Below are 60,948 nucleotides of genomic sequence, written 5' to 3' on the forward strand. Positions count from 1 at the left end.
AGCGTAGGTTTGTTCTTTTTTTATCTTTTTTCGGCGAATCTCTAGATAGAAAGTCTAAATGCGAGCCATATATAAGTGGCCTTTTTTGTTATCAAAATGAAATGACTTCTTTAATAAGAAGCGTGCTGTTAACTTTTTCCGCAGGGAAACGAAAGTGAAGTGAGAGTTCGCAACGGACGTGCTGAGAGGCGCTGTTTTTCGGTGTTCACGGATTTTTTCGCATGCTGCACACAATGAATCATTAATTGTGGGGTGATAGAATTCAGTGTGGCTTCAATTATTTTACTCCGCCAGAAAGACCTTCTTTCTTAAACCTCACAACTGTCCGAGGGCTCACTCCGGTCATCTCGCCCACAATTGCGAGAACGTCACGCACAGTCTTCTCGGGGTGGAGCTTCCTTATGCTTGCGTAGACATTAACTATCACCGCCTTGCAGTCTTTAGAAAACTTTGGAGACTTCACCTTGGAAAAGAGGCGAACAGGAGATGTTTTTGAAGTCGAAGCGGGGGAAGAAAACAAGCGAGCAGGTGACAGCGACGCCATTTTCACAAACAGACCTGCCGGCTCAGCTGCGAAAACCTGATACAGCCGGCGCCTGAGAAAACGAAAAATCTGCGTCACTCGGTTCTGGAAAACATAAAAGAAAAATCAATCTATTTGCAAAATAAAACACTTCCATCGGTCTACTATAATATCAACTACTGTTCACTTTGCTTGTCAATTCATTTCTATTTTTATTTTTGACGCACTATATTATGATGCGGACAAGGATCGCAAACAGGCACCGTAGCCTTGGCTGCGTAGACAGCTAAGTATGAAACGGAGTATAGTAATAGAATGTAACCTGGACAGCTTTGTAGCACGAGAACACGTGCATTTTACATCCGTTTCGGTATTTTCATACATCAGTGACGGCCACGTCTGACAGACCTAAATGAAGTAAGGGTACATGTGTAAGAATATGCGCAATCAAATTACACTTCTCAGTAGCTGTTAACTCTCTACATAACAAGTGCAATACGCAGCGCGTGTTGTAACTTTGTTTTATTTATTCCTTCGCTTTCGAAACCTCGTTCCGCACCTTCTTTATAGTGTCTGACGTATCCTGTTCGTATCTAAGTCGCGCAGAAGCCGTATTATTCCTGCAGCTCGGCGCAACAAATATAGCAGCATCGAGCTTTCGTTACAGTTCGGAAGCTGCCCAGCGCAGCAGCTGTAGCAGTGCGCGATTTCTGGATTGGTTGTTTTCCAACGCAAGTCGGCGGAATCCGGAAACGCCTCAGCACCTATGCACAGACACGCGCTCAAGTCAGGCAAGGTTTATTTAGCAGCTCCCGTGGCGTCATGTCCACGTTCGGACAGCGCGGAAAAACAAGGCGGTATGCGCAGCTAAAGCAATGAGGGGGGCAGCTGGGTGACGGAAGCAAAGCACGCACCGCGCGTGATCTTTAAGCATTCCTCGCGTTCTATAAACGGCTTCGAAGACAAACAAGCGGAGCCCATGCATTTCGAGAGCCGAGCGGTGTAGGCCGTATACGGGGGTGACCAGCAGTCTTGAAGCCAGCGGAGCGCGCACGTACTTGCATGCGCTGGGCGGATGTGCCCGCAGTTTCGCGTGGTGCGAGATCACGTACGAAAGAAGCCGTGCACACGCCTGTGCGCGCGTCGGCTTAACGTGCGCGCGAACAGGAAATCGAGACGGCCCTGGTGGTATCAAATTGCCGTTTTTTGTCTGGGGAATTGCGCGTTGGGTCCGCAGTGGGCGTTCCGCGTGTCGTGGCAGCCGCATTGGAGGGATGTCTCTTGAAGGGCTTTGTTCTGACGCATGCCTGTTCCTTCAGCTGACCAGGAATAGCCTCCTCCCATGCACATAGGAAGACGGAAAAGCGGAAATTTTCCGCACTGGGGCAAAATTAGACGAAAAATTAGGAAAGCACGGCTTCGTCAAAATGCCGTCGTTCTTGCTAACGTCGTGTAATAAGTTAGGGTACTATATTTGGGGCATCTAGCAGCAGCAGCCAATATAGTGCACCATATCGCAGCGGTTCTTGAGGCACTCGGCCCAAATGTGCGCTGTACGCATGCGCTGGCTTCCCTTGATTTCTTCACACTGCAGAAAGTTTTTTAAACATTTCACATACTTGTTAGCCACAAGCAGCCTAATCTAGATCATAAATACCCACCCTTGCCGGCTCATCAAGCGATGGCTCAATGTACAGTTTCTCTCGTTGATATTGAAAAGGCAGAAAAACTCAATTTCTGAAGCTTCTGCGTGTTTTTGTGCTGTCAAATGGCAGGGCCTTTCATAGTTATACCTTCCTCCTTTTCGGCAACAAAAGTTGTGTCCTTTACAAAATTTTTTGTTATGAATATAACGAATTTGTTTTTCACGCCCCAAAATTTTCCGAGACTCAGCCAAACAACTTGCTAGTTGCAACACTGTCATCTTTCTCTTTTGGCCAAAGTATGTGGCCAGTCGGTGCAGGCACCCCTAATATGCTTGTGTGTCAGAAAAAAAAGTTTGGCTGTTGATCGTGCCCATTTGATATGTTGATCTGCGCCGACTTGTTGATACTGAGGCTTGCAGTGTGTTTATACGCCCCAATGGGAAATCATGGCTGTGTGAACTGGGATTTCCAAGGTTGATTTTACTTTGAGAAATATCCTTAACCGTGTTAGGAAATGCGCACCTGGCCTGCTGAAAGCGAGTTTTCTACTAATATGACAACGTCCAATCGCCGTCGTTATTACTCGGTGTGGTATCTTTGCGTGTGTGTGTGAGAGAGAGGGGGGGGGGGGAGGGAGATGATATGACGATTATGGCGACGATATCGCCATCATTTTGTCGATCAAACACGCGTATGTTTTTGCGTTGAAATCATTTCTAGGGACGCAGTTTCGAATCCGGCCTGTATTTGGTGCGTTAATTGCTAGGAAATCAACAAACACGTGAGCGAAAACTGGCACAGTCCAACCTGAATACATCGAGGCAGAAAAAAGCATGCAGTTCCTGTCAAGTGGAATGAGCTAGGAATTTATTATTTTGCTCGATAAATATTAAATTGAGGAAACAGAGACCCTTGCGTCAAACTCCAGAAAAAAAAATGCGCTACCATTTTGATCTAATTCCATCTTTCGATATCGAATAACCCATATGTATTAACAGAAGTACTTGTATTTGGGCGTGTTGGTTCATATCTTTTCAGGAGGACACAGGGGCGCAACAAAACACACGGACATGGAAGTAGACAGGGACGAGCGCTCGTCCCTGTCTACTTCCATGTCCGTGTGTTTTGTTGCGCCCCTGTGTCCTCCTGTATTAACAGAATTACGCAATGAAGTCAAATTGCAGGTCGAGTTAGCAATTTCACAAAAAAAATCTGCCATGGGGTGTTCGAGGAGTTTGAAATCTGTTAGCGCTCGATCCGGGTTTCCACCTTCCCAAGGCTCACACAACTTGGAATCTGCGGCGATTTATTTCGCTTCTAGTGAAATTGCTAACGCCCGGCTGCTTTCTTTATGCCTGTTTTAATTCTCATATAGTGTTCAACGTCAGTTTAACGAAACTGTATACAGCTTAATCAGAAAGCGAAGGTGTTTACAAAAGGGCAGTCATGTGTTGGTGGCATTTCCCGTGCCCTATGACTAGCAGGATAAGCCTGTTTATCTCAATAAGCGGATTAGGCTAGGCGGTCCACTGTTATTAAGCCGCCGGTCTCCAGCTTACTGAGCTTACTGCTGCTTAGGCCTATAGCGTACATGCTCTTTCCTGGTGAACAAGAGCCGATTCTGAGCTTCGACTGCGTGTATCCTTGTTAGGAATCAAAGGTGATACTCCGAAATTTGAGGGAAGGCTTGACATTCCACGCGCATGTTATTGTTTCGTGACCTTCATACATAAAGTAATCCGTCTAGTTACACTGTGAGAGGTTGCTTACGGGTAGTTCAATGGAGCTGGACTCAGTGTTTGTATTGATAAATCAAAGTTTCTTCCTAATCTGCCCAGCTTTGTTTTTGTAACGGAGATCACACGATATATCAAACGCTTCACAGAATGATCTTACTTCACAGAATAAGCCTGGAGTTGTCATAGCCCGAATTCTAAGAAAAAGGCTGTGAAAGAAGTATAGCGCACAGCTTAATGTTCGAGTGTCCAAGAACGCTCTTATGTGAGCGGTTATAAGAAAAGCTGTCAACGCTCATGAACACGACACCTTTTACATGCTTTGCATTCAAGCGTTAATGCGGTAAGCGCTCTGTGATGATCACGTCCTCGCGTCAATAGTCCGATAACTGTGCCAAGGACGCACCGTCCGATGAACAAAATGCGCTAATATTCGTAGTATATGCGCTGTACACTGCGCGACTCAATACAGGCGAAAAAATTCTCGCAATGACCGCGCGAGGATTTTCATGGAGACAGAATGAAAAACTCCCGAGATTTGCACTTCCTCCTCAGACTAGGAGACCATGACAGCTTTAGCTGTACACCCTCCCTCTTTTCGATATCCCCTCCCTTAACAAAAAAAAAGAGAAGCGACCTCTTTCAACCCGCCTGGGTCCCAAGCCCACCTTAATCCCATGACCATGGAAATGGCGTATTGTCAAGAACGCTCGCTCTTTTGACCACCCGCCTGGATAGCATTACAGAGATTCAGCGTGGCGTTATTCACGATCCGCTGTCGCGGGGACCTAGCTGCGCCTGCACAGTGGTATAGAGTGGACTCCTCCAGGAACCGGCTCACGGTAGCGGATCGCGCTATGCTAAATCTTTCAATTCTCTTAGGTCGTAAAGAACGCGAGAGTTTTTGGTTACGACAGACTACGTCGATTAACACGGAGAACGCCCCCCGTAGAGCTGCCACTTTAAATGTCAGGAATTCAGTGATTCTCGCAATCCACGGTGCACTACTAAGGTGCGAAGAATAATATACACTGAATACGCAGAGGTCTCGCTTGTCCAGCCTCAAATTACGCGTTCCTCTCACGTGCTCACTGACTCCCTCACCACAAAGCCAAGCACAGGTGCGAGGCTTTAGTGTGAGAAAGAACATGATTCTACAGAAAGAAGTCCATTTAGAAATTGAATAACTGCGCAGCTTTCTGCGCTTGCGCATTGTCGCAGGGGAATGCTGGCGTGAGTGCCACGTGGTCACCAAAAATAAAAGGGCATCCAACAAAGAGGTACCCCTGCAATTAGTCAGCAGAGGGCTTCATGTGAATGACACGCCCGCCAAGATTCTGTATGGAAGCCCGGTGATACCGATGCAGGCTTCACGAGAAACGAACTAATCCTTTTGAGACACTTATATGCAACACAACAGTACGTCGTTCTGATTAAAAGAACGTGTTCTGTATCGCCATTGTTCAGAGTTTCCAGCCTTGTTGAGCAATGGAAAGCAAAGGCTGGACGATGGTGGATTCAACGACCGCGATTTGTAGGCTTTGAATTGCGACAGGTGTTCACAGGAAGGGCTCTTTTCAATCGCTTCTTGAAGACTGTGCGGACATGTACAAGCGTTCGAATGTGAGAGCTGCAGCCTGCTTTACTATGGAGGCGTTTGCCCCCGTGAAACTATTGCGTTGCGACTGTAAAAGGAGACGTAACACGCCCCAGTTCCAGCTAAAAGAAAAGAATGTTTTATGGAGGAAGGGGTGCCTGAAAAGAGTTTTTGCATTGTTACAGCACCACGTCGCTTATGCTAAGTACTTTTTGTAGTGCATACTTATGCGCCGTGACTTAAACGTCTTCCACAGTTGCGCTGTATTATTACATGCGCAACTGGTCTGTCAAAAGTGAGGGATTATTTCTATAGGTTCGCAGAGACGATTTAAAGCCTGTGTTAAGCAACTTCTCCATGAATTCGTCCTTTCAAAAGAGAGCGCTGGCGTCGCTCTTTCTCTGGACTTCTAAAGCGAGTGTTGTTCAGTTCATTTTGTCATCTATGCGAGAGCGCTCAGACAGGATGTAATATGCCTGCACATTGTAGTACTGAATGGAATCCCTGGAATCGCACATATGCTTCAGAACACTGTTTCTTCGATTTGTACCTGACGTGGCTCAGTTGCGTCACATCGCATATCCTATTATATCTAATAAAATGCGGGAGTTTACGAAAGAATAGCACACCTATACGCAAACCTGGAAAGCGGAGCAAAGGAAGCTGCTGTGCATGTTCAGTGCTGCATGTGTCACCTTTTGAAGCAAGGTGCTAGACGGAACTTCGAAATTAGACTGAAGTTAGGTGGGCGGATGAGGTTAAGAAGTTTCCAGGCATAGGGTGGGCGCAGCTGGCAAAGGACAGGGTTGATTGGAGAGACATGGGAGAGGCCTTTTCCCTGCAGTGGGCGTAGTCAGGCTGATGACGATGTCGAAGATGAACTTCTATGAGAAATTTTAGACTGCTCTGAACCTAGCATATCTCCTGTGATCTGTGGCGCATCCATAAATTTCTTTCCTTGTATTATACTCTGCTCATGTGGTTGGAAAAGAATAAGTAGAGTGTGCTGTCTGTGGACATACGTTCTTGCAAATACACCTTCTTCTTACTACGATCCCTGTACATTTAAAAAAAAATGTGCCCGGAAATATGCACGACTAAAGAAACTGATTTCCCAAGAACATCATATCCGAACATGATTAGAGTAGGAGTTCTGGGAACGGACTGTACAGAGAAGGACAAGAAGTGGACGCAACTGCGTTGCCTTTCTTGCCCTTGTCCGACGTCTGCCAGCGCTGCCTTTCTCAGCGCTTCCTTTCTCACCCAGCAACAAACCTTGCTATAGTCGGAGAGCACGCCCATAAGTTATAATATACAGTTCAGAACTTAGCGTAAGGAAATGAACATAGTTGTTACTTATAAAGCGAACGAAAACATGCGAAGGGCATGTTTCGTTTACCATCCCACTGCGACTGCTTTGCCGAGGAGAAGCCGCCGTCGATTCGTTAAAGGAGCTGACGCGAACAGGGTTCCCAATTATTCATGTTTATTTGCAGAAGACACTCCAAGCGAGCTGCCCTGTATTAAGAGATAGCAGGAAAAGGCAATCACGATTCTGCATGAATGGAATTAGAATAAAGAGGCGCTTCAGACTTCGGCAGTGTAGTCGCAGTTAACCTAAAGACCCTCTACGAGAAAGCACAGAAGGCTCTTTTGTGAGACGATGAGGTGCAGTAGAAGTAAAGAACACCCGGAGGAAAGAGGACGAGTACTCAAATAAAGAGCAAATGGGGGGGGGGGGGGGGCACCCTAGACTCAGCCTTCCGCCTTCAGGCCTAGGTGTCGGCACTAATTTGGAATCATGACACGCTAGGATTTCTGGTTTATCTATGGAGATGGCGCTGCTTCATTGACATTGCTCGCGTCGCCACTTCGAAGCGCTGGGGTACCAGTTTCCAAGGTCGACTTGACGCAGTTCTCTGGCCCGTAATAAGCCTTCCACGGAAATTTCCATTTGACTGTTGGACATATTTTATGGCTAATCGGTCGACCGCGCTATATAGTACGATGGGAACGGCGTGTGCCTTGTGTGTACCTTTCAACGGGGTGTACCTTGCGACGGCAGTGCCCCCTTGTCGGTCTGTAGATGCATTGCAAACTTGCATTTCAGAATCTGTTCAAATGGAATATTACGGGCTATTCCGGGCGTTTAACACATTGAACAACGTAAAAACGTTCATTGCACGTGTTACGTAGCACTGTGGCCAAAATGAAATTCACTGTTGCTTTTCAACCTAGCGTTCAAAACTCGGTGCAGTGAACATTTCGTAAGTCATTCGCTCTTCAACCCTTTTTTCTACCGTAACGTGCGTCTTCAAAGCCGCATATCACCCTCACCTCATGTATTATGTGCTCCTTGAGAAACAGACAGTGCTCTATTTGATGAATGCCAATACATTTATAAGGAGTCTGAAGACGCTCATGCTGTCCGTGTCCGATTCACACAAAAAATCTTGCCAGAAGTCCCGTCCAAGAAGGCAGAACTGCTTTAAGAGAAACTTTCAAGGAAAGAAGCATTTTCGTGCAATTTTGACACGATTTGCTTTCGAGTATGCCGTCTATCGGTAAATCCCTGCAACTGAGTTGCTTCCTGTTGAGCTAAATCATAGCTAATGCTCGGGTTCGTGCAGTCTTCTGGTGTTGCTCCTCTTTTTGTTCATGACGCAGTACAGCTTCAAAGATGAACATGCAATTATATGAAGGACAACCTTCAAACCTTCGTTCAAGTCAGATCACAGCCAGGCCCTCATCTATGGGGTACGTAGCTGAAAATTCTGCTTCTTTGAAGGAAAAACAGCCCTCCAATGATACCATGTGCGTGAAAGTATTTTAAGAAGCTTCAAGGCCAGGTCGCCTTCGAGCTAAACGTCCACAAAACACGGGGCGTTCCTCTAATTTGTGATTCTCGGAAGTTCTCATAGAATTTTTTTCCTCCTCACTGTTTAGAAGCTGTAGACGTCTAAAACTTCTGAACTTTGAAGAGGACGTACAGTCCAGAGCGCACCGAAGCATCACTCAGCGCGGGCAGCGCTGACAGTTGCATTCACATGCAAAGTTGCCGGCAAGCCTCTAGTCCAAAAGTTGAGAGATTTCTAATTGAATACAATAAGAATCCTACTGAAAACTCATTCAAAACTGGAAGAAGATTTCATTGGTGTTAAAACGATCTGTGTATGCGTGCCCGTTCCTCGAGTGTTATTGAAAATCTATTGAAAGCTTATTCCTGCTCATGTAAACTTTAAACAAGCGCACTACAGGTGCCCGGTGGTTCCTTGGCACGGAGCAGACCTGGCCCACTGTGACAGGCGAGGTGGCACTGGACTTTCTCAGCCAATGTGTCTGCGGGGTCAAATATCTCTGAATGGCTGAAATTTCAAGGCAGGGAAGAATGGAGAGAAGCCCTGAAGACAAGCACTCGTCCTATCAGTTCCCGTTTCTCACTCTGACGTCATCTTGCTCTTCACCCTGTCTCAACGTGTACTAAGCTAGCCAACTCTATGTCTTCAGGTAATTCAGGTTTGGCCTGTACTCCACCAGCTACAACCTGTGATATACACCTAACCAGATTCCAAGAACAAACGCATCGTCGGCGAAAGGGTGACGCCTGCGCGCTTCCTGAACCAACTGCAGATTCCACGGTGCTCGCGGGTCGCGTTAGTTGGAGGCCACGGGTCGTGGTATACAGCGTCGCCTGGCAGTAACGTCCGTTCCGCTTTGGCCTGGTCATAAGGACGTCGCGGCGGCGGCGGGTCTTCCGCATTCACTGCTGTCTGCATTCCCAGACGCCCAGGAAGTGGGTCGCGCCTCCAGTGCGGCCACCTCGCGCCATGAGGGGGAGAGGGGGTGCGGCCGCGCGCAGTACGGGGTCTGTTTCCGAAAAGCGTCCAGACTCTCTTCCCTGTCCGGCGATGGCCGCGCATACGCCTTGCGAGACAAGCTGCAGGACGTGGCGGTTTACTGATGCCTTTCTTTGCAAAATGTGTTAAAACGACTCCCATGTGGAGCAGATTTCAATTAAGGGAGTAATTACTCCTTTAATTACAGTTGGTAGCGAGGTGCTTGGAGTGGTAAGGGAATACGTCTACTTAGGTAGTGACCGCAGATCCGGATCATGAGTGGGAAATAACGAGAAGAATAAGAATGGGGTGGAGCACACATGGCAGGTTCTCTCAGATCATGAATGGCAGTTCACCAATATTCCTCAAGAGAAAAGTATACAACAGCTGTATCTTACGGGTAGTCACCTACGGGGCAGGAAGGTGGAGGCTAACGAAAAGGGTTCAGTTTAAGTTAAGTAAAACGCAGCGAGCCATGGAAAGAAAAATGATGGGTGTAACGTCAAGAGACCGGAAGCGGGTAGAGTGGGCGAGGGAACAAACGCGGGTGATTGACATCCTAGTCGAAATCAAGAGGAAGAAATGTGCTTGGGCAGGGCCTACAATGCGAAGGCAAGATAACCGCTGGTCCTTAAGGGTAACGGAGTGGATTCCAAGAGAAAGTAAGCGTAGCAGGGGGCGGCAGAAAGTTAGGTTGGCGGATGAGATTAAGAAGTTTGCAGGCAAAGGGTGGATGCAGCTGGCAAAGGACAGGGTTAATTGGAGAGACCTGGGAGAGGCCTTTACCCTGCAGTGGGCGTAGTCAGGCTGATGATGATGATGATGATGCCTCATCAGCACCCAACTATAGCAGTAGTGCCGGTAGATCACTGGTTATAGAGCCCTGGACCAGGATGAGCTCTTCAATATATAGCAGTATGGCTAACCGTAAGTGAATACTAATTAATAATTGCCCCCTGAATTACAGTCTAGTCCACTTTGGCGGATACGCTTTAGTACAAGGGACTTAGTGAGAAAGATGTATAGCTTTTTTTAGCCGTATCACTGTGATTAGGTGAATGCTAATTAGTTATTACTCCACTGTTTGATGCCTTCGTTAGGACGATGTTAAAGGGCTAAACCGTGAGCACGAAGGCGGAGGACGGCGGACGTGTGAACATGGTGTGATATTCCTGCTTGTGGCGCCGCGTAAGTTCTTTTGTTGAAAGATCGAACAGGCGTGGGATGAGTGCAAACAAAAATTAAGCAATGAGGCAAAGCGCTTCTCCTTTTCCGGCACGCAAATTTCTTGAATTTCCTTGCATGGCAGGAGTGAAACGGAAACGCCTTTCGGACTGTAAAGGAAGGCATTGCGTTTTGATGGCGATAAACGCGAATACCCAATTATGAATGGTTATGATCATCATGAATAAGGCCCCTCCCATTGATCTCCACTTGGCCCTCTCCTAAGCCAGCAGCAATGAATACGACGAATGAAAAAGGTTGAAGTGTTTCGATTCTGTGTGGTGAACTTGCCTACTTCGAACGTTGGTTTAACAGGCAAGGACCGAACGCCGGTCACGCCTGGTGTGTTGATTTGCTGGGGTAGAAGTCTTGTTGAGATACTGGATGCTGCACTTTATGTGCTGAAAACACCAGTCCCTACTTTGCGACTTATACGAAAGAAGGAACTCTGTTGCACACTGCGCCCTTACCTACTCGCTGCGACAAGTGTGCAACCGGAAACTCTCCGGGACTCGTAAAGGCTTTCCTGCTTCGTGTTCGCCCGAACTTCCTCTTTTCTGTTGTTTGTAAGCACCGCACCCCCCGGCGAGGAGGATGTAATCGCCGTCGGCGCACACATCTCACTGGGTCGGCAAGGCCGTTGGCGCAAGGAGGCGGCGTGTTTACATCGGTCGCATGCACTGCCACGCTGGCGGGCCGGTTACGCCGCGCTGGGAGAGGAGGAGACGGCAAGAGAGAAAGGTCGTCTGTATTTTCGAGAGCGCTGCCGCCGCAGCTGCCGCCACGCAGGTAGCCACCAGGCGATCGAGCAAGAACCGTCTCCATGGCGACGGCTGCTGATGACGTCATTCAGTTCATTGATCGTGATGACGATGCGGCGCCGGCGCTGTTGCAACGCCGTCGCCGCCGCCCTCGTTTTCGCTCCCTCGTTGACAGGCTTTTGCGTTCTCTCGCCCCCCGCTCTTCTTGCAAGCCTTTTCGCTTTCTAATCGAGCCCACGTTTTTTTCGGGACGTTGGAGGGAGGAAGATGCGGCATCTGCCAGCATCTGCCGTTTCTCTTGCCCGTTTCTATCGTGCCTGCGCGGGAACGAATTCTCTCCGTTTGAGCTAGCCTGCCTCTCTCGGGCCAAGCCCAGTATTTTTAGACTCGGCCGCCACCACCTCTCCCGTGCGGGCTTGGATGACGAGGGAGAATTTGGAGCAACCTTTCGCAAACGCAGGAATGAGGTCGACCGTGGCCGCCCGGAACGCTTTGGCGCAACTTTATTACTATTGTTTTCTTTTCAGCGCCTCGACGGAGCGGGTAGGTCGCACGCCGTCCTCACTTGCGTAACGGAAACGAGCCTGTTCGTCTCGCAGCGACAGGTGGTCGCCGGTAGTGTGGAATGCGTCACTGACGCGTTGCCCTGCTCACCAAGCAGGCGCCTAACGGCTGCCTCGGCGTGTCAGACGTTCAGCTCTGACAGCTGATGGGATGCATAGTCAGCTCCTTCTCGGGCGCACCTCGGTTAAGCGGAGCTGTCTGTTCCCTGTCGTCGACACCTTTAGCCAAGTTACGCCCAATGAGGCAGAGGGCTGCCTCATTGGTATTCAATTAGATGTTCCCTACACCACTGGCCGGCCGTCATATTACAGCGTATCTCCTTATCTCGCTAAACTGACACTGCCACCCCTGGCGGCGTCGGTCTTCCCTTTGGAAGCACACGAGGTCATAAATCATTTGTTCCCCCTAGTATGTGTCCCGGTCAAGTCCACCTTTAGTCACGCTAGGATATCACATTACCCCTCCTTTTTTTGTCCGTGGGTTGGTTGGTTGGTTGGTTGGTTGGTTGGTTGGTTGGTTGGTTGGTTGGTTGGTTTTTTGGGGAAAGGAAATGACGCAGTATCTATCTCATATATCGTTAGACACCTGAACCGCGCCGTAAGGGAAGGGATGAAGGAGGGAGTGAAAGAAGAAAGGAAGAAAGAAGTGCCGTAGTGGAGGGCTCCGGTATAATTTCAACCACCTCTTTGTCCGTGGGCGCCATGTGCGCATCCTGTGCTGTAGTACACACGAAAGGGCTACGCTCTCTACTAAGAAATGAACTGACCTTCATTCTCTTCTCTTTCGCTCCCTCTGTTCCCGGGATACCCTGCTCAAGTGTAGGGTAGCCAGTTCGCGTTGCCCGGTTAACCTCCCAACCTTTCCTTTTTTCTGCCTCGCTCTTATTTTCCAATCACTCTGCTGTCTGTTTCTTATAGGTTGTACCGACCACCTTCCTTTCCATAATTTTCTCCTCGGCCAAACTTGTTTCAAGCTTTTCGTTAGCCTTCAAGTTTGTGGCCGGTTGCAACTGCTATACACTTTTCCTCCGTGGGATGTCGTTATAAGCGGCTATTAGAAGTTTTGTCGTGCTAATTAATAAAACGGTGGTACTTCCTTTCATCGGCCATATTTAGGGTGTTAGGTGATGATTTCGCCCCTTTACACGTCTAATTTGGTCCCCTTTGTAGGATTCTCCTTTTTTAATGGCAGGATTGAACAGTGCACACAGGACGAGGACACACGGAAAGAAACGACCTCGTCCTGTGTCCGCTGTTCAATCTTGCCAAGCAATACCAACATGCCCAAACTGCCACGTTAGTGTCCTTATTTGAACGGCTGAAATTCTGTATATCACGATGAATAAATGTCAAATGTGCGCTATGTGTTAAAGGTTTACATCTATAAGTAGTGTCTTTACCAAGTATTTATGCAGGAAGGGCTAAGAAGACGATGTGAGCCAGAAATGTCGGTTCCATGGTCCAGACTTGTTTTTTTCCCCCTAAATCAACGGAAACGTTTCATTCGCTAGCCTATGTGTCGACAAAAAAAAGACAAGAAAATAGAGGTGCCGTTGTGTGTGCACAAATTTCGCTGTCTAAAACTGTTACCTACTCGCGCGCGTCTACCACGCTAAAACTGCCCCTCGCTCCAAAGCATATAACGAGCTGACCTTGAAGATGCCTGCAAAGAAGGGAAGGACAGATTCCTTTCGAGGCGGTACTCGCCTAACACGTGCTCAGAATATGCATGTGCCGACTGCTGCGAAGAGCTTTTCGCCGCATTCCGATTCCTGGCCACTGCCTGGCTCTCGCAACTGCAAATTTGCTCGAAGCTAGCACCGGTGTCCCGATAAACAGCTCGACACGCTCAGACTTAAAACGTAAAAAAAAAAAGCGAACTCTTCATCGAGTTCTTATCTTTACATGTCGTGACCTGTCATGGGAACAGTTGTTCGCCGTAGTGTTATTGGAAGCATTTTTGCAATGCATTTACTGCACATGGCTTCGAAAAACAGCTAAAAAAGACATTGTTGTTGATCTGTTGGTCGTCGAAGCGGGATATAACACGCTTTGTTATGAACTTTTTATTTCTCTTTAATCCTAGCTTTGCACTTGTTATATACATAAGTGCTTATTCACAACGCTAACATGATAACCTCCAAAATCGATACTGATACAAGGGACCGAATTCAGCCACTTGCTTTCCAAGTGGTGTTTGTTTCTTCAAACATAGAAAATATGCTAGATGTCTAACGGTGCCAGACATAGTGTTGAATAAAAGAGCTTACCGTGGTCTTTCTCTCTACATTCTAGGTGTAGGTTCATCTGCCCAGGCCCTGGAGCTTACCCTATAGGGGATCTCTAAACACCAGACACACCTACTTTCCTGTATTTCTTAAAATCTAAATAGCTCAGACAAACAAGATCTCTAGTAGCTGTGGTCCTTTTGCATCGTGCATTCTGCACTCTGAATGTAGTCGCTTGTGGCGAAAACTTTGTTTCGTGTACTATGGAACTGAAATTGTACGCGTGCTCAACTAGGTTCCACTTTCTAAAGTGAGCACTGCAAATACATCTGAAACACAATCTAAAATGCATCTTGCGACGCTGGCGACCCAAGCCAAGTGCTAGTAATATCCTAGTAATACATTCAAGTAATAGCACTAAATCCTAGTAATGTCTCAAATGCCACTGCTTTCAACCCTATGAATCTTTTCAGTCATTGCGCGTGTCCTCAGTATGGCCGTATTTAACCTTTTTCCCATAAAATGTTTATTTTTTTTACGTTTACTCAGTATCTCACTCCGAATATCTTTTCTTCAATTAGCGTATAATTACTCATCAGGCTTCAATAATTATTAATCATTAGGCAAACATCGGACTATTGTTTTCACCACAAAAACTAGTAGTGTCACTTTTCTCGAGTAGTTTGTTTCATTTCTGGGTCACGATTGACGCCACCCCCTCTTACGGGAACGCGGAAAAATTCAGATGAATTACTTGAAAACGCTTGTATAGAGGGAAAAAATAATCGCCATAACATGCGCGAAACTAATTAAAAGCGGCCACTGACTTTCAAGTGCACGGAACGAGGGAACGATGTGAAAAATCGTCTTTAGCATCCTATATATACGTCTCGAGCACCTCTCCTGTGTCTTTGAAGAATATGAGTGCAAACAGTAAGAGCAACCTATAAACGCCCACCCGCTTACATAAAATCCTTAGACAGGCTTGAATCGGGTTGCTCTTTATAGTCATTATGTGTGGGCTCACTTGCGCAACGCGGCTCGTATAAGGCCTATATTTAAATTAAAAGGGTGGCCGCCTGTTTTAGTGTCTGTGAGCAGCGCTCGCTTGGAGCAAGAAACCGCCTCAACGTCGTCCTATATAGCTTCTATATGCGGCGAGTCCCATCACGTCTGTTCTATCAAGAAGGTCGACAGCATAATTCTCAAAATTCTTCTGAATCGTGAAAATTTAAGATATTCCTGAGAATCCCGCGAGCTTTCCGCGGCGTGCTCTATCTGAGAGGCTTTTTAAAGGAAACGCGTGAAAGACACGGTATATACATTGAGCAAGACCAATTTTCGAGCTCGGATAAAGATTAACCAGGCGCATTCTCAACCAGGGCGTCAAGGGGCTTCAGGGGACGTTGTGTAAGGGGACCTGTGAGAACGCGTTTTTCTCAGCCTCTATAAACGCAGTGCCGACGATTCTGTAATACCTTACAGAGAGAATCGGGGTGACTTGTGAATGCACACTGCGTCGCGGTCAATAGGACGTGTGGGTTCCAGGCATATACGTCGACCTACTATTAACCATAAGGCAGCACTCCTTCCATCGGGTACAGCGGCCTTTCTTCTCTCGACAAAAAACTGTTTCTGGCAGCTGCACGGAATGGGTAGCGCACTGCGTGACGTTCTATAGACATGTCTCACAGAGCAGAGCGTAAACGCGGCCTTGCGCAAAGCCGGGGAAATAATGCCGGCTTTTGAAAAGTGTTCGCGCGAAATTCTCGATACGCAGGTTTTGTGAGTTTCGTAGAGTTGTATAGGACGTTTTGCAACAGCAGGGGCATTGGTGTACATTGTACCTGATTGAATCATCCGGTCACTGGCCTTCGCTGTACTCTGTTCAGTATTCGAGAGAGAAAAATGCGGTCTGCGTAATGCCTCAGAGGGACAAGTACTTACAAAGAAGGTCGTGCCCACAATAGCGCCCTAGTTTCTGGAAAGCACAACAGACCTTTTTCTCTGTTAAAGAAGCCTACTCAGGGGTGGTCAGGCTGGGTTCACCGACTTCCTTTGTGCCTTATTTTCACTTTCCTTGGTGGTGCTTTTTTGCCTGTTCTCACTGCTACTTTGCATTTGCACGTCCTTTCTTCAATTACGTCTCGACCTCCCACGCTTGCGCATGTGAAAGAGCGCTGAAATTCGATGCATTTCGTATATTAGATTTAACGTCCACAAAGCGACACATATGCTATGAGGGACGCCGTAGTAGAGGGCTCCGGATTAATTTCGACTACCTTGGCTTCTTTAGCGCGCACTGGCCATGGTAGTCATGGTCATGGTAAGCGGCACGAGTTACGCTAGTGAACATGAAAAGCAGTAAGCGGCTTGTAGTATAATATTGCATCTAGATTACAATCTAGTATATAGTATTGTTCTGCCCAGCGACACGTTTATTCTGCTGCCAGATTCATTTGGTGTTTTTTCTTTCCTTGATATTTGAGAGCGCCAAGGACGGAGTGGAGTGTGCACGGAGCGACATTTTCCTTGCCTTCGTTTCGCAATTGAACGCAAAGAGGAGACCGAGGAAGAAGGCCAGAAAACTCTGCAACAAACAAATGTTTCCGTTACACAGCAAGGAGCATTGTTTTGACGGAGGTCGTGTCGGCAGTCTTGTATTTGCGCTAGGCTTAATTTGCCGGCAGCTTTGCATTTCGTTCGTTGGTTTTCGCTTCAACTTAGCCAGCTCACATTTACCCCCTTCGTTTCGCGAAGGTGTTTGATTGGATCGTGAGCGCCCCTTGGAGAGATTTACATGCCTGTGTGTGTTACTGCCAATAAATAAAAAAAAAACAGAGTTTACTCTTTATATTTGAGTGCATGTGCATGCATGTGTATATGAGAGGGGTAGGGCACACATGCTTATAGAACCATTATATAACCTTTGACAAAAGCTTGCCACTCTTCAACAAGATAACTATTCCTTTGGCAGGGATATATGGTCTTGAGAACTTGCTGTATAGTTATCAACATTTTAACCTTTACAGATGGGTTTGTTTCACGAAAATTGCTAGGCGCTGCAAGGACTCCTCCACCCACGGTGGAATATCTAGTGGCCGCACAGCACAGGGGATAAAGCCGGGTGGTAAGGGTAAAAAACAGCGCTCACGGCAAGCCGAACCGTGACACACATGCCAAAAGTTGAAAGCCTTTGAAGCCGAGACTCCCCGGGCTATTCTGCTAAGGCAGAAAGGGCGCCAGCAAATGGACTAGAATAGTGACCTCTCAGGCTTTTCACGTTTGCATGCTTTCAGGCGTGAGCAACGCGCCCAAAGGAGAGTTAGCTCACTCGTATGCGGCCGATAGCTCCTGCAACTTGCTAATAGGAGCACCCATTGTTTCGTCCAGGATGGCCTATATGCCCCTCCCGTTGTCATGGTTATTCTCGTTCTAGTGCGTCATCTCTATGTCAAATTTCATATTTCTCTGCTAAATATAATAAACAACGATGCAAAACTGTGATAAGGTCGCGACGTTTAAAATGTGCAATCCTGCTCTAAAATTCTTTTTTTTTTTTTTTACCTGAAGCGAAACGATTGAACCATTAATCACGACTCATGGCTAGTATAGTCTTTACGCGACTGAACCAATACATGCTCCGCACCTCTTGAGAAATTTTTGAAGAATCTCTCCTCGATTTTGTTTATTTCTTTATCGACCTAATTCTGCATACAAGTCAGAAGCGCGTTTTGCTCTCGTAATAAGTGGTTCAGAATATTCCTGAAAATTACAGCAGTGTCCTCCACGCAAGCCGGGCGACCTCTCCTCGCTGAACAGACCTTTCAACATTCCCGCAACGGGGCGAGCGGCAAAGAAGGAACAAATAATGATCGACATACATGCCGCACGTTTGTCGCACCTAAAGGTCAGCACCGCGAGCTCTCGCAAGCCTCCGTAATACGAAACACAGGCGCTGCGCAGCAGCTGCTGCATTGTTGTATAAAGCGAAACTTACATCGCACCGCAGGTCGCACTACAGCCGCAGCCATGGACCCTCAAGGCCAGAAAATCTGGACAAGCGTTTCTAGTCCGCACGACTCCCACCGTGTGCCGCTGAACACCCAAACTCAGCGCGGGAGTTTCGAATGTTCGATACATCTCTGTTTTTGTCAGGATTTGCCTGGGGCTAAATCCCAAAGCATCCCAGACATTGCCGCTTGGGAAGAGCTGATCCGGAGCCACGACCCGGATCGGCAAAGACTCATCATCCGTCAGGCGGAGACAGCTTACTACAAGGCTCTCTCCGCGGTCTTAAGTGCTGACAGCCGGCTGGGAGGCACCCTGTCCTAAGGCCCCGTGATGACGGGAATAAAGTTAATTCATTCATTCATTGTATGACCGCCGGAAAAAGTTGATGCGGGCGCAGGAACTAATCTATAACTAAGATTTTGCAGCGATGAGAAAGAGTCGGTCATGATAATCGCCACGTTCACGCAGAATCTTTTAGAACAGCCTAATTTTCTTGAAATTGCGAGCTTAACGAGTTTAAGTTTAAAGTGCGAGTTCACGAATGACTCTGAGCGGCGCCGTACTCTATCCATCCGTAGTCTCGACCTCGAGGCGAACGTAATCTTCCCGCAAAATTTATTCGTTTCACGCCGAAGCACGTGGCGTATATACGTTGGCATTTATAGCAGATGCTCCGTTAAAAGAATATGTTGACCACATTTCAGTTGAGGAAAGCTATGTCTTTGAGTTAAGCGTGCCATTCGAGGCTGCCTCGATCTTTGCAATTTACACTGTTGAGAAATATAAGAGCGAACAAACTGTGAGCATTCATTTATTTTCCTATGCAGTGATGTGTGATAAGCACGGCTTTTCGTTATTCAAACTCGTTTTCCTCTTGGCGTACAACATCCAAAAGTCGTTTTCAAATTTAGCGAATAAATAACCAGGAAGTTTGCAGTTCTTGTGCAAAGAGGTTTGCTCTCTCTCATATTGCTCTCGATTATACTTGTTTGGGTCCGGGCGCTACTGGTGCAGTGGTTATATAGAATCACTTCACAAAATTTTGTTGTCGGCAAAAGAGTGCTTTCCAGAAAAAGGTGAAACAAGCGCTTAAATACTTGCTTGTCCGTGAAAGGAAATTATTTTGCAGCCCCTTGGTTACTAAAACTTTGTCTGCGTTTACTTTGCGTTAATAGACGAACTTTCCTCCAGGCGTAAAAACGCGGCGCCATAAACACCGTTACGGGGCAACGTCCCGGCCGTTAACGGAAAAAAACCGGCGCTGTAAGAACTCGACTTTTTCGCGCAGACGCCGTTCTCCAAGGGCGAATTCCGGCAGCATTTTATAATAACAGGGAAGGCCCCATCGCCACGCCCTTGAGTAAATGCCATGGAAATGTTCTGCAAGTGCTCACATGTGGAGCTCAGCGCATCGCTCCGTTAGGCTCGGCAGCGGATGCAAAGGCGACGCGGCTGCACAAGGATGGATGTACACGCGTGATTTTCGTAATATTTTGTCTGGGAAGGCATAGCACAAAACAAACGAAGCTTCCCAATGTCTATTGCTCCACTCATGAAACGCGTCCGTTGTGTATCTAGACCGACGACTCTGCCAAAGGCCCGTTTGTTTCAAACTGAAGGAGTTTGAGTTCGTTTCGAAACGCCAATTCTATGTAAATTTGTTTTTAACTTCCTCGACGAAAGCATTTATTGGCTTTCACTATATGAAGCAGAATAACAAAGTGAAAGATTGTGCGCCTCAGAGCGCAAATGTTTTGCGATGGACTCGGTTATAGAGCTTGGAGGTATAACTTTGCAGTCCTGATTACGGTAAATGTTTTCGTTATGAATAATGCTTCATTTTTACTTCAAAATATGCGCTATTAATAACGGTACTAACCTAAACATTATTAGCTCTAAAGGCGGCGCATATCTTCGTGCTCAAGAATAGCAAGGAACTAGTTTTCGAGACGTATTTCAGAGCCGAGGTCATTGAGGCAGAAAAGTTTAGTTTACAAAGCGAATATGTACTACATTGTGCTTAACTCCAAGTATTGCTAAACCAACCGTTTTCGACCTGTGCTAAAATTAGCACTTGCGTTGTTCCCTCAGAGAGAAAAAACAAAAACAACTGTACGTGTACCACTCCCAGAGTTAAACAACAACGTACGACATTTACCTCTCCAAAACACAAGAAGTTTTCAAACCAGTTTTCAAGCGTTGGTTTGTAAGCAATTCCGTAAATAAGAATCGATCAGTGTTCCTAGAAGTCGTGGACAGGAGGATATCCAAGCGTTAGCTAGTTAGCTAAGGATCCTGAATGTGGCCTGCCCTCGGATAAAAGCGTATATTCCTCCTCACCCACTTTTTCCTTCCGAAACACATCTTGCAGCCGTCCTAGAAAAAATTGCTGGCTGTAATGTCGCTGGTACATAGGTGCAAATTTCGAAGCGAGATTGTATCGCACATCTCGTAACCCTGGCAACAAATTCCACGCTGGTAGAAAAACGCAGGAATACAGCTGTCAAATAAGTGGCTAACTTGAGCTATGTGTGTCGCTGTCAGGTAACGACAAGCGTCCCAGACAGCCAGTTATGTTTAGGACGTCGAATCGCTGTCTAGATGTTTGCCAATAAATACTAGCTGTGCGCATTTACCACTGCATAGTGGGCAAGAACGCGACGCTTCTGGTTTTGTTGATGTAAATTATCCATTGTGTTTATCAACACATGAACCTCCCTAGAATTTGGCTCCCGGGCAAGAAAGCTGCATGTGCTACGGTGCCTGTGTCGCTAACAATGTATTCCCCTGTCGAAAAGGACATTCATCCTAGTCAGGAAACTGCACATCATACACACACGATGAAGGTATGTCTTTCAACGTGCTCCCTTTTCGCATGCTGCTCGTCATACCGAATTTCAGCCATGCAAAGTGTTTCTACTTACCACCCAAGCGTGGATGGTAAGCTGAGGATTTAGCGTAGGAGAAGCAACGGGTCGAGCTACTTCAGCGCTCCCATCGCACATGAATGAACACTGTGAAAGTTTTAATAGCGGCGTTCAGCGTGGCGGCTGCATCTCTGGCGTGGTGCTGCAGCACAGACAAGCCCGGCGAGAGATGGGTGGAGGGAAAAAAAATATTGACCCCTTTACGGAGCAGCCACGCATTCCAAATCGCGCGGCAAGAACGGATCGAAGAGCGGCGTGGCAGAGGAGAGGAGAAACGGGTCGGAAGAAGAGAGCAGAGCTTTCTTCTAACCGCAGTTTGACGCGGAGGAAAGACGCTGCACTCTTGCCTTTCTTTTTTCCGCCACGCCGTCCCAATCCAGCGGGCCGCGGCGGGGGTGCGGCGGCCGTCGACCAATGGGACGCGAGGCGCCAAGCGCCGGGAATTTTCCACTCCGCGCAACGCTGCGAACGGAGCGGCGGTACGCCGCTTCCTGCGGTCGACGCCACCGCGTCATTCATTCGTCCCTGGCCGCACCCACGGCCTCCTCATCCGCTGGAGATAAGATTAAACGGGTGCGGTACATCCTGGCCGTTGGTTATGTTATCTGAAAGAGAAACATTGCGCACGCCGCATGCAACATCGCATCCCACAGCGCGGAACACGATTTGAAAGAGAGACTGCGTCGGGTGCTCGGTTAAGGCCGGCAGACCCGCCCAGTCAAGGGCCGCAGATCTACCGCGCCGTTTATTGAAACTTTTGCCTCTTGTGCAGTTGGTGGGCAGCACATGAGCAGATCTTCGCGACATACAATACATACAGAATATATATATATATATACAAATGCATTCGGCGTTCGTTACATAAGGCCCGCGGGGGTGAGCAGTAGCACAACTGGTGCGGCGGTGTCGGGCCGCGCTGGACCGATTGAACGTGGCGCAGACAGAAATGCTGGGCAGGCAAGCACCGCTAGGTTACAGTCACGGGCGAGCATAAACGACAGGGGCGTTCGCATGCTCCCTTACCTGCGCCGTAGGGCACGATAAATCCGAAGCGCTACGTATGTACACGGCGGCTATGTATGTACCAAAGGAACGCGGTGCCGCGCGAGCACCAGGCGATGGTCCCACAAAAGAGAATGTTCGCGCGTAACGAAAGGTGCTAACGGACGCCGCGAGACAGTCACAAGTCTATGGTGCAGTGGAACGACTAAGAGGGGAAAGCCAACATCACGACGATGCCAGGCCGCTCTTCTGCACGACCGACGTGTCCTCGGTGCTCACGACGGAGTCGTCTTTGGAGCGCAGCGTCTTCCGCAGTTTGTCGACGACCCTGCTGTGGAACTTCTTGTAGAGGGACGACTGCGAGGCCGATCTCGGGGCCACCGGTGCCTCCGAGCAGCGGGAGACTCTCCGGGTACCGCGCTCGGACTCCACGGCGCGTAACCGCTCCTCGACGTCGCTGCCGGGCGAGCAGGACAGGCTGGTTTGGCCGGAAGCCGGGCCGCGGGACGCACGGCTGCTCATGCTGCAGGACGAGCTGCGTCGGGACTTGGAGCTGCCGCCGTTCTGCTGGTAGATCATGTAGTCGTTCTTCACAACGGGCATCATAAAGGCCATGGCTGCTGAGAGCAAGACACGAGTTGCCAGTAGCGAACTGAGCGACGGTCCGAGAATGAATGAGGGGTGTGTGGAGGCGCGCTCTGATGACTTCCCCTAGGAACGTCGGGTCACGTGCTCGGACGCAAACTGCGCCGCGTCCGGTCTCGCTCAGCAGATGGCCAAGGCGCCATTCTGACGCCCGCTAGCCATTGGCTGCGGAGCTCGGCACGTCATAGAAAGATGGAGAGGAGGCTATGATTGCCGCGCTCCTTGCGGCGAGACAGCGAAACGTGGCACGCGCCCTTCGGCGCGACAACCTGGCGCCGGCGAAATATGCCCTCCTCGCGTCTCCTTTTATGATGGCGTTTCGCTTTCGGTCTTGTGATCGCATCGCGTACGCTGCGAGCGGCGCCGCCGAGGGTCCGTACGGGTTTTGTTGACATTGCAAGACGAGGGCAAGTTCTGCGATTACGGTCACGCGCCTCGAGGCGATGCCGCGCGCAGCGATACCGGCTAGCCGACCTCTAAAGGTGCGCACGCGGTCCGCGTGCAAGTGTTGCCAAACAAGCGGTCAAAAAGCGATTAGGTCGCCGGTATGTGGGCGTGCGCGTTTCCGTTGGGAAAACTGCTCGCTGCGAGGTTTTCCCTCTAACGTAAGCTGCTTGGTTCGCCTCAGAGTGGCGGCCTGTTGCCTCATGCCGCACACATCGGCATGTTATGTTTATTGCGCGCCGGAGACGCCCGTTACACGGCAGTGCGGCCGGTACGGCGCAATAAATTCCACGAGTGCCGCAACTCCCTGCGGAGAAGCGTCGAGAAGGGAAAAGAATGCGCCGGCGAGTCGAATTCCGGCCTTGGCGTAATCCCTATCAATACTGCAGTATGTATAGGACGCTCGTTAGCAGTCCTTGCACAAAGATCACGGAACAATTGCCTCTTGCTTCGTTTGTTGTAAAGCTGCAGCGACAATCGTGAGAGTTATGTGAGAATAACAAACGTTACAATGAGTTACGATTGTGTTAGTTACTATTCATCCATCCTAACAAAGCGGTATTCAGAAAAATATTATTGCGGCAAATTATGACACAACATTGGTTAATTAGCACAGGACGTTCATAAGTATTATATTGGAAAGCATGGAATAAGGCAGTCCAGTTTCTGGGGCCACTAATCTTCATTGGCCCTGGCGCACAGTGCTCCGGACTTGTGCCTCGGGCTACAAAATAAACAGATATAAGGGGTGGCCAAAATATGTTTTTCTCTTGGTCAGCTGAAGAAGGGTATAACCACTGTAAGCGGTGAATCGCGTGTGAATATGTAAGCGACACACTCATTTGGATTCGCGGCCCCGGTAACCTGTCGACGAGCTAGCCGAAGCCTGGACACGCGAATTTTTCAACAAGGCAGTTAATAAGTTATAGTATTCACATTTTTCAAGAACTGAGAAAGGGATCCAATTTTAAAAGTTAATATCCATTGTGATCGCACTTGCGATCACTTCATAGCGCAGCCCATGGGTAACCACAAATGCAATCACCGGCATTGGGCCTCAGCGCTTCCTTCCTTGGACTTGCCGTGAATGAGCATGCTTTAAAAAAAAATATATGCATAGAACGGGTGCAAAGCGGATAAAGGCCACATGTCTAATGCTTTACCCCCCAACAGGCAGTATTATTTTTCCTTGCCAATCTCCTTTCAGTCTCGCCAGTACGTGGGAGGTAGATATACCGGAAGAAAAAAAAAAAAAAGAGGAAGCGGGAACAGCCCGTCGAAAATTCTAGAATGCGGCGGCAGGTCTCCATTCTTACGAACCCGCGCAAGTAACCAGTCGTCAGATTTTTCCATCGCCTTCAGCGCCGTAGGAGAGGGGGAAAACCGCGCTCATTAGCGGCGACCGCGGCATCGGCTTTGGAGGCCGCTTCTTTCGAGCGATAATTAGGTGGCCGAGAAGGTACGGAGACGATGGAGGATAAAAAAGAAATGAGGTAAGAAAAGCTTACCGTTGCCGTTGAGCGACGGAGTAATGCCCTGATGACAAACCACCAACGTATTAATAGCAAATTAGTTGTTGTGGTGTGGCGCGGGATAACAAGAGCACAGGTCCACCGCAGTGCTTCGATTCCCGGCCGCCCAGCGTCCCCCTTTTGCTCGGTCGTATAGATGGCGGCGAGTCCTCATACCATATTGCTCTTCCCGAGCATCCTCTCGCGCGACTCTCCTCTGAACTTAGCCGAGTTACTGCCCGATCTTACCCGAGTAGCTCGTACGATCTTGTGCCATTGACTAGCTAACCAAGTAACCACCCGAGTTCGGGTAAGCGCGGGTATAGTAACTCGGCTTGCTAGGCAACGGCGCAAGATCGGCGCTTCTCCGAACTTACCCGAGTAACTCGGCTTGCTAGGCAACGGCACAAGATCGTACGCACGTATAGCGACAAGATTCATGGTCGGTGTTGGTGAGCGTATGAGGCCTTCGCGCTAATAAAGCTCACTTGTAGACTGAGTGTAATCAGCATCAACCCCGGACGCGCTCGCCAGGCCGCGTTGAACTATAGAAGATAACTTAAAAGGAGCGGGTCAGTAAAGGTATGTTTATTTAGAGGGGGTGGTTCTTGGGCCTAAAGTATAGTGAACTATAGCCTAAAGGAAGGTTGACAATGGGGAGAGGTGGGTTACAGAGACAGCGCAAATTCCAGCTGCGAGCTGCACTTAGTGGAGCGTTGCAACGCCTCCTCAGAAACGGCGCGTTTGCAAGAGTGCGTTTGCCTACTAAAGTAGACAGCAACATTGGCTTGGGCTATTCCAGCTATCATGTGACCGCAGGCACGCTGTCGGCTTTACTGCAGATGTGCGCCGCATCAGCTCGGTTTTGCGTTACCGCTCACGACTGGACACTTGAAGTCTCGTAAGAACCGCTCAAGAAGGGCCTCCATTCGATTGCTCGTCGGGCAGTAGTCTGTTCCAAGATATGTTTGAATGCCTGCCTGCGCCTCCTAAAAGCATATTTTTACGCTTTGCGAGAAACGCCATCCTCCGCCGCGGTGGCTCAGTGGTTAGGGCGCTCGACTACTGATCCGGAGTTCCCGGGTTCGAACCTGACTGCGGCGGCTGCGTTTTTATGGAGGAAAAACGCTAAAGCGCCCGTGTGCTGTGCGATGTCAGTGCACGTTAAAGACCCCCAGGTGGTCGAAATTATTCCGGAGCCCTCCACTACGGCACCTCTTCCTTTCTTCTTTCACTCCCTCCTTTATCCCTTCCCTTACGGCGCGGTTCAGGTGTCCAACGATACATGAGACAGATACTGCGCCATTTCCTTTCCCCAAAAAACCAATCATTACTATTATTAAACGCCATCGGGGAAGAGCGTATTGTTTTAGGACACTTGTCTTTAAACACATACTCAACAACAACAAAAAAAAATCTTTGCACTTCGTTTCCATAGAAACGCGGCCATGAGTTCGAACCGCGAAATTGTGCTCATTAAGAATAAAGGTTACTTGTCAGGCTTCGAGGACGTTTTAATATTTAGATATATCGTGTCGTAGAAACTTATTATATACCTAGAGGTAACGCAAAGTTTATTGCGCGTGTATGCAAGCCTTTTCATTTGGCTGTCAATGTTCAATCTACAAAAAGAGGATCGTGTGTACCTACCTGGCCATCCTCCGCCGCGGTGGCTCAGTGGTTAGGGCGCTCGACTACTGATCCGGAGTTCCCGGGTTCGAACCTGACTGCGGCGGCTGCGTTTTTATGGAGGAAAAACGCTAAAGCGCCCGTGTGCTGTGCGATGTCAGTGCACGTTAAAGACCCCCAGGTGGTCGAAATTATTCCGGAGCCCTCCACTACGGCACCTCTTCCTTTCTTCTTTCACTCCCTCCTTTATCCCTTCCCTTACGGCGCGGTTCAGGTGTCCAACGATACATGAGACAGATACTGCGCCATTTCCTTTCCCCAAAAAACCAATCATTATTATTATTATTAAACGCCATCGGGGAAGAGCGTATTGTTTTAGGACACTTGTCTTTAAACACATACTCAACAACAACAAAAAAAAATCTTTGCACTTCGTTTCCATAGAAACGCGGCCATGAGTTCGAACCGCGAAATTGTGCTCATTAAGAATAAAGGTTACTTGTCAGGCTTCGAGGACGTTTTAATATTTAGATATATCGTGTCGTAGAAACTTATTATATACCTAGAGGTAACGCAAAGTTTATTGCGCGTGTATGCAAGCCTTTTCATTTGGCTGTCAATGTTCAATCTACAAAAAGAGGATCGTGTGTACCTACCTGCCTTATCTGGTCTTTTTGTGTTTAGCGAACAAATTTTGCCGGCCACTTCTTTACTTGTGTAGCTGGAGGGTGCTTGTACTCAGTGAGCAGTTCACCTCTTGAGATAGTGCGGAAATGGGTCCAAGAAGGGGTCCGGGCCGGGCTCCACGTATAGTTTGGCGGTCCGGGCCCGGGCTCTACTGTCTGGAGTGATAATGTAACGGGTCCAGATCGGGTCCGGGCTTGAAGCCGCGGGCAAGCGCTGGGCTCAGGTTTGGAGTCTCTCACTTTAGCCGGCCTGGGGCCTCAGAATGCGGCCCGTGCAGTTCTCTAAGTATTATGTCGCAACGGTCGCAGTTTGCACCTTCAGGGACTTGAGAGGGTGTTCGAGCCAACAGAAGCTCGCAAATAAGGCTTCACTGCGACAGTTCCTGTCTGCTGTACCAGTCGTCCCAATTCAGCGTTACGCATTTACGGCCTGCAGGTGTTACAAGCTAGCTTTCGCATGCTGGAATAATGATGCATGGAGAAAAGAACCTGCTGTGACAAGGGTTGCCGAAAGCCAATTTCTTAGCATGACGAATGCGTTGTAATTGCTGCGTTCGGGACTGAAAATTTTGGTGTTCACAACCGTGGCTGTCACAGAAACCAACCCGGAGCTCTACCATATGCGGCGCACCTCATAGACCATAGTGCATGAAAGTCAACGAGTCAGCCATGGACATAACTGCGTTACTCGAATTTCCGACTGCATGCTGATCCACTGTACAAGCGCTATGTAAATAGGCGTCCGGGAATTCCCGGACACCCACTTCCTGCGAGATGAGCGTTCTGCTGCATTTCGACACAACCGAACCCGGAACATATATATCAGCGAGAAGTCTGCTGTGTTTGCCAAGAGGGCGTGCTGTTTCTGTCGCGCATCGGGCAGATAAGAAATGCGTACGCAGCGCTGAGAGCGCCCTTTCGCATCCGCGCGGGGAAAACATGGCTGGTGCCGATGCGCCCGTTTCCTAATAAACACGCAGCTGCAGCCAATCCGAGTGGTTGCACGAAAGTGAAACAGAACAATGCAATAACGTGTTGTGGCAGGCGTCGCCGCTTGTTTTCCCAGTCTTCACTGAGCCCTCGCCGTGTACACATACCCGCCAGAGTCGCAAAGGAAACAATACGAGCTGAATTTCTTGTTTCCTTTTCGCCATGTTTAGGACGGGATTGTGAGCTGTGTGTGTAGTTGCACGCCCCCCTTCCTGTCAGGGTCGCGATCTCGAGAGGTTGCAGCCGGCGATAACCTTTCATTGCGGGCAACGCGCGCGCCGTATACGAGGTCCGTTATCCGGCGGAGAGATAATCCATTGTATGTTTTCACTCACACCTCGAACACTGGGAGGCTCTTCAGAGTGAACGCTTCCGCCGTGCTTCGCCACCTGCACGTGTGTCTACGCTCGATACACGCTGTGTCTCGTCTACACACGAACGTGTTCGATTGTGGGTGGCTGCCAGGAAAATGAAGACAGAGCCACCGCGAATGCAGTTCGCCGGGAACATTGCAGACGCAAGCGCTGAAATGAAAAACAACGTTTCCTTCATTTCTTCAATTCGATATGACAGGAACGAAGGACAAACGTACCTCATTTAGTTTTCAATCATTTAGTAAGTCTCCCTACATTCTTGTGCTGTTGTTTTCAACGCGACAAGTTTTCCAAGTTTTGCAAGCTAGTGCAAGGCAGCAAGCAACGTACAAACTCCTTAGAACAGAGGCTTGGGTAAGCTAGTAAGCGAATTAGCACACATCCGTGTGCTCCTTCATAATCTGCGTGTAGTTTGCGCTGGTCTTGACACAAAATCCGGATGTGCCTAGAAAGAAGAGGGACACTGAGGTGTCTTGGATTCAGTTACAGCTATTGCAAGGCCACAGAGCGTATTGTTTACACTGTATAAAGAGCTTTAGTCACATCGTACCTCGCATGCATTTAGAGGGCATACGAAATGAATGTTCATAAGGCGCGTACTGATAAATTGCGTATGAAGCAGTTTTCTTTGGTTGCTTTCACCACGATATTTTTTGGAATCTGCGCGCATGTTTCTGTCCAATTTTATAGGCACGAAGAGGGCCGGGAGCGACCGTCGGCCAGGTCAGGCGGTGTAGGCGGCGGGGGTGGTGACGATGTCCCTCCCGCTCAGCTCGACGAGGTCGGTGATGTTGGGGTCGCGCTTAGCGACGCGCATCTTCTGCGCCCGAAGGCACACCTTGAGGTGGTTCATGAAGAGCAGGAAGTCGCCCAGCTCCATGCCACCGCTGGTGGCGCCCTCCATCTCGTCCAGGATCTCGGACAGTGAGTCCGTGCTCAGCTGCAGCGCCTTGGAGAGAGCCTCCACCTACGTTATTGGGGAAATCGCTTATTCTTTCAACAGCTTTGTAGCAGTTTCTGGTATTGTACGTACTATGGTAGGGTACAACTAAAGAACGAAGCGGCAAATGTCCCACAAAGGAGAGCCTAGCTCCAGGCAGTGGCGTCGACGAATTGTCATGACGTCGTGCTGACCGGCCACCTTGGCGGTGTAAGGTATGAAACCACGAAAAAATAGGCTATCACTCAGGCGTTCGCGCTTTATCACTGCCGCCAGCTGTTGTCCTGCACACAGAAGTTGGGGGGGATACTTAAGCTCCGCCTTTAAAGGTATGACGCGACAGTGGTCCCTCTTTCCCACGCGGACACGGACGCTGTTTCCTCTTTTGACAATCACAATCATTACGTGAAAGACCACACGACGTACATATGAAGCCCCGCTTTAAGAAGCCGTGCGAGCGTGCCTGCGTAGGGTAGCAATAGCGTGTCTGGCTCGTAATCCGAGGGTCAAGGGTTCGATTCCGTTGTAGGCTGCGCAGGTGCGGTTACTCGGCGGGTATGCTGCGTAGCAGTCTGAGGGGCGACGCTTGCAACGTGAGTCGTCGTCTATCCTGCGTTTATATGAGGGTGAGGAGGTTGACGGCGGCCGATGGCACGTGCGCATGACGCATTGCTCGCGGTTGCTCTGATTGGTGAAGATCCGATGCGCCGCTGTAGTGTTCATGAGAGCTTCTAGTGACATCAATCTTTTCTACCAATTCGGATTTTCCCGTCATGCCGACGGCAACGCCGGCTTTTCTGCGACACGGGTCCCTTGCGCTGCCGCGTATTATAGAGGAAAAGAAGCATCTGGTTGGGGCAGTCGGTGTTTGCTCTCATTACTGTTATATTAGCGCGACAAAAATACATGTATACAAATGAAGTTTGTGCATTTTCGCTCTCTGCGTTGTTCGTAGCGCGAGTTTCCATATTGGCGGGGCGTAAATACATTGGAAACGTTCGGTGCCCTGAAAAAAATATTCATTATTCCAGTAGACCATATTAACGGGGGTCATATTACACATGGGCCCGACTGTAATCCAACGACACACCTGGACCGAGGCCAGAGGAATAGCGCGGCTAACATTGCCAACAATTCTGGAAAAAAAAGTCATTTTTGAACGAGGAGTTTATGAGTTGAATTTTTTTTATTATATTACAAGATTTCACTACAATCAGTCAATACATCCGCAGAACTCCCGTCGGCAGGCTTGCATGATTTTTGCTATGAACGCTTCTGCTGTCGTCAAAACACTTCCCTTTGATTTTATGTGGTTGTCTTAACTGCTGGATGGAAACACTATAAAGGAAAGATTATGCTCCACATCGGAAGAATGGACCATTACCTCCAATATTTCCATAGCAGTGCCTTGCAGTTTTCCAATTCCCAAAATTTTTGTCCAAGAATGTTGCCGGAAATTTATGCTCTGAACAGTGAAGCTGAGCATTTCCTGTATCATTTAATTAATTAGTTAATCAATCAATTAATTAGTTCTACAATTTTCTCATTCGTGAAGAGGCGTTCAGGACTTCCTCCCTCCCGTCACTTCACTAAGCACGGCGTATGAGAACCAAAATACCAGTGAATCCACTGCCGTTATAATATGCGAACAGGTTTCGGAATTCTGTTCCCGATATCCTGGGTCAGCCGTAATTTCCACTTCAGTGCCAGCGAACTGCGAGACTTCATATGGACATTACGAAGGACAAACTGGATATAAGGGGAATAGAGCTGGGGTTCGACCAGACTCCAAAGAAGAATGCTGGAGAAAGAAAGAAGAGCGATTTAGGTCCAGTTTACCTTCTCGCACTTATGGGGTCGAACGAAAAAGGGGCTTGTGCTGAAACTAGTGCAGAAAAAAGGTGCCCTTAGTTCATTGCTAACAATAGCGTTAAAAGGGCACTGCGATATGTCGGATTTATATGTGGCACGATGACCGACGCAACGCGCCGTTGTCCTCCAATCAACGCTCGCCTCGTCTCCTTTCTTGTTTTTGTCACCAGTCGCGCTGTCGTCGTATGTGATGTATATGCCTGAAAGCACTTAGTCGGACCGCATATGCTCTCGACTCTCCCTGAAGTGTGAGCTCCTGAAAGTTTGTCCGTCTGTGCAGCGAGCGTTGCACGTAGGACATTCACCTGGACCCACCGTGGTCGCTCAGTGACTTCGGCTGCTCATTCCAAGGTCGCAGGTTCGTATCCAGGCTGCGACGGCCACTTTTCGATGGAGGTGAAATACAAAAGCACCCGCGTGCTGTGCAATGTCAGCACACGTTACACAATTCAAGGTATACTCCAAATTAACCCGGAGGCCTCCGCTACAGCATCCCTTACAGCCCACATGTCGGTTCAGGACGTTAGGACCCGCAATTTAAAGTTTACATTCCCTTGGGTGGACGGCGTCTGCGCACTTCTATGTTGTGGCCTAAACCTCCTGTGCTCATAAGCTGAGTCCTGACCATTGAGAATACAGGTGGGCGTTGGAAAGTGCGCTATCGATAATTCACCCTGTATGGCCACATAGCTCGTTGTGCCAACTGGAGGTGCGGGCAGAGCCCTTCTATTTTTCTTTCTTTTTACCAGCCCACTTTGAAGTAATTATGGCCACATGACCAAAGTAGGCGTCACCCATGCCGGCATTAGACTGATCCCTTTCGTCGGCCATGAAAGAAGGGGGGGGGGGGGGGGGGGGAGACTTGGCAAGCACACCTATCGCCAAAACTGAGTCTTCGTCCCGGTGGGGGCCGACAAGTGTGGCATTTTTATTTACTAAAACTTCGGCCCGCATTTGTTCTCGTATACCTTGTAAGTTCGACAACTGGACTGAAACATCTAACAAAATCACAGGCGGGCTAGAAATCCGCCGTGAAGTTCGCAGTTCGAATTAACCAGCCGCGTCCAGCATGGTGAGACCCCTACCCGCGGCCGATCCATGCAGACGCAGTTACACAGAACCACTATTGCACGGATTTACTGCCGTCCATTTCACGTCTCCATGGTTACTGACATCCCGAGCGACGCAGTTCGCGCCAGCTTCGAAAATGCGTCCCGGGAATACGGAAGCGCTTCATGCGCTGCTCAGGATATTTCATTAACAAAATAATAAATAAACAAAACGGCATTGGGAACACGTCGAGGGAGTACACAATCTCGCGAAATGCGGATTTGTCGGCCGTGTTGCGATGAAGTTCTGCCCGGTCGAGCCGTCTCGGCGGCGCCGATTTCGTGTTAGCACAGCTACTTCCCTTTGATCGAAGAGAGAGCGAGAGCGAGAGCGGGAGAGAGAGAGAGAGAGAGAGGGGGGGGGGGGGGGGAGTTGCTCCGGATCGAACAGCCAGACAAGCGGTTCTTCGTAATAGACACCGAAAACAAATTTGCTCTATATCGACCAGTGGAACTCGGTGCTAGCTTTTTTTGTGTGATCCCATTTGCGCTGTGACGCGATAAGGTGCTGAAAGAAGCATTTTACAGATCACGCAAAACCAGTGCGTCGTCTTGGAACAGCCAGCGTCTACATGCTTACAGTATTAGCTCGGTACCAAGTGGACCGCGATTCTAACCGCCTCCCACTCTCATCCACCTCCTTTTTCCCATGCAAACAATTTCCTTCGAAAAAAAAAATGCTGTTGAACGCGAACGATCTTTAGTTCTTAATATTATCCCTTCTTTCGAGGTTGAAACGTTTGAATGTGATCATTATAATAAAAAAACTAGCTGTCTTTTTGTAATGCATTATAAATGTTCAGCATTTATAGGGCCTGCGACAGCCGTACTTATAGAGGAAACGATACTGTGGTCATTAACGAGGAAAAGAAATATTTCGAGCCCACACAACGATGCATATCAGAACGGTAACTCCCATAGAAGATGCCGTGTTCTATCGTGACAATTATCTTCTTCTCCATCTCACTTTTTTCTTCCAGGCCCAGTTTAATTATAACAAGGCTATGCCGGATATGATAAAATTGATGAGGGTTGGTCCTAGAGATGCTTCGCATTTAATGTAAAAGAAAAAAAATTAAGCTTAAATGTGCCATGTGTAGTGGGAATTGTGCAAACAGTCATTCGTGTCTTTTTGAGAGATAAAATAAAGAGAAATGCCATACATTTGCTTACCCGTCGCGGTTTCTTATTAGCAGAGAGCTATTCCGTAAAAGTAGCACTTGAATGCAAGATCGAAACTCTGCGTTCAATGATGAATATAGTGCTGAGCTTGATTAGGCGGGTAAGGCGACAGGCAACTTGCCGGCTAGTCGCCACAGGTCATCGTTTCAGTGGAAAATGCTGAGCACTCGCTGAGCTTTAGTTTCTACAACGAATTCATAGTACTGGTTTATAATAACACGTACAATCAGGGTACTAAGCCGTCTAGCAAGAAGTCCATAAGCCATGCAGACGGTGCTGTCCGTCCGCAATGGGACCTCATCACCTCGTTGTGACAGGGATTGATAGATTTAAATAGCTCTTCTAAGGGATGAAAAATGTGCTCACAGATGGAATACTGATGACAACACCGTCCAATTTTTGTTCTCAGTAAAAATCAATTTTATGCCTCTCCATGGGTATATCGATGTCTGTCCAACAGCAAAATACGTATTTATTGCTGCGAAAATTCCTTTAAAAAAATTTCCTGTTACTCGACTCAAGCCCGGGAGTTTTTCACAGCAGAACTCCATGATCACCGTTTTGAACTGAATGGTGGCACAGTCTAGCCTCTAGGATCTGCACCCAAAATCCTGTACGCAGTTGATTTATAACAAAAAACTCCGTTTTCAGTGAAAGTGGCATTTTCGTCATTAGAATGCGGCAATCTGTCGGCAAAGAGGCCAGATTCATTTTTAACTCTGAGTCTCTACACGAAGTGTGGGGAAAAAGCACCAAAGATAACACCTTAAACCTTAAGAATTACAGTGAATAAAAAGAAGAACAATAATAAGGTTAGCTTTAAGAAAGCTAATTGGTAAATAGCGAAACAAATTCAAATAATTTCATTCTTGTTTATCCCTTTCATTCCGGGACGGCCGCTTTGGTGCCAAATCTTTGTGATCATCAGTCCTACCTAATTAACATGCTCGAAGCCGCCCAGAACCGTGCAGCACGCTTCATATCGTCAACATACGACTTTCATTCCAGCGTAAGTTCCATTAAATCATCACTTGACCTCACTTCCTTAGCTCTCAGACGAAAAGTTGCGCGCCTTTGCTTGTTCCATAAGTTATACTTCAATTTCCCCTATCTCCGTGGTTCCCTCATATCTCCTCTCTTTCGTACATCGCGCCGCCTTTTTAATTCAAATAGCGTCCAACGACTTCATGGCTCCACCAATGCTTTCAACAAGTCCTTCTTTCCGACCGCAATTGAAGAATGGAACCTTCTGCCCGACTCACTAACAAATGTGCACGATGCGACAAGGTTTAAGGCGATGTTGTTAGATCACCTGGGTTGACATTTTTTTTTTTTGCCCTAACCTCTCGCCGACGTGTGTGGTGCTTGTGGCCTAAATGCATTTTTTACATGCACCGTTCTAACTATTCGCGTTCCTTGCTTCTCTTTATGTTCCTATATTGCATTGTTATATTTTTGTGACCTTTGTTTTTCCACATCAACCTTGTATACGCTCCCCCCTTATGTAATACCCCGACAGGGGCCTTTAAGGGACAATAAATGATGATGATGATGATGATTGCTCTCACTCAGTTGCTTTCGTTCCGGCAGTAGAGAATTGCATTGGCTTCCACATGCTCGTGTGGCAAGAGACGAGCAGTTCTGTGTTTACCTGACTACGGCTTGCAATTCGGCAGCTGTGCGCTGCAGGGTATGGGCCATGTGCATGCGAGAGACCGATAGAGTAAACACCTGTATGAAGTCTCCTGGTCCGGGGCTATTGTTCCAGTATTGCTCTGACGTGTTCCACCAGGCTCTTCTGGTAGAGGAGTCGGAATAAGGGGAGCTAGCCCTCGGCATGCGTAACTTGGTTGGGAGCTTGGTTTGCGTACGACGGGATTTCTTCAGTGCGTGGCTTTGAGAGATGCTTGAGAGTTTGGGCAGTTCACACCTTAATGTAATATAAGTGTTTCTCGCCCACTTCAAAGACCATCGGTGTTAAGCGCGCACCTTCTCGGTGAACACCTCGGTCCCCTTGGTGGAGCCGCTGTCGACGGAGGCCTTGTACAGGGGCGGCACGTAGTGCTCGTTGTGCAGGTACGCCTCGGAGTCGTCGGCGATGGCGATGTCCACCAGGCGGCGCATCATCACGCGCAGCCACGACTCGGGCCGGAATTTCTCGGACAGGATGTAAGGCCGCAACCGTCGCAGGGACACCCAGCCCGTCTGTTGTGCGGCGCATGCGCGGAGAGAGACATTCTCAGAGTAAAGAAAGGAAGACGGCTTATGGTTTATGCGGGCTTAACGTCCCAAAGCGACTCAGGCTATGAGGGACGCCGTAGTGAAGGGCTCCGGAAATTTAAACCACCTGGGGTTCTTTAACGTGCACTGACATCGCGCAGTACACGGGCCTCTAGAATTTCGCCTCCATCGAAATTCGACCGCCGCAGCCGGGATCGAACACGCCTCTTTCAGGTCAGCAGCCGAGTTTCGGGTCATTATCATAGTTTTGTCATACGAATGTCATGCAATATCACGCAAGTTGCCTGAAATTTGTATAACAAAGCCTGTGTGAAATTCTTGAATCGTACCAGTAGGGCAGCCACACACAGAGCGGCAAAGAAGGTGGGGGGTTCTACAGTGGTGTGACAAAGGAAAGGGAACGAACAGAAGGAAGTGAAGAAAAAAAGGATTTAAGATTTTAGGATTTTAAGGGGGTTTAACGTCCCAAAGCAACTCATGCTATGAGGGACGCCGTGGTGGAGGGTTCCCAGAATTTCGACCATGGACTTGGGGTAGGTCACCCACCGCGGTGGCTCAGTGGTTAGGGCGCTCGACTACTGATCCGGAGTTCCCGGGTTCGAACCCGACCGCGGCGGCTGCGTTTTTATGGAGGAAAAACGCTAAGGCGCCCGTGTGCTGTGCGATGTCTGTGCACGTTAAAGATCCCCAGGTGGTCGAAATTATTCCGGAGCCCTCCACTACGGCACCTCCTCCTTCTTTCACTCCCTCCCTTGTCCCTTCCCTTACGGCGCGGTTCAGGTGTCCAACGATATATGAGACAGATACTGCGCCATTTCCTTTCCCCAAAAACCAATTATTATTATTATTACTTGGGGTAGGGGAGATGTAGAAATAAAGAAGACATGCAGAAGCAGCTGAAGCAGCGGATGCACAATGGGCCCGGTGAGCTGGGGCAGACGACGCACGTTACCTACCTGCCCGTGGTCGAGGTACTGGAAGAGGCGGACCAGGCGGCCAAACTCGCTCGAGCTGAGCCTGAGCACGGGCGCGTGCCGGTGCGGTCGGCACACGGACAGGCCCATGTTCTCCTCGAGGAAGCGCGTCGCCCGCGCAATCTGGCGCTCGCGCTGCGCCGCCGTCCATCCCAATTCGGCCGCCATGATGTCCACGACGCGAGGCACCATGAACTCGGCCGCGTTGGCGTCCGCGTACGCCACGCCCAGCCGCCGCGCGAGCACGTCCACGGCCGTGCAAGCGTACTCGTGGCGCACCGCGTGGCGCACCTGGGAAGTTCAGAGGGCGCCCCGTGATATGCTTCCCCTCTTCTCTCACTTACTTTCATCGCGATTGCTCTTACGAAGGTTCCGCGGGCTCTGTGGCATCGTCATAGTAACCGTTGAGGAAGCAATGATGACAGCGACGCTATAGTAGCAGTATACAATAACGATAAGAGCATGTATACGTAGTACGCCAATAGTCGCAGAAACCAAGGAAATAATTGGAGAATGTTAGCATTTTATGTGGTTTTAGCGATTAGAGGAGAAAATTAATTGCGTAGTCATTTTAGACAGGAGATAATGTTACAGAAACTATCAGAAAAGACAACCACATGGTTGCAGCGACAACGGTACAGACAGAATAGTAGATACATTTAGCATAGCGCGTACCGAGAGCTGCCACTGCGAATGCCACGAGGGTGCGAGATGTCACGTTCCCGTCACCAGCGCGCGAGCCTGCAGCGTCGGGATCAATCAGCGCGTGCGCAGTGGCGGAGCGTGGTACGCACTATGCTAAAAGTAGAGATTTTAGACTAGGGTGACCGTATTGTTCAAGGGCATAGGACAATAATGCCCCTGGATTTACTAATGCGGAAGCTTTATATGACTCATGAGGCGGAAAATCCACCGTCGTCGTAGTTGTCCATGTTATACGATCCGAAAGCCCACGTGACCTCTAACGTCATCATCAGTGCCAACATCATCAAGAAAGAAAGAAAAAAAAATTAAATTAAAATTTCTCCTGAAGTGGGTTTCCAACTCAAGCCGGCTCGAACAAATCAGCTTCGCTGGCCACTGCATTTGTGTAGTACGCCATTACCGCAGCGCAACACCCCACGCGCTTAACAGCCACTCCCTCGCGCTGGGTTTTGGTAACGTCGTATTCCCCAACTTCCTCTCGGGCGGCGCGAACAGATCAGCTCCGCTGGCCGCTGCGTTATAGTAATACTCCAGCGCCGCAGCCGGACACTCCGCGAGCATGCTTTCGCATTCACAGCACGTAAGTAGCCTTCCATACTTTTGTCCTGCGCATGCGCTCTGGCGCCTCGCTATTCCCCTATCCCTCTATCCGACATCCTCACCGTATTCTAGAAGTCCCTAGTATCCGGTATCGTTACGTATCATTCCCCGGTTCGGGCTCGGATGTAATTCAGATGCTGGGATTCACCTCGGCCTCTATGTAGGACATCCGCGGCAGCAGCCTGCATCCTGGGAGCGAGCGCGATCCCTTGCGTGAGTTGGCTGCCATGCGTGCCAGCAGCGTCGCCTGGTCACCATAGCAGTCGACCAGGTGCTTGGCGATGTCGGCTTCGAGGCGGTACCTTTGCATCAGCTGCATGAACAGCGTGGGCGACCAGTTCTCGGCGCCCTCCAGCTTGAGGCCGCGGGTGCAGCACGGCCGGGCAGGCTGCAGCTCCTCGCAGCTGGCCACCGCGGCGTCCACCACTCGCTCGGCCAGCAGCCGGTACCAGGTCCAGGTGCCGCCCGCGCAGGTCACCAGGCCACTCTGGCTCACCTCGATCACCGGCTTCTCACGGCCCGTGGCGCTCTCCTGCACCGACGCCACCGACGTCCACGCCGACAGCACCTGCGCCGCCCAAGCCTAAGGTTCAACTCGACGGCCACGAGCAGGTGCATCACGCGCCTTCCGGTTTGCCACGCAGACGACGATCGGCAGGTGACACGCACGAGGCGCCTAATCTGGCACGGTCACATCATGCGCTCATTGGTGCGCAGTGCTATCCGCTCCTGGAGTTGTAGCAGTGTCCCTCTGAACAACATTCTGCAGAACGAGTTGACTTGAAATGGTTTAGATTACCAAGTCCGACACACGCCAAGGATATACACAGCCACGTCTAAGTTAGCTGAACATGTTTCCGTGCTCAACGTACGCGCTGGCGTCAGCAGTGCTGAAAATTAACCAGAGCGCTATGCTCACCCTCGAATCTAAACACTCGAATATTAGCGTAGTATACAGATGCCTAATTCTACAGATTCACGCTAAACTGCACGTTGATTTCGTAAACGTATTCCGTTTGCGCGTCTGACGCCCTCCACAGGCGCGAGGGTATACGTCGACTCCAATGAGTGTGCGCGCGCGTTTTCGAAAAGTTCTTTGAGCGCAGGCGTTTTGTGCCTGTTCACACAAAACAGCTAAGTGGCGCGGCGTCACTTCTTTATCGTCGAGCCGTGCATACTCTTTTGCCCAGTCGCCCAAATCTCTGACGTGAAAGCGCAGTCTCTTTCACACCGGAAGGGGTCCTGCAACTGCAAACACCGACGATCTTCGCAAGTGCGGCAGAAAGAAGGCAAGAAGATGGGTATCTTGAGAACTTGAAACAAAATGTACTAAGTAAGATCTGAAGTGGAGCGTCAGTACACTACGGAAGGGGGGGGGGGGGGGGGGCATCGGTGGTTACAGTAGGTAACATGCGCTTAGGATTTTATGGAGGAAGCTCAGTAGCGGCGTCCCTCCGCCCGTGTCACGAAAAAACAGGTGGAACCTGCCCGCCGGGTTGTGGGCAACCTGGCCTCAATGGCAGGTGGCAATGCAATTAATTCATTCAAATCAATGTAATGTACTTGCCACTTGCTTAGCATGGCACTGCGAATCAGCTCAATGGTCGGGAGATAGACAGCCTCCCGAATACTATCTGTGTAAAAGTGAGCCTTACAAAAGTGAGCCTTACGGGAGCTCGGTTAAGAGCAACCTTTGTATCACAAACCTTGCCCAAGGCTTTGTTTGAAACAGCCACCTGCCAAGGAATTTGCTCATCGCTTGACAACTGCATCACTGCGCCAGTAGGGTTACGAAGACTAACCACGATACATAATTCTACGAAATAGAAGGAATACTTGCGTGGGAGGGATATCTGATGCTATCGTGTTATACTCCTAAGGGTAGGTTATAAGCGTCGTCCAAGTAAAATTCCATTGGTAACACAGCCTGTTGTTGGTAATGAGCCATAAATATCTGCACTGCATGCTGTTGGCTTCGATGTCACAGGCAATTGTGCTTGGGCAGGCTGACCACTGGCAAGGTTATAGAAGGAACCGGGTAAATTTTCTTGCCAAATATTAACGAGTGGGATTATGTAGGCAGGAAGGATGCTCCAGTTTCTCTACCAGAGTCGGCGATGAACTTGCAATTTGCGGTCGCCAGCTCGCTTCGCGCCTTCAAGCATTTGAACAATGCAGCTCCGGAAGAGAAGAATTCAACGCCCGTACTATAGTATATCAGTAGCATGCTTCAAAAGGTCACCTTAAGGGATCCAGTGACAGAAACGAAAGGCTGTCCGAGTTGCACCGCCCTTGAACAGAGCTCCCGCCTCGGCGGCTGACTCTTCTTCTTCTTCTCCTTAGTAAGCATGGCACATACCCACGCAGGGGGATTGGCCAAGGTTCAGTAGATAATCCTAAAGGCGGCTGACTCGGTTCGAACGCTTTTTCTTCGTCTTCCATAAGCGCGTGCCACACCATCCTTGCGGATTTATTATGGCACCGTTCTCAATCAAGGCCCTCAACCATGCTTCGCACATGCAGTGTGTTACCTTCTTGTTTCAGCGGAAGTGAACCGGAATTTTATAATAATAATAATAATTGGTTTTGGGGGAAATGAAATGGCGCAGTATCTGTCTCATTATCGTTGGACACCTGAACCGCGCCGTAAGGGAAGGGATAAAGGAGGTAGTGAAAGAAGAGAGGAAGAAGGAGGTGCTGTAGTGGAGGGCTCCGGAATAATTTCGACCACCTGGTGATCTTTGACGTCCACTGACATCGCACAGCACACGGGCGCCTTAGCGTTTTGCCTCCATAAAAACGCAGCCGCCACGGTCGGGTTCAAACCCGGGAACTCTGGGTCAGTAGCCGAGCGCTCTAACCACTGAACCACTGCGGCGGGTCTTTTCAAAAATAAGCTTTGAGGTATGAAGACGGCTTGTGTGGAACAATAATACCTGCGTTGGTGGACATCAGAAAACAGATGAACAAAGTTGACTAGTTAGTTCGTTAACTAATTTCTGATAACTACCTTTTTAACTTTTAACTTTTTATCCAGTAAGACACTTAGTTGCAATTAGAGATTTGAAGCCGGTCGTTAGTAATAACCGTATCAGTTTTTAGAATTTTGAGAACGTGATTACCCTCTGCGCGGCGGTACAACAAATTTTGCCGGTATCACGTCAAAATACACGCGATTTCGAGAAGCGTGCAGGCAAAGCAAACCCCTCCAGTGCTTTTACTAACGACCGGCTACAAATCCCCAATTGCAACCAGGTGTCTAGTTAAAAAGGTAATTATCAGAAATTAGTTAAGTGGCTAACTATATAACATTGTTAACCTGTTTTCTGATGCCCTACAATTCAGGTATTATTGTGGCGCAGAAGACGCCTTCATGCCTCAAAAAGCCTATATTTAAAAAATTTTCGCTCACCTTCGCTAAAACACCTGATATAATGATGACTACGTGTAGAGCATTTGCGGAGCTGGCACAGCGACTTTCTACGTACCTGATTTGAAAGCTGTCTAGTCTATACGCCTAACGCCAACCTATACGAAAGCGAAAGTGTTGTCATCGAAGCGGCCTTATGGAGACTTAAGTCTTGCTTGGTTCAGCCTGTGGCTTCATTGACGGACTCGAAATCTGCACTTCCCACCGCAGAGGTTTTACCACGGTTCTTTGCACTTGATAGAGCAACTGCACAACAGGAAATTTTATTAACGTTCTCAGTGGGCACCTTCGCACGTACGTCCCCAGGAAAACGAGGTAGTTGGCTGACCCGCCGCGGTGGCTCAGTGTTTAGGGTGCTTGGCTACTGATCCGGAGTTCCCGGGTTCGAACCCGACCCCGGCGACTGCGTTTTTATGGAGTAAAAACGCTAAAGGCGCCCGTGTGCTGTGCGATGTCAGTGCACGTTAAGGATCCCCAGGTGGTGGAAATTATTCCGGAGACCTCCACTGCGGCACCTCTTTCTTCCTTTATTCTTTCACTCCCTCCTTTATCCCTTCCCTTTCCGCGTGGTTCAGGTGTCCGTCGATATGCGAGGCAGATACTGCGCCATTTCCTTTCCCCCCAAATCAATTATTATTATTATTATGGCTGACAGCCTTGCCCGCAAAGCGCTATGCGCAGAGACAACAGGAAGGGTTTCTAATGTTGCAAAGCATTGCTTCAGAGATAGGTGACAAGCCACTTTACATCACTGTAGTGTCCGTACAAGAAACCGTGTGTGTCCAAGGGGCTAAGTTAAAGAGGCCAGAAGCAATGAAACCAGCAATAACGTTTTAATAAGGTGACCTCGGAAGGATGGGTCGCATTTTTAGGCTTGTATTTGTCGGTTTCCTTGCCGCGTATGCTAATGCGCGTCACTGGAACCGCAGAAATACAAGTTCACGGGGCATCTGCTGCTGGCACTATGGCGTGGTACGATTCTGTGTCGACTGGCCATAATTCTCTAGCATTTACTTAAAGGGAAAAAATTCGTCCTGAGAAGCCAACTAGCCGCGCTTGTAGTGTTCATGTCAACATTGTTCTAAGCACCTGCCTGGAGTGAGTCAGGTTGGTACTGATTTTCTTCGTTTCATACAGCTCGCAAGACGCCGCGGTGGATCAGCGGTTATGGTGCTCGGCAGCTACCCCGAAAGACGCGTGCTCAAACCCGGCCGTGGTGGCAGCATATCGATGGCGGCGAAATGTTGGAGACCCGTGTACTGCGCATTTTCAGTGCATAGTAAAGTACCCCAGGTGGTCGAAATTATCCGCAGACCTTGGCTACGGCGTCTCTCATAGCCTCAGTCAGTTCGTAAAGTGAACAAATCAAGACAATCATACAGCTATCTACAGCATGGTTCCCCACTTCGAGAACGATCGTGGCTCTATGGGCGCAACATGTCTCGTTCACCTGGTCGCCTACCTCGTTGAGCCTCGGGGTGACGGTGTTCATGTCCAGATGCTCGTTCCACTCTTTGAGCAGCCTGCTGACGGCTTCGTGCGTCGGCTTACTGGCTTGCGTGAAGTCGAGCTTCTTGGTCGAGCCGGAGATGAGGCTCTGCTCCTGGAAGGGCGTAGCGATAAAGGTTCCCTTGTCGCTGGTCGTCAGGATGGCGTACGTCTTGTGGCCGAAGTGCCAGGGCAGGACCATGTACGTGCTCAGCACAGGGTTGCTGATCGCTTTGACCGAACGCGTGTCCATCTGCGGGCACCGATGGCGCAGGAGAAGGGTGGATAATTCCAGAGCAGCTTTCTGAGCGTTTTCCACTAATTTACGCTAGCCAGTCGCGCAAGTTGTGCGACGGTCGCAAAGAGTCGCTAAGCCTATTAGACAACCAGCGGCGCCTCGGTATATAGTGACGCAGCGGTAGCGACACCCGACGTCTCTTTGCTGGCAAAGTCAAGATCGACGATTCTCGTTACGAATGATACCATTTAAGAAAATTACCAGCAAGCTGCGTAGCTAAACCTAGAGACTCTTAAGCCTCTCCTTGGTACAAATCCCAGTCGGCCGCACGCCCTTCGCGACTGACAGGCGTAACCGCCCAGTCTGTGATTGATTGGCTGGCTCCAGCACTACCCTCCACGGCGTGACAGACGGAATACACTTTTTCGTGGATGGCGCCCACACCTGTCGGAGCAAGTCGGCGCCGGACCCAGTGGCGTTGACGACGCACTTTGCGCGCACGGGCCAGACGTCGCCGGTGAGCGTGTCTCGTAGCACGGCTCCGCGGAGGCGGCCCGACTTGTCCTTGAGGAAGCGCTTGGCGCCCACGTGGTTGGCCACCACGGCGCCGTGGCGCGCGGCCGTCAACGCCAGCGCCACGTTCATGCGGATGTCGTTGATGGTGGCCTCGCGGAACACCATGGCACCCACCAGCCCCTCCTTGCGCAGCAGCGGAAACAGCTCCTGCATCTGCACGCCGAGCACACATCTGTAGCAGCGTTGCCGACGAGCCAATGACAAGGCAACCTTGTACGAATTGTGAGGCACGCCGTAGTGTAGAGTAAGTAGTAAATGGTTCTATTAAAATAATAATAATAATAAGGAAGGAAAAGATTTTTGCTAGCCCCATCATCTGCCATTGATACTGAAGCACCTGAGCATGAAAGTGGAGAGCTCCAGATCAATTTTGGCCACCCATGGTTCACTCTAAGGCTGAAATGACTGAAAGCGTTATCGGGTTAGACCTTTGGTGGGCAGACCCTGTTCCTCAGCATTGAGTCCCTGGAAGAATTGTTACTTTGAAAGACTACCTGCAACGGGACATTAAGCACGGTTAGATTTCTTATGACCTAACTGTTCATTGAGAAGACGAAGCGGTGCACTTCGTTCCATTTTACCTTGTTTTCGTATAAGTTATTGCTTGACGTGCACTGCAGTCTCGGTGGACAGACGCTTTTACTCCATTCACATGCCATCGCCGTGGCCGGGGCAAACGCGCGAACTGTATACAACATGACAGATACTTCCCGTACTTTGATTGCACGCAACAGGCAATGAACTTGCAATCGCGAATGAGCGCTGAAATGACTGCTATGTTTACCCTTATAAGCGGGCTAAGCCCTAGGAGAACTGCCTGAGGACTAGTACGTTCTGGCGCATTGATAAGGGCGTTCTCACAGGTTGAGATCTCTACAAAAGCTATATATACCCCGTTTTGCGTATGCGCAGCAAACTATGGCTGCCTGAGCAAGACTTCTCAGACATCTATAGTTTCGCTGAATACTTCACCAATTTCAAACTTCTCAATTACGACACAGGTACGAGACGAACGAGCTTAGAGTGAGACAGGCAGGTCTCATCGAGGCTGAGACGGGCATATGTTACACCTGCATTTGGCCTTGCTTGGCCAGACAATGTTTCTTTCACGTGGGTCTTTCTTCGTGAACATTCTTGTTACCGCAATTTGATCTCAATGCACTACGACTGCCCTGCATAACGGACATATAGCATACTGCTGAACACGGCAGTTGTTTAGTCTAACACCCGTATTTGTAACATGCTCAGCCTGCGTCAAACATCTCAGTTCTTAATGAGGGAACCGATAATACCCGAAAACGGAAAAACGCCCACCCACCTCCCCCACTACACTCTGAAAGCGATTTCCCCCTCTCCAGTCTCCCTCTCCTCTTTTCTCTGATTAACCACCGCGCCTCCCCTTCTCCACTCTCCTCCACCCTCCTCTCCGCATCGCCAGCACCACACGGACAAATTTTGCGAAAATGGCAGTAATAATACCAAAACATTAGAAATGGGCGCAAAAGCTCTGGATGATCTACCAACCTTAGTGCTGCTGAGCCAGTAGTTCTCGCTGAGGTTGGGCTTGCTGAAAATGTACCAGTGGGTCTTGAAGTAAAACCAGACGGAGAGCGCCTTTCGCCAGTCGTAGAGAGGCATCACCACGAACACCGAGTGGCATAGATGCGGCGCCGCGCCAAAGATGGCCTGTCGTTCCTCGATCGCCTGGAATGCAACGTTGTCGGACACCGTTCTCGAATATTTTTTTTTCACTCAGCCTCAGAGATAAGATAAACATGAACCAAGCTAGAATAGGCATGAAGCCAGGCTTCGTTAAAGCTCTCGCCTCATTGCCGCTGTTATCGCCTCAGTCGAGACGACTCCTTCGTGAATTTCATTTCCCTTTTGTTAGTGACGAACTCGCTTGTCCAATACCAAGCAATCATTTTGCATCTCTCTTCCTTTTGCTGTGCTACGCATTCCTCCCCTCTCATCATGGCCTTCTTACACGGTAGCCACCCTTACTTCCTTTTGGTTTCCATGGCAACCAACAAAGTTCACCGGTTGCGCCGATTATGATATTGCTACTACATCGACACGAAACCCAAGGACGGGCGATTAACAGCTGTAGCCGTAAATCATCTTTGAGGCGAGCGGCCATGGCAGAAAATGTGCGCGTCTTTACCTGCTGATTGCCCCTGAACAGCTTCAGGTGGAATGGTACCATAGGTTCGTTGTATCCGCGTGCGGTAGCAGGCAGAAGTTTGCTGCCGCGAGTGCTGGCCCCGGCACCGAAGTCCTGCGGTATACGTGCTCGTCAGGCGCTCTGCTCTACGGGCTATCTATCTAGTGGCGCTGAATCTACCTTCAGGCGCTATAGCTGCATGCGCACGCGCGCACGGCGTTCACTGCCAGCCGCACTGCATACGTCGTATTTTTGGCCACCTGCGCTGCACTTGTAAAGGCACCACCCTCCTGGCGGCCCACGAAGAGTTTACGATTGTTTTACTTATGTTGTCTTATAGGTATAGTATTATTAGATTTTTATTTATGTTATTTTAGAGTTGTGTTATTAATTGTTCTGTTTCCGCAGTGCTGGAGTCCTACAGAAGCAGCGAATGTTTTACAGCAGTGGTTTTTGGATGATGTCCCGAGATGCTGGCGTCATACACGTGACACGAAATGGTAAGCACCCCACATCCTTTCTCTTTGAAGCTCCTTTAATTAATGTGCGCCGGCTTACCCGACGACGTCATCAATATTAGAGTGCGAAAACTTTCACCCCCATGAAAGAGAAGCGAATGATAACGAGAAATAGCTCAGTTTGAGTACATCGCTTAGAACTAACGAGCGTCACCGTCTTTTGGCACCATAAGTACTCTGCTAACGCGTGCACACACACGAACGCATTAAAGCTGGTAGAGATATGCAGCTACTTCGACGAACAACGCTTATGCAAAATATGGCATTTGGTTGAGTACGCTTGGAAAAGCCGACAGAAGGGATTGACTTTGCACCTTTTTAATGGGCCGTCTAGCAAGCCGCGCCGACAGAAAAGCCTCGTCCAGTGGCAAATGATCAGCTTATCTTGGTTACCGTCATCTCCTGCTCTATGCACACAGCTTTTTTTTCTCAGAAACTCTTGTTTAAAATGATATACGCCGACAACTGACGTGCGTACGCCGTCATAGGGCCGAATGTCAACGCGCTATAACAGACCTTCTCTGCATGATCAACACGAGCAATAAATCGAATTGAACCGACACGCACATACATTGAAGTGCGCCCAGTGGCCGGGAAAGCCAATTGGATAATTTCTTTTCCCCTTATTCCGAGAGTGTTCCAATTACGCGTGACGAGGGGGACGAACAAATGGCTCGTGTGTCAGCAGTTACGGTAAGAGGCTTTTCCTCATTACAGTCCTGCGCAAATGGAAGCGCGCTTGCCGGAGACAATACCATCGTTCTTTGCCAAAGGAAGAGCGACGAGAGATGAGAGGAACCAAAGGTGAAAGGGCACAGCTGGACTGTCTGCGATCGCTTTCACTCCTTTGTTTTTGTGCCAGGTTGATGCGGCCTTTAGATAAGTTCGAAGCTGACCTTTAAAAAAGAAAAAAAAAGCAAACTCAGCTGCACTGCCGCCTAAAAGGATTACGTTGAGCTGCGCGCATGCGCAAGAGTCGTTTGGCAGAAACTCGTTGCCAGCTTTATGGGCTGTTGCGTAATGCAAACCCTGAATGCAGTCATGCGTGAATAGATCTCACAGAACTGGTCAGAAAGAAAAAAAACAAGAAAACGTTACTTCTCCGCTGCCGTTCCATCGATATTGCGTACTAATCAAGGCAGACCCGAGATTCTCTCTTTCGATGAAGTATACAATTATGATAAGTTGCTCTGACGTCCTCTGCGAAGCCCCGTATCTCGGGGAGGTATGAGCAAAACAAACAGTGAAGGTGCCCAGAACATCTTTCCGTAGCGAAGAAAGGGCTTGCCGCAGGCTGTTGCGCAACTCAAAACTTGTCGCCAATACGAAGGGATGATGGAGTGGCTTTTTTCCCGTTCATTACGTAAGCCGCTCAATTGCGGATCGCATTTTTCCTTTCAAATGCACGCACCAGCCTGCTGTTCATTATAACATGCCCGCTGTGGCGCTTGCGTCATCGCACGGCACTTGAATTTTGTGATAACGGTGGAAATGAACTAAACGATAAGAATATTTATTGATAACAATTAAGGTCGAATAGCCACACAGTCGAAAAACGCGTCTTAACATGAGAACATTTATTCATCTTAATTTGGGACTGCAATTATTTGGTTATTTGGAATGTGCTTAAACTGGGGGTATTCGTGAAGCATACTGGAATAAAATAGCGGTCTTTGATTTGATAATTTTGGTTTGCCCAAATAAGCGCGAAATTTACGGTGGCGCTAGTTCATGCACAGACCAGCGTAAGGTATTCGATAACTTAGAAAGCGGCGAGAGAGAACACGGCAGGGAGTAGTGGGCATCGTCTCCTTCACACAACCACAGCTCTGTCCCGAAGACGCTGACGCAACCGTCGAGTTCCTCAAGCGCGGCACAACGGCTCAGTAAACACCGACTGCAGCGGCACCGCGCGGTGACGCTTCGAAGGCAACGCGACGCAACCCGACAGCGAGCCGGCGCGGCTACTTGCGAGACAATGTGATGCAAGGTCGATGCGTTTGAAGGGGAGAGGAAATTGACTGCTATTATAAGACGGGCGCCTCGCCCCGGACGGCGCCTTTCCTGCCTTTACAGTTGCTCCCGCCTTTACAGTTGCTGCCGCCGGCATTGCACCCGCCGTGGCGCAATCGTGTATGTGGAAACGGGGACGGGACGAACGCTACGAGGCTTGCAGGGCACGACGGGTCCGGTAACGTTCACCGTCGATTTACCCCGTTGCCGCGCATGCGCAGTAGATGCTTTTCCCTCTCCTCCATTGGGTCGATTTACGCCGGCAGTTTCGCCACGCCACTGTTACCGCACAGCTTGCCGGTATAGCTGCAATTTTCCGGCTGACGCTAAATGGCTATTACGGCTGGAAGCGCGCGACTTTCCCAGCTACCGCTTTTCATTTGTATTTTTTTTCGGTAGATACGCTCGTTAAGACCAATTCTTCGGTTCCGACCTATTATAAGAAAATCTTTTATGCAGCTGTTCAGGAAAATGATCAAAACAAAGAATCAATCTACCGCGAACTACCACAGCGCTTGAACCAAGAAATATAAAAAAAAACTAAAAAGAACCAAGAAGGACCCCCAATACGGGGGTTCAGGAGCACGCGTCCCAAAGTTGCCAAACTTTCTAAACAGAGTGGCGATGCGATGTTTACGGCTGGCATCATATCGCTCATTGCCTACTTGCCTCTCTTCTCGCATGAACCGGACGCGTTTTTGAGCAACGACCTTGGAGAAATTAATCGCCTTGCTTGCGCTGACACCGGCAGGATTGAGCCCCTGTCAAGAGTACACAGCCCAAGGGGTTCGTTTCCAAGCTGTTTAGCGGGGCTCCCTGGAACATCTAGCAAGCCAAAACTTGGGAGGATTGAGGACTGGAAGCCATTACGGTCGCTGAGTATCCATAACCAAGCACGCTGAAGGCCTCGCAAGCAAACCCCTTGGGCTGTATACTTTTGACGAGGGGTGTACTTTTCTATGAAAGACCCGCTACATGAGAAGCGAGTGACACCTTTTTTCTTCGAAGCCATCAAACTGATAAAGTGGAATCATACTTGCCCGCAAACACTCCATGTCGCGCACACGTGCCCATGTGTTCACAGATATGCATTTTTATTGCTGCTTCGTGCACCCTCTCCTCGTTTCGCGCTCAGGAAGCATTTACGTAAGGATAAGTCGAGTCTTCGTGGTACCGCAACACGCTCTCTATAGTACGGTGGAAGTGCGCTGTGAAGAAACCAGGGAGCCACACCCCCTTTCCACATTTCCTATCCTATATTTATAGCCCTAATTTTAGGTGCGGAAAACAAACCTCTGGGCAGAAAAAAAAAATGAAAGGAGACCAGCAGTTTTCATTTGTGTTCTCAGTTCGTGCCCAATAACACCGCGTGGACCTGACATTGGTACACGGGATTGGCACCAGAACAGAAGTATATAAAGAGCAGGGGAAAAGGAAATTTACAAAATCATGACAAAAAGAGAATCTAAGTCTCCAGCGGTTCCAGGCACCAGTGGAAGACCAACACGGACGAAAGCAAGTGAACTATACGCTATTTTATCCAGCTATCTAGTGCTTGCACCCGGTTCATGGGCGAAACTTTTCAACGCTTGTGTGGGGCAATGACGTGTAGTTCTGGTCAGAAAATGCCGGCACAAGCTGCTTATAACCGCAGCAGTGGCCTAGTGTTTGAGCATCCGACTCGAATGCGGGAGGTGCGGGGTTCGATTCCCAGCGCCTCCGGGTGCCCACCGGTGATACAATGGGTACAAGCTTGCTCGGCTTCTTAAGGGTGAAATGCTTGGGAAATGGCTCTTTGACCCCACCTTGAGCAAACGAAAATACCTTGTGCCATGGCGGTCTTTGGCCGCAGATGCCCTTGCGCCATAAAAATTCATCATCATCATCACAAGCTGCTTACAAGGCCAGGGACATCATTTCTGCCGTGTACAACCTTGTATTGGGATGCAGTGCCACGACAACGCCTACGGGCACCAAGTACTTCCAGTGATAGTGCTTCTACGACTAACACATGTTTAAAACAGATCCTACGCCAATGTATATACCGGTCATATCTAATCCTGACCAAACGTTTCTGAGCAGCTTCAACGCTTCCAACTTCGGAGCCCGATAGCTGGTTCCAGGTGACAGACGCACGTCTCAGTCGAGGTCGCACAAGAGCGCAAAAAAAAAAAACGACTATATTGCATCAAAAGTCTTCGAGTGCTCTGTCAAACGCGAAAGCATGTCAAGCAACTTAAACGCACTGCTAGAAACAGACGCAGCAATGTGCCAGTTTAAAAGTGAGTGTGATTGACAAGCCCACCCAGTTGTTTGGTTTGATGAATGCGAGAGATGATATCAGTGCGAAAGCAGTACTTCAGCAAGAATCTTGTTTTGTGTGATCGAAGTAACTCTGGTAAGCTCGAGCTAGTTCGGAGGAGAGTCGCGAAAGCTCCAGCCAATGGGAGGGAGCTCGGGAAAGTCCGGGGGAACATTGCGCTAGCTGTAGCTAATGGGAGGAGGGCGTCGCGCCAGCTGTCGCCGAGTGGAGAGAGGGTGCGAAGATGAAGTGCGAGAAACGCGGTTACGCGCACATGCACATGCCTGGAAGAAGAGGCGAAGATTTAACACATGCTTCCGTACGTCTACTCGGTTTAAGTACGGTAACACTCTACCACTTATTTTTCCAATAGGTAGCTATAATGCTAAGACTGCATCTGACGGGACAACGAGATTATTTTTTTCTTCTCTTCATTCAAACACAAATGATTAGCTCATGCCTTAGCATGCTTAGCTTAGCTTGCGTGCTTAGCTTAGCTTGCGTGCTTAGATTTAGCCTAAGCTGATAAAGGGGCCATGTGTTGAGTAAGGGTGGTCATTGGGTTCATGTATGTGCATAGGGTCATGGTCACGTGTAAGCGGTTGATTAGGTTCCGTGACCCAATACTTCTATCGCATGATTCATCGGTCATGTCACTGTTGACAGTTTGTCATGCGACCTTGCCGTGCGATGACGTCATTTTATGCGGCGACGACGGTCACGAGATCGCGGCGAGAGGGAAATGGGGTGGCGTCGTCTGGTATTAACCACTATCGCTGTAGAACAAATAGTATTTAAGAGTGCTGCTTGATTGGCTGACGGACAAGAGTTTACGGAACAGTGATAACGACATAAATATGATGATGATGATGATTCGATTTTAATGGCTTAACGGCATCTTGGTGGAAGAGAACCATGGCTGTGACGAACGAATTATGCCCGTCGCTTACCACGCTGACGTCCATCGATGCAGCATAAGTCAGCTACTAACAGTCTGTTTTAGCTTACAGTATTCGTAGAAAACTAAAGCAGACTTGCCAGGGCCGCCATTTAGCGTCATGTAAGTTTACACTACATAGAGTGTAAAGCAATATGAAGCCTAAATGGCTTCATATGGCCCCATACAAAGTGTTAGGAAAGCTGAATCACTGTGTGCATCAACGACGGCGACGGTAGATGCCAGCGAGACAATAGCTCCAGCAATCATGACAGCCCACGAGAAATGCGTTCGCCAAAGAACACCGCTTACGTAACAAAATTTTTGTGGCTCTTGCCCGCGAACGTTGTGGCGTCACTGCTCGCGAGGCGCAGGGAGACATTCATGAAAAGAGAGTGTGTGAATGTTCGGCCAGTTTTATCACAAGAATTGCATGGCTACTGGCCTACGCATCTGCCTTATGTAAGAGAAGTAGAATTCCAGTTTCCAAGCGGCGCATACTGAACGTTATTGTCGCCTAACACAAAGCAGGCATCGTGAGCATAAATAAAATCTTTTTTCGTCCGTTCGAAACATTGGGGAAACTTTTCTCATTCCCGGCGCATTATCAGATATCAGAAACCGGTGTCATCTTTTAGCCGCCAGTAGCTAACACCGTGTAACTTAATGGACCGCGTAACTTGCATAGTTGAGAAACTAAAGAGTGGGGCGAAATTCTGCGCGAACATGGTGACTACCACGGCCGGCTCTTGCTACTCGCTGCAAAACCATTTTGCGCCCACCCCGACTATTTCCGACGGCCATAGAAAATCAGTTGGATGGACCAAACATTCGAAATTCCCGCGCTGCTTTTGAGCGTTCACCTCTACGCGGCGCATGGTGGCAGCCATACGAACAAAACAAGTTTTGTCGAGATTTCTAGGCTTGTGTATTCATTTCCTTAAAGAGAAAGTAGAGCTGTCTAGTCCTGTGTGTGGCTCGACTGAAAAATTCGCTAAGTTTTTCACGTGTTACTGTTAAAAAAAAAAGAAAACAGATTTCTGCGCGCTAAAGCTACTTCCAGACTAGAGGGCCTGCTTTACCGGATCAGGCCCGGGAGTGCTACTGTATGTTCACCAATATCTCCGTACACAGGCGCATCGAAACCGCCAACCACCACTGCTTCTGGCCGTGTACGTGATTACCGCGAGGGCATTTATTCTCAATCTCACCAAAATCGTGCACCGTTGTGGGTGCTTGGAGCTGGCGTCGGTTCAAACACGGGGCAGAGTTGACAGAGCTGTTCTTCCGTCAACCCGATTTGCGAATATTTGGCCAGTCACGACGCATGGGATGTATGTTGAATTTTATTTTTCTTTCTCTACCATAAGACATTGGCTTTTATCGTGTTCTTGCTATTAATTTCTTAAGTATATGGCATGTACTGCCGTAAATCTTTATATGTATTTTTGCCCTTCGCAATACTGTCTTGTAACGGCCTCCTGGGCCCCGTCAAGCTGCTTATTTAGCTTCTGGCCCATGAGTGAATGAATAAATGAAACGCTACGCCAGTCTCCAGACTTCTCTCGTTAGAATGCTTTGGTATGGCCACTCTTTGCACTCTGGCCCTTAACGATAGCTGACGCTCCAGAAGTCACGTGACTTTTCTCCCGTTACTCGCGTCGCGTAGTCGTGCGCGTCCGCACAGCAGTCGAGTAGAGAGGCCCGTCGATTTTCCTGAACGGTTCTCGTTTGCTGCTCACGCTGCTTCCCTTCGAAACAGAGTCAGAGCGTAGGTGTCCGCGAGTCCGAGCACCTACGCTCGCCAACGAAAGTGGGGGCAAGCCCTTCGTGTTCTGGAGAGCCTTCCAACGCACGGTCGCTTTTCATTTTCTGTTCCCAATTAGTCAGACGCGTTCTTTACGTTGATCTCCGGCCGGCCCCACTCTTCCCCACACTAAAGCCGCCTCCTTCTCCTCCTCCTCCCTTGACGCCCACACTTGTCAGCCGGAATGAGGGAGGAAGCAGGCCCACTTGGCCTCGGACTGGATGCAAACAGACTTGGCATTAAAACGTCTTTGATTGTCAAGGTCGGCCACTGTTTGCCAGGGCTTGCTTCTTTAACCTTTTAACAAATTCGGTTGTTTTATCATTATTCTGCACTAATCGGCACCCAGTTTCTATAAAGCGTTTGGTGCATGAAAGCCGCAGTTGCTTCTGTGCCATAAAATGCGACGTAACAATTTCTATCATGGCATGACTTCCAGGTGTTCTTTGAAACGTCCCAATTGGAATTAAAATTGGGAGGTACTGAATGTGCATACAGGCTTGTATTGATCGAAGTTGCTGCAGTTTCTTGTGGGCGCACCATGTTTCTTCAGGTCTGTTACGGAACGCGTGCATACCGTGCCTCGTTTACTTAAATCCGTACCTGCACGTTAAACGAACTCCAGGAGGTCGTTATTAAACCGGAGCGCACTATTATACCATATACTGTCGCTCTGACACGTAGGACCCGATCAACCTGTCCGGCAGTAATATATTTCGCCCATACCCTGAGCTACTGCTCGGCCCTTAGGCGACATGGGATAGCTGGTGGTGGCTGAACGCTCGCGAAACGGCCTGGGCGTGCGCACGCGAATTCCCCAAGCGGGGAAAACGATCCCCGGAAGCGAGATGCATCCTTCCCGGAGGAACAGCGCAATACAGTCCCCCGGATCCCCCAGGGCAACCCACGTGCACATCCCACGCCGTCTGCCGGGCTGATCGACGCGAGACGGAAAGCGATTAGACACGTTCTTTCGTCATGGCATCTGACACACGCTGTCTTGCCTTCACAGAGCAGCGGCATCCTGTCGTTGGTTATAGATTGTAAAAGAAAAAAAAAGCATTATGCAGGGGCCGCCGGCGCCATTTCTTTATTGGTTCACTCGCACGCGTAAAGGATACGTGGCGCAAGTATAAAAACGTAATACGTAATGCTGCAAAAACGTATTAAGCGCGAAGACGGAACAAGACTGCGTAATCTAACCTTGCGCAAGCATGGTTTTTCTTGTAGGCAGTAATTAAGCGGCAGAGTAGTGAAGAATAATGATTTAACGCGATACTTAACCATGGAGTGCACGCGCAATTCTCCCTTCGCTGGGGAGCGTCAAACGAAACGCTTCACGACGAAGTTTTCGAAAAGGTGCCGGTCGACTGAATGTTCCTTTCCCGATTTTCGTTATTCGAATGGACGAAATGCCGCGCAATCGGAGTATTTTGTTCGCGATGCTCGCCAATGCAACTTCTCAGGCGTTGACAGTGCACACAATATCAGTTGCTGCAGGCGCTGCCAAACGCGATAGGTTCAGAGCTGCGTGCTCGGGCCGCAAACATGTCGGAGGCAATGGGGAACCTGCGCTGCCAAGGTGGCGCTGCAATTGTTCCATTCGGTGACTCAAAACTGCTTTTGTCAGCCGCTTGGGCCGCTGCAAACGCGAGAACACATTCTGCGCGATTAGATACCCGCGTTTGGCTGACAGCATTCATTGCCTAGCTTCTCTCGGCGTAGCCCAGATAGCTGACGCACGCGGAGGCTCACGCCAATAAGAGCCTGAAGGTGGCGCGGAAAAATTCTAAGAGTACTACCCAAAACTGTTTGCCCTTCTCGCTAGGCAGTGTGTTATAGCGTTGCAATCGGCACCGCAAACTTCAGCGCAAGTTCCCCATAGAAAGCAATATTGAGAATTCGTGTTCCTGCATAATAGCATGCTTGCGCCCGCAACTAGTGTAGAGGCCGTATCTTGTGACGTTTTTTTTTTCGTTTTCAATATCGTCTCATCGTGCGCAATTCACATGCGCAGTTCGTAGCTGCTAGTGCGCACCTGCACTACGCATGCGCAGTTGGCACCTCGCGGAATCGGACCGCACTTTCGGCGTTGTCGATTTTCTGTTCAAGCAGACGAATTTTCGCGCACTCCTGAGATGGGGACACATCAGGCGAAAGTGGTGAATTATTGAGAAAAGCAACATGAGGTGTGGAAGCAGATGAAGGATCACAGAAGCCAAGCTCCATCCAACAATGCTGTTCGTTAATTTATTCGGAAACTCTGGTTAGTTTCCGTTTCAGCTACATCAACGCACCTGGTGACCAGAAGAGAACTGATGCTTAAACAGAATGATTCCTACGCACGCACGCAACACGATAGACAGCGGCGGTGGTGGAATTGCCTGAGATCCCGGGATACGAAGCTGCTCTATTTTCAGATTCAGATTCAGATTTATTTCAACAACACTTGGTTGCCGAGGAGGCGAACAAAAAGGCAATCAAAAGTTGCCTGACGAAGCGTCCGCCCCCTTTACACTCTACCACTGAGCAGTAGGCAGGTTTAACCAACGAAAAACAGATCATAACACCAAAGAGACATTGCATATAACATTATACACGAAAACATCAAAAAAGAAAAAAACAAGAAAAAAAACAGCACATATTCATTTAAGGTACACAATTAAGAAATGCTGTAAAAAGTATATTCGCGAGTCAACATTGTTGCACAGAATTGCACATAAAATACAAATATCGGTGTGACTGAACATAACAAAAGGCAAGAAGAGCTTAACTAGGCCGGCCAAAGTAAGTTTTTCTTTTCTAATAAAAATAAAAACATGGATGGTGGTTCGAATCCCCCTCGGGTATGAAGTGTTTCTCTGCGGGACACCGCTGTCGTGACGACGACATAATGCTCCAGTTGGAATAATTACATCCTGCCGCTATAGGACGATTTGGCGCTGGCGTATGCATTTGCTGAGCAATAGTGTGTATATATGTATATAGAACTTTCCTACCCCTGTCCTAACTTCGACTGTGCCGCAGCTTTCATTCTTTTGAAATGAAGTTACCCGTCGTCAGCCGAAAAGGCTAGTCCTGGTTATCGTAACCACGCCTACAAAATTAGCAGCAGGGGTGTGGTTATGGATAAATACGAGAGCGACGTCATCCTCCGCGGCCAATACGTCATCGGAATCCGCGACCAGTGACAGTGCCACCAAAAGAAAGCAGAACAAAGCTAATCGATACAAACTACGGCCCTGATGAAATCGATGTACGGTAACTAATGCAACAGGGAAAGTCGCTAAGCACCATTCACTCCTTGAACGAAAGAGTTACGTTATCTACAGGCTTGATAACTTGAAATAACTTTGTCATAATTGCAGTAATGAATTGGACGTGCACAAACAGGGTATAATAATACATGTTATTTTCTATAAATACGTATGATTTCTCTTTGAGATAACATTTGTTTGCCTTTTATCACGTTGAGTGTAAACACGAATTTCACATGATGATGAAAAACTCGCTTGCGCATAATTATGTCTATCTATATATGACTTCAAATTGCCGTCATGTTCTGATGATTTCGTGTGCTTGTAAGGCATCGCTCTTATCATTACTGCCCTTTCTATCCTCCTCAGCCTTCAGCAAACAGGTTACGGGGTCAGGGTGTTAGAGCTCGTCTCGTTGACTCCATTTACCGACTTCAGAAAGCCTCCAAATGGCACCTGATTCTTTGCTGCTGGTATAAGCTGACATGGCATAATGCATTACCTGGAGTTACCATGTGCACGCCTTTGTTCCTGCTCGCATAAATGCACGGTTTCTATTGTGCTTAAGGCCATCACTGTGGCCGTGAGTATATGTACTATCAGCCACAAATGTTTACTGGATGCGGGTGTGCAGGAAACAGATTACTTCGGAGCATTCAAGCAAGCTAATCACCTGAGATGGGTGTGTGGGGATGAGCATGCTCTGTCAGGTGGCAACATTATCGGGCGGCTGGGTCGCAAGACAGCGTAACATTTTTTTTTCTTTCTAGAGAACACGTATGCAGTAAACTTTTGTGGCCAATAGCACCTACACTGGCAAGCTTTAATAGCGAGAGTCGCATTGGCGGTGCTGTGGTTTCAGCGTCGCCTTCGCATATCGCAACCGAAAACTCCTGTGTATGCGCGTTGACTCACAAGAACGATATCTAGAAGAGTATGGAGCACACGCTCTCGAGGATGTGTCTGGTGTGGTCATATTATCGATAGTCCATAGACTGTCTAAAGACTGTCTATGGACGCTCTAAAAAATTTTAACGTTTGTTAGGAGGAGTGGTGTGGTAGACCTAGCGCTGTCACTTTTGCTCCCATCGTGAGGCGGGAAAAACAGGCAGTTTTCAGCAAATCATTAGATGAATAAACAGGTAGCTGGCATTTCAAATAAGCGCATATGCACATACCTCGATGTCGCACAGCGCCACGCGGAGCCCCCTGGTGGCTGCGTCCAGCGCCACGCCGCAGGCGATGGCGCCGCCGCCCAGCACCAGTATGTCGAACTCCAGCGTGGTGCGCAGCTTCTCGAGTTGCTCTGCCCTGAAGGAGAACCCGAAAGAAGCGGTGCCTGAAGACGGTGCGTCCACAGATTTCACTCTTCACCTCGCTCTTTTATTTGCGCCTCAGAGTGCGGTGCTGGCCAAATGTCTGTGATCATTAACCTCTAAGCACAGACACTCGTAGCCGACATAATGGTCCTCTACGCTGTGGCTGTACTTCGTCCGAAGCACGGCAGTCGGCGGTTTTTACTAAGATAACCGCTCTTAAGACTATAGAATGAATCGAAAGGACAGGAGAGTCAGCTGGCATTGGCGCAATGATAATACATCTTTCAGCTGGGTGAAAGATTGAAGTTTAGGCTGCTCAAGTGCACCGGGTCAGATGCAAGTGGTCGCGGGCTGGTTTGCATAGCAACTGTATTCCTATGCTCTAAAAACAATACAATGCTTAATTTATTACAGGCGCTGTCGTAAACCAGGATAGGGCGAGATGAAAGTGAGTTCAAATTTTACACAACGAGACAAGCGCACAAAAAAGTGGTCAGTGTAGTTACGCATCGTGTTCGAGCGTCGCACCGGGCTTGGTTGTACACAACGGAAATCGAGCATTACCACGTTGCGTTAAGCTACCGTCCAGTCCCTTTCGCCAGCGAACTTAGCACATGCATGACAGCGTAGCATTGTTTCGCAGTGGGCTGCAGCGATTTCTGATGCCATGCCCCACTACGGCAGCGTGTGCTTGATGAGTAATCATTAATACCAATAAATACGCAGCTACACATTGGCTGAGACAGAGCTATGCGACATACGAGAGGTTTTCCGGCGTCTTAAAGACGTCCCGGGGGTTCCGCAGTAGAGCGGGTGTTGTACAGGTGATGTTTCACGCCAATACCTTGTGGGCAGAACTCTGAGGTAGGAGGGAGAGCCCCACTCTGGCCCGTCCGGCTGCCAGTGCTGCGGGCCCACGGAGCTGCCCATGGGGCCACTCCGCGCCCACACCAGGCCGGCGTGTCCCGCTGCGGCCAGCACGACCCGGCCCATCGCGACCGCCATGGCCGGCCCGCCGCCGCCACAACCACCACTTCTCCGTCCTCCTCTTCTTAGCCCCCCCCCCCCCCCCCCCTGTTTCATTTTACAGCTCACGTACACGAGTAATTATTTCTCAGACCCTTCCACTTCCATCACTTACTTACCTACGTCACTAAACTCAGTTTAAGATTGGTTTTAATAAACTCTACGGCTGTTTTTATGGTTTCGAAAAATTTTTAGGCGTTCAGATGTCACCGTCTGACTCTTGGCTAATTCTCCGTAGTGAGCGTGTGCAGTTTCGCATTTTTGAACAACACAATGCTTCTGCTAAATTAATGCATTTTACAACCAACGACTGCGTGATCCTAGCTCCTGAACCATGCAGCTGCGTCTATATGACTTGCAATTGGGAATTAACTGGTTGTTTTGTAACAGATTGTTTAAGTCAGCGAGAAGTTGCTTTTGGGAGATGCGTATCTGACCTGAGGCCGTGGTTTTATTTTAAAGGACTGTTTCAGCTGATTACAAGACAAATGATTACTTTAATAAATATCAGAACAGCGTGGCGTCAAAGGGTAGAGTTGGATCGTCATCCACTGCAAACTTTCTCGGCAGTTATTCTGTATAGTACATCGCTTTCTAAAGTGACCCGAACTCTGAGTGGTAGGCCCCGGATAAATTTCGACCACCTGGGGTTCTTTAACGTCTACTGACATTGCACAGAGCACAGGGACCTTCGTTTCGCCTCCACCGAGACGCGGCTGCCTAGGCCGGGATCGAACCCGCGTCCTCGGGCTCATCAGCCGAGTGTCCCAACCGCAGATCCACTGCGGCGGGTCAATCTCTAAGCATCTTTAGAAGAAACCTTATTATTAAACTTGGCACCAGCATATAGTATAGAACAAAGACACAGAAGAGTCTTTGTGTCTTTGTCCTATACTATACGCTGGTGCCAAGTTTAATAATGAGTCGCCAACTCGCCCAACTTTCTGCATTGCTTGAGGCCTTACATTCCGCTTTGTAAACCGAAATAAATTTGTAAAGAAAATACACACCAGACCTAAAGATCCAGCAGATGCTTTTCCGGGCTGTCTTGAACCCAGATGAACGCAGTGCACTGGTGAGTGGAGAGGGAGGAAACTTTATTAAACGTCCCAAGGCATTTCTTGACAAAAAAAGCAGCGCAAGCTCAAGCGATAAGGCTTGTACAAATACTACACACGACGTGCCTCACTTCCCTTGTCTCGGATTTGAGAAGACCGAATCCCCTCACGCTATATCCAGAAGCTCATAGAGGCTTCCTCGGAGGGAGCATGGATTGGTCGCTCGGCGAGCTTTCTGTTTGCACTGCGCCACATCACCACAAATGACGTCGTGCTCATACAGCCGCGAGGTTTTGTTTTGTTTGCCTTTTCAGTTTGTATTGCCACGTATCGCCGGGAAGTGCATGGTTGCTACACTTCCGGCTTTGCTTGAAGGGGCAAGTTATCGTGCCGCTAATGTTCGCGAGGCGGGACTAATTCGTTCGCGAATTATCGTAACTACGCACGTGCCATTCAGCAGCGCTTGGCAGGCTCTCAATGATGCTGAATGCTTACCAGAAATTTCAGCATCGTAGTTAATAAGGTACGGCCAAGAACCACGGTTATTATGGCTCCAACGAGCGCATAGCGAATTCTTGTGTTAACGTCGCTTCCACTTTTTTACCTATTTTTCTGCGGGCAGAAATTCGCTCGATAAACAGACAGCTGGCTTTGAAATTTGTCCCTCTGCTTGCCTGGCTAAATTATGATCGTAATGCTTGAAAATGCTTTAAAATATTTTAAAGCGAAGAATGCTCGTAGCATCCATGCACACCTTCGAGCATTCTCTGGTTACAGCTTCCTCCGACCAGATAGAAGAAAAAAAGAAGATGCATTTGTGAGGTGTACGTAGCATTGCGAAGCACTTGGGTCAGAA

At 48.9% G+C, this 60,948-nt stretch overlaps 2 protein-coding genes across 5 annotated transcripts; both read right to left on the reverse strand.

Moving 5' to 3' along the window:
• Positions 1-21,745: 21,745 nt before the first annotated feature.
• On the reverse strand, positions 21,746-22,968 carry LOC144136501 (uncharacterized). The gene has a single exon (XM_077668869.1). It carries the CDS (start codon positions 22,670-22,672, stop codon positions 22,283-22,285), a length of 390 nt encoding a protein of 129 aa, XP_077524995.1. The 5' UTR covers positions 22,673-22,968; the 3' UTR covers positions 21,746-22,282.
• A 5,610-nt stretch (positions 22,969-28,578) lies between these two features.
• On the reverse strand, positions 28,579-59,043 carry LOC144136505 (putative glycerol-3-phosphate dehydrogenase, mitochondrial). 4 transcript variants are annotated; one of them, XM_077668874.1, is made up of 10 exons: positions 58,853-59,043; positions 57,868-58,000; positions 45,856-45,969; positions 45,216-45,395; positions 43,560-43,844; positions 42,852-43,130; positions 38,108-38,527; positions 36,637-36,945; positions 35,429-35,644; positions 28,579-29,303 (listed from the first exon to the last, which is right to left on the reverse strand). In XM_077668874.1, the coding sequence occupies exons 1-10, from the start codon at positions 59,011-59,013 to the stop codon at positions 29,061-29,063; spliced, it is 2,340 nt and encodes a 779-aa protein (XP_077525000.1). In that variant the 5' UTR covers positions 59,014-59,043; the 3' UTR covers positions 28,579-29,060. The 4 variants fall into 4 exon arrangements, with proteins under 4 accessions (XP_077525000.1, XP_077524999.1, XP_077525001.1 ...); XM_077668873.1 differs by having other exon boundaries at positions 42,840-43,130; XM_077668875.1 differs by lacking the exon at positions 45,856-45,969 and having other exon boundaries at positions 42,840-43,130.
• Between the last annotated feature and the right edge of the window lie 1,905 nt (positions 59,044-60,948).

Source organism: Amblyomma americanum, chromosome 6 (assembly GCF_052857255.1).
Source record: "Amblyomma americanum isolate KBUSLIRL-KWMA chromosome 6, ASM5285725v1, whole genome shotgun sequence".
NCBI classification, from domain to species: Eukaryota; Metazoa; Arthropoda; class Arachnida; order Ixodida; family Ixodidae; genus Amblyomma; species Amblyomma americanum.

Coding starts and splice junctions, on each gene's coding strand:
- LOC144136501 (XM_077668869.1), bottom strand. CDS start 22,672: ATGGCCTTTATGATGCCCGTTGTGAAGAACGACTACATGATCTACCAG.
- LOC144136505 (XM_077668873.1), bottom strand. CDS start 59,013: ATGGCGGTCGCGATGGGCCGGGTCGTGCTGGCCGCAGCGGGACACGCC. Junction 45,396..45,855: donor TGTTCAGGGGCAATCAGCAG/GTAAAGACGCGC, acceptor GTTGCATTCCAG/GCGATCGAGGAACGACAGGC. Junction 38,528..42,839: donor TCAACGAGGTAGGCGACCAG/GTGAACGAGACA, acceptor TGGGCGGCGCAG/GTGCTGTCGGCGTGGACGTC.